At 43.6% G+C, this 67,766-nt stretch overlaps 2 protein-coding genes across 2 annotated transcripts in view; both read left to right on the top strand.

Annotated features, from left to right (window-relative positions):
- Positions 1 to 45,689: 45,689 nt before the first annotated feature.
- On the top strand, positions 45,690 to 56,409 carry F2RL1 (F2R like trypsin receptor 1). Its single transcript, XM_007123932.2, has 2 exons — positions 45,690 to 45,771; positions 55,298 to 56,409. Exons 1-2 carry the CDS (start codon positions 45,690 to 45,692, stop codon positions 56,407 to 56,409), a joined length of 1,194 nt encoding a protein of 397 aa, XP_007123994.2.
- A 4,254-nt stretch (positions 56,410 to 60,663) lies between these two features.
- Positions 60,664 to 67,766, top strand: part of S100Z (S100 calcium binding protein Z) — a 34,119-nt gene continuing 27,016 nt past the window's right edge. The window contains exon 1 of the mRNA XM_024121057.2: positions 60,664 to 60,692. Within this exon, the coding sequence (XP_023976825.2) occupies positions 60,674 to 60,692 (19 nt within the window). The 5' untranslated portion in view covers positions 60,664 to 60,673. The remainder of the gene's footprint in view (positions 60,693 to 67,766) is intronic.

Here is a 67,766-nt window from a genome sequence, read left to right on the forward strand (position 1 = left end):
CATGTTCTTGGATTGGAAGAATCAATATTGTGAAAATGACTATACTACCCAAAGCAATCTACAGATTCAATGCAATGCCTATCAAACTACCAATGGCTTTTTTCACAGAACTAGAACAAAAAATTTCACAATTTGTATGGAAACACAAAAGACCCCGAATAGCCAAAGCAATCTTGAGAACGAAAAACAGAGCTGGAGGAATCAGGCTCCCTGACTTCATACTATACTACAAAGCTACAGAAATCAAGACAGTATGGTACTGGCACAAAAACAGAAATATAGATCAATGGAACAGGATAGAAAGCCCAGAGATATACCCACACACATATGGTCACCTTATCTTTGATAAAGGATGCAAGAATATACAATGGTGAAAAGACAGCCTCTTCAATAAGTTGTGCTGGGATAACTGACAGCTACATGTAAAAGAATAAAATTAGAACACTCCATAACACCATACACAGAAATAAACTCAAAATGGATTAAAGACCTAAATGTAAGGCCAGACACTATAAAATTCTTAGAGGAAAATCTAGGCAGAACACTCTATGACATAAAACACAGCAAGATCCTTTTTGACCCACCTCCTAGAGAAATGGAAATAAAAATAAACAAATGGGACCTAGTGAAACTTAAAATCTTTTACACGGCAAAGGAAACCGTAAACAAGACGAAAAGACAACCCTCAGGATGGGAGAAAATATTTGCCAATGAAGCAACTGACAAAGGATTAATCTCCAGAATATACAAGGAGCTCATGCAGCTCAATATCAAAAAAACAAACAACCCAATCCAAAAATGGGCAGAAGACCTAAATAGACATTTCTCCAAAGAAGATATCACACCAGTCAGAATGGCCATCATCAAAAAATATACAAACAGTAAATGCTGTAGAGGGTGTGGAGAAAAGTGAACCCTCTTGCCCTGTTGGTGGGAATGTAAATTGATACAGCCACTATGGAGAACAGTATGGAGGTTCCTTGAAAAACTAAAAATAGAACAGCCATATGACCCAGCAATCCCACTACTGGGCATATACCCTGAGAAAACCATAATTCAAAAAGAGTCATGTACTACAGTGTTCATTGCAGTACTATTTACAATACCCAGTACATGGAAGCAACCTAAGGGTCCATTGACAGATGAATGGATAAAGAAGATGTGGCACATATATACAATGGAATATTACTCAGCCATAAAAAGAAACGAAATTGAGTTATTTGTAGTGAGGTGGATGGACCTAGGGTCTGTCATACAGAGTGAAGTACGTCAGAAAGAGAAAAACAAATACCATATGCTAACACATATATATGGAATCTAAAAAAAAAAAGGTTCTGAAGAACCTAGGGGCAGGACAGGAATAAAGACGCAGACATAGAGAATGGACTTGAGGACACGGGGAGGGGGAAGGGTAAGCTCGGACGAAGTGAGAGAGTGGCATTGACATATATACACTACCAAATGTAAAACAGATAGTGGGAAGCAGCCACATAGCACAGGGAGATCAGTTGGGTGCTTTGTGACCACCAGAGGGGTGGAATAGGGAGGGTGTGAGGGAGATGCAAGAGGGAGGGGATTTGGGGATATATGTATATGTATAGCTGATTCACTTTGTTATACAGCAGAAACTAACACAACATTGTAAAGCAATTATACTCCAGTAAAGATGTTAAAAAAAAAAAAAAAAAAAAAACAGAGAAATGTGGGCCCAGTGGCCTTTGGGTTGAACTCAATTAATGTGGTCCTTCCAACCATCCTCAATATGCATGTATTATACTATTTTTAAAAGATTATTATCAATATGAAAACATGATATTCAGGTATTCTTACAGAAAAGTAATTCATCTGTGGAATTTGTTAATATTAAAGACATCAGACTACTATTATTCTGTACCTTTTATAATATTTGTATTTCTTATACTATTATTTGTAGCTGTTACATGATGGCCAAAAATCATTGATCTCAAATAAGATTCCATGCCTAAATAATATGAAAATTCTAACAATCCTCAGTCCTTGCAAGAAAGGTAGTCTCTGTGAGAGACTAAACATTGCCATTTTTTAATAGTCATGATTACCTTATTAAAACAGACTTTTGTTCAAACGAACAAATTATTAGAATTAAGGATAAAAGGGTTCTGTGATTTGTAAAGACTTTGCTAATTGGCATTATTTATTCCTCACTGGCTTTGCACTTTATTGGTGGTAAGTATAAATGCTTGTATCTGTTTTACTCTTGGAAATTATGGACTTATCAGGAAGGGGAACAATGGTTTTTCTGTAAAGAGTGCTATTCCAGGAAGCTTATAGATTAATAAATGCTTGTTCTGAGAAATGATCAGGGCTGTATCCTCTGACTTGTGGGAGGCACTCTCTCCTCGTATACTTCTTTTTCAGCCTTAATCATCAGTTAATGCTTCCGTAATTCTGAAATATCCAAAGGACCTAGTCAGGTTTGCAAAACTGCTGTATAAACATGGCGTCATTTGTTTCTGTGTATTTAGCAAAACAGAGTTGGACTTCCCTGGTGGCACAATGGTTAAGAATCCACCTGCCAATGCAGGGGACACTGGTTCGAGCCCTGGTCCAGGAAGATCCCACATGCCGCAGAGCAACTAAGCCCGTGCACCACAACTACTGAGCCTGCGCTCTAGAGTCCATGAGCCACAACTACTGAGCCTGCATGTCACATCTACTGAAGCCTGCAAGCCTAGAGCCTGTGCTCCACAACAAGAGAAGCCACTGCAAAGAAAAGCCCGTGCACCACAACGAAGAGTAGCCCCTGCTCGCAGCAACTAGAGAAAGCCTGCGCACAGCAGCAGACCCAATGCAACCAAAAATAAAATAATAAATTAATTAATTTTAAAAAATATTAAAAATTAAGGCAAATAAAGACATTTTCAGAAGGCAGATTAAGTTTAGTTGCTACCTACCCTTTCTTAAGAAGTTACTTGAGGATGTACTCCAGAAAAAGGGGAGTAATAGATAGGAAAATAGAAAGGAGATACAAGCAGTGGAGGAACGAAGCCATGATTAGAGATATGCAAATTCTTAAAGTCTTTGGGCTGCAAGAATACCATCAAGAAGAAGAGACTGGATTCCAAGCAATATATAAAATAAGAAGCTAAGGGAAAAAAACTCGTGGCAAAACATGTTTTTTTTCTTTCATAGAGATGCAGTTAGAAACTCCAAGAAAAAAAATCTGCACAAGAGATTAATAATTCTAATATGAAGCAAACTAAATTGTAGCATGATCTTGAGCAATAATGGAGTATGACAAAAAAAAATTTATGCCTCATTGCTACATACATTCTCTCTTAGTGGCATAGGGAATATGCCATTGCATCTAGAGAGAAGGAAACAATCATTGCTCAAAGCAAAGAAACTTGGCTTTTCTGTGAACAATATATACATAGTCATAATAATATAATTGGTTTACTGATTCTCAGTTTTTAAATGCTACCTAACAGGGAGAACTTGATGATTATAGAACAGAATTAAAATGTGATTAGCTTTGATCATGTTAAAGCGAAGATACATCTGGCAGAGTTTGGGAGGTGGAAGGATGAGGGAGAGTGGAGATGCTAATATTCTTATTCTACATTGTAGAGAGTCTAGAGTTTGAGTCTTAAATGGATGGATAAGAAATAGAAGTTAAAGTGTATTATTTAGAATTATAAAAATAATCAGTTAAAATCATTTGAAACAATATGGCTATCAATGAAATTTGAGGAGAGGGAGAGGAAAGGGGAATTTAGTATAAGTGAATGAAATTCTAATCTCTCAAAGTTAGAAATCAATAGAGACTTTCTAAAGTGAAGAATTAAGAAATAGAAGTTTATGATGGTAACATCCAGAAAAACTAAGACCGGATATTGTTAAAAAGTGATCATCTCTGAGGAAAGATGGGAAAGAGGGAAAATAATTGCTTTTTCTTAAAACCTTTTCTAACTAGTATTTGGGTTTTTTCCCTTTTAACTGTGTCCATGTATACTTTGATTTTCTTTGAAGTATAATTGACTTACAATATTTTATTAGTTTCAGGTGTATTACATAATGATTTGACATTTGTATAATTACAAAATGATCACCACGATAAGTCTAGTTACCATCTGTCACCATACAAAGTTATCACAATATTATTGACTGTATTCCCTATGATGTACATTACATTCCCATGACTTATTTTATAACTGGAAGTTCGTACTTCATAATCTCCCTCACCTATTTCACTCATCTCTCCACCCACTTCCACCTCTGGAAACTACCAGTTTGTTCTCTGTATCTATGAGTCTGTTTCTGTTTTATGTTTGTTTGTTTTGTTTTTTAGATTCCACATATAAGTGAAATCATACAGTATTTGTCTTTCTGTGTCTGACTTATTTCACCTAGCATAATACCCTCTAGGTCTATTCATGTTGTCACACATGACAAGATTTCATTCTTTTTTATGGCTGAGTAGTATTCCATTGTGTATATATACCACATTTTCATCCATTCACCTATGGATGGATACTTAGGTTACATCCATATCCTGGCTATTGTAAATAATGCTGAAATAAACATAGGGGTATATATATATCTTTTTTAATTAGTGTTTTTGTTTTCTTTAGAAAAATACTCAGAAGCCTAGATTATATGGTAGTTCTATTTCTAGATATAGATTATATGGTAGTTCTATTTCTAACCTCCATACTGTTTCCATAGTGGCTGCACCAGTTTACATTCGCACCAACAGTCCACAAGGGATCCCTTTCTCCACATCCTCCTTAACACTTGTTATTTGCAGTCTTTTTTTTTTTTAATTTATTTATTTTATTTATTTATTTTTGGCTGCATTGGGTCTTTGTTGCTGCACCCAGGCTTTCTCTAGTTGCAGCGAGCAAGGGCTACTCTTCATTGTGGTATGTGGGCTTCTCATTGTGGTGGCTTCTCTTGTTGCAGAGCATGGGCTCTAGGCTCTCGGGCTTCAGTATTTCTGGTTTGCGGGCTCAGTAGTTGTGGCTCATGGGCTCTAGAGTGCAAGCTCAGTAGTTGTGGCGTGCAGGCTTAGTTGTTCTGTGGCATGTGGGATCTTCCTGTACCAGGGATCAAACCCATGTCCCCTACATTGGCAGGTGGATTCTCAACCACTGTGCCAGCAGGGAAGCCCTATTTGCAGTCTTTTTGATACTAACCATTGTGACAGATGTGAGGTGATATCTCATTGTGGTTTTGATTTGCATTTCCCTGATGATTAGTGGTATTGAGTATTTTTTCCTGTGTTTGTTGGCCATCTATAGTCTTTTGGGAAAATGTCTATTCAGGTCCTCTGCCCATTTTTTAAATCAGGTTGTTTATTTTTTTGATGTTGATTTGTATATGCTCTTGGTATATTTTGGATATTAACCGCTTATCAGCCATATCATTTGCAAATGTCTTCTCCAATTCTGTAAGTTGCCTTTCATTTTGTTGATAGTTTCCTTCATGGTGCAAAATCCTTTTAGTTGAATGTAGGCCTATTTGTTTATTTTTGCTTTTGTTCCCCTTGCCTGAGGAGACATATCCAAAACAATATTGCTAAGATTAATGTCAAAGAGCATACTGCCTATGTTTTCTTCTAGGAGTTTTATGGTTTCAGGCCTTACATTTAAGTCTTTAATCTATTTTGACTTTATTTTTGATTATGGTATGAGAAAGTAGTCCAGTTTGATTCTTTTGCATGCAGCTTTCCGGTTTTCCCATCACCATTTATTAAAGAGGCTGGTTTTTCCCCATTAGTCTTGCTTCCTTTGTCATAGATTAATTGACCATATAATTGTGGATATATTTCTGAGCTCTCTATTCTGTTCCATTGATCTGTGTGTCTGTGTGTGGCAGTATGGGCTGCCAGTACCATTCTGATTTGATTACTGTAGCTTTGTAGTATAGTTTGAAATCAGGGAGCATGATACTTCCAGCTTTGTTTTTCTTTCTCAAGATTGTTTTGGCTATTCAGGGGTGTGTGTGTGTGTGTGTGTGTGTGTGTGTGTGTGTGTGTGTGTGTGTGTGTGTGTGTGTTTCCTTACAAATTTTAGAATGATTTATTCTAGTTCTGTGAAAAATGCCATTCACATTTTGATAGGGATTGCATTCAATCTGTAGCTTGCCTTGGGGAGTATGGTCATTTTAACAATATTAATTCTTCCAGTCCATGAGCACAGTATATCTTTTGATTTTTTAGTGTCATCTTCAATTTCTTTTGTCACTGTCTTACAGTTTTCTGAGTACAAGTCTTTTAATTCCTTGGTTAGATTTATTCCTAGGTATTTCTTTTTTCTTTTTTTTTTGTTGCAATTGTAAATGAGATTGTTTTCTTAATTTCTCTGATAGTTCACTGTTAGTGTATAGCAATGCAATGTATTTCTGCTTATTAATTTTGTATCCTACAACTTCATTAAATTTATATATTAATTCTAATAGTTTTTTGGTAGCATCTTTAGGATTTTCTGTATTTAGTATCAAGTCACCTGCCAGACTGACAGTTTTATTTCTTTTCCAGTTTTGATGCCTTTTGTTTCTTTTTCCTGTCTGATAGTTGTGGCTAAGACTTCCAGTACTATATTGAATAAATGTGGCAAGAGTGGGCATCCTTGTCTTCTTCCTGATCTTATAGGAAATCATTTCAGTTTTTCACCATTGAGTATGATGTTGGCTGTAGCTTTGTCATATATGACCTATATTATGTTGAGTTATGTTCCCTCTATATGCACTTTGTTGAGAACTCTTATCATAAATGGATGTGGAATTTTGTCACATGCTTTTTCTGCATCTATTGAGATGATCATATGATTTTTATTCTTCAGTTTGTTAATATGATGTATCACACTGGTTGATTTACAGATATTGAACCCTTCTTGCATCCCTGGTATAAATCCCACTTGATGTTGGTGTATGATTCTTTTAATGTACTGTTGAATTTGGTTTGCTAATATTTTGTTGAGGGCTTTTGCATCTATGTTCATCAGTGATACTGGCCTATAATTTTGTGTGTTTTTGTGATATCTTTGGTTTTGATATCAGGGTGGTGCTGGCCTCATAGAATGCATTTTGAAGTGTTCTTCCTCTGCAATTTTTTGAATAGTTTGAGAAGGATAGGCGTTAACTCCTCTCTAAATGTTTGGTAGAACTTACCTTGAAGCCATCTGGTCCTGGACTTTTGCTCTTGGGAAATTTTTTGTTACTGATACAATATCATTACTGGTAATTGGTCTTTTCATATTTTCTATATCTTCCTGATTAAGTCTTAGAAGATTGTGTGGTTCTAGGTATTTATTAATTTCTAGTAGGTTGTCCATTTTATAGGTGTATAATCGTTCATAGTAATCTCTTGTGATCCTTCATATTTCTGTGATGTCAGTTGTAACTTCTCCACTTTCATCTCTGATTTTATTACTTTGGGCCCTCTCTTTTTTTCTGGCTAAAAAAGAGATGAGTCTGACTAAAGGTTTATCAATTTTCTTTATCTTTTCAAAGAACCAGCTTTTAGTTTCTTTGATCTTTTCTATTTTTTTTGTCTCTATTTCATTTCTTTCTTTTTTAAAAAATTTATTTATTTTACTTGTTTAGGGCTTCCCTGGTGGTGCAGTGGTTGAGAGTCCACCTGCCAATGCAGGGGACACGGGTTTGTGCCCCGGGAGGATCCCACATGCCGCAGAGCGGCTGGGCCTGTGAGCCATGGCCGCTGGACCTGCGCGTCCGGAGCCTGTGCTCTGCAACGGGAGAGGCCACGGCGGTGAGAGGCCCATGTACCGCAAAAAAAAAAATAAATAAATAAAAAATAAAATAAAATAAAATAAAATAAAAATATTTTACTTATTTATTTTTGGCTGCACTGGGTCTTTGTTACTGTGTGCGGGCTTCCTCTAGTTGTGGAGAGTGGGGGCTACTCTTCGTTGCGGTGCGCAGGCTTCTCATTGTGGAGGCTTCTCTTGTTGCGGAGCATGGGCTCTAGAGAGCAGGCTCAGTAGTTGTGGCACATGGGCTCTGTAGTTGTGGTGCACGGGCTTAGTTGCTCCGCGGCATGTGGGATCTTCTCGAACCAGGGCTTGAACCCATGTCCCCTGCATTAGCAGGTGGATTCTTAACCACTGCGCCACCAGGGAAGCCCTATTTCATTTATTTCTGCTCTGATCTTTATTATTTCTTTTCTTCTCCTAACTTTGGGTTTTGTTTGTTCTTCTTTTTCTAGTTCCTTTAGATGTAAGATTAGATTGTTTATTTGAGATCTTTGTTGTTTCCTGAGGTAGACTTGTAGTGCTATAAACTTCCCTCTTAAAACTGCTTTTGCTGTGTCCCATAGGTTTTGGATCATTGTGTTTCCATTTTTGTTTGTCTCCAGGTATTTTAAAATTTCTTCTTTGATACCTCTGTGGCCCATTGTTTGTTTAGTAGCATATTGTTAGCATCCACATGTTTGTGTTTTTTTGTAGTTATTTTTTTGTACAGTTGACCCTTGAACAACATGAGGGTTAATTTATGTATAATTTATAGTCAGTCCTCCATATCTGCAGTTCCTCTGCATCTGCAGATTCAACCAACCACAGATCGTGGAGCACTGTACTATATACTATTGAAAAATATGTGTGTAAGTGGATCATGCAGTTCAAACCTGCATTGTTTAAGGGTCAACTGTAGTTGATTTTTTTAAATAATATTTTTTGTGGGGGGCTGCATTGGGACTTAGTTGTGGCACGTGGGGTCTTCATTGAGGCACAGGGGATCTTTCATTGAGGCACGGGCTCTTCATTGTGGCACGCGGGCTTCTCTCTATTTGTGGCGTGCAGATTTTCTCTCTCTAGTTGTGGCGCACAGGCTCCAGGGTATGTGGGCTCTGTAGTTGTGGCACACAGGCTCTCCCATTGAGGCACGCAAGCTCAGTAGTTGTGGCACACAGGCTCTCCCATTGAGGCACGCAAGCTCAGTAGTTGTGGCACGCAGGCTTAGTTGCCCCACTGCATGTGGGATCTTAGTACCCTGACCGGGGATTGAACCCGTGTCCCTTGCATCGGAAGGCAGATTCTTTACCACTGGACCACCAGGGAAGTCCCTTTAGTTGATTTTTAGTCTCATAGCATTGTGGTTGAAAAAGATGTTTGATCTGTTTTCAATCTTCTTAAATTTATTGAGACTTGTTTTGTGGCCTAGCATGTGGTTTACCTTTACCCTGGAGACACTTGCATGTGCACTTGAAATGGGTGTGTGTTCTCCTGCCTGTGGGTGGAATGTATGCACACACAAACACACACACACACACACACACACACACACACACACACACACACACACACACACACATACTAAGTCCATTTGGTCTAATGTGTCATTTAAGGCCAGTGTTTCCTTATTGATTTTCTGTCTGGATGTTCTGTCCATTGATATAAGTAGGGTGTTAAATTCCCCTACTATTATTGTGTTACTGTCAGTTTCTCCCTTTATGATTGTTAATATTTGCTTTATATATTTAGATGTTCCTATGTTAGGTGCATAGGTATTTACAATTGTTATATCTTCTTGTTGGATTGATCCCTTTATCCTTATGTAATGTCCTAATTTGTCTCTTATTATAGTCTTTGTTTTAAAGTCTATTTTGTCTGAAATAAGTATTGCTACCTCAGCTTTCTTTTTGTTTCCATTTGCATAGAATACCTTTTTCTATCCTCTCACTTTCAGGCTGTGTGTCTTAAGATCTGAAGTGAGTCTTCTGTAGGCAACATATATATGGGTTTTATTTTTTTAATCCATTCAGCCGCTCTGTGGCTTTTGATTGGAGCATTTAGTCATTTACATTGAAAGTAATTATTGATAGGTATGTACTTATTGCCATTCTGTTAATTGTTTTTTGGGTTGCTTCTGTAGTTCTTTTTTGTTTCTTTCTTCTTCTTTTGCTCTCTTCCCTTTCAATTTGATGACCATCTTTAGTATTATGTTTCAATTCCTTTCTCTTTTTTGTGTGTATATCTATTATAGATTTTTGGTTTGTGGTTACCATGAGGCTTGTATAAAGCAATCTATGTATATACGTGATTATTTTAAGTTGACGGTCTTTTAAGTTAGAATACATTCTACCAGCCCTGAATTTTTACACCCCCTCCAACATTTAAAGTTTTTGATATTATATTTTATACCTCTTTGTTTTTTGTATCCCTTAGCTACTTATTGTAGATATAGATGATTTTATTACTTTTGTATTTTAACCTTCCTACTGGCTTTATAAGTGGTCAATCTGTTACCTTTACTGTATGTTTGCCTTTACCAATGAGATTTTTCCTTTCATAATTTTTATATTTTCAGTTTTGAGTCTTTTCCACTTGGAAAACTCCCTTTAACATTTCTTTTTTTCTTTTTTTTGCGTTACGCGGGCCTCTCACTGTTGTGGCCTCTCCCGTTGTGGAGCACAGGCTCCGGACGCACAGGCTCAGCGGCCATGGCTCACGGGCCCAGCTGCTCCGCGGCACATGGGATCCTCCCAGACTGGGGCACGAACCCGCGTCCCCTGCATCGGCAGGCGGACTCTCAACCTCTGCGCCACCAGGGAAGCCCCAACATTTCTTGTAAAGCTGTTTTAATGGTGCTGAACTCTTTTAGCTTTTGCTTGTCTATAAAACTCTTTATCTCGCCTTCCAATCTGAAGGATAGCTTTGCCAGGTAGAATATTCTTGGTAGTAGGATTTTTCCTTTCATCACTCTGAATATATGATGCCACTCACTCCCTTCTGGCCTGCAAAGTTCTGCTGAAAAGCCAACTGATAGCCTTATGGGAACTCCATTGTATGTAACTAGTTGCTTTGCTCTTGCTGCTTTTTTTTTTTTTAACATCTTTATCGGAGTATAATTGCTTTACAATGGTGTGTTAGTTTCTGCTTTACAACAAAGTGAATCAGTTATACATATACATATGTTTCCATATCTCTTCCACTCTTGCTGCTTTTAATACTCTCTCTTTATCTTTAATTTTTGCCATTTTAATTATAATGTGTGTTGGTGTGAATCTCTTAGCATTTTTCTTATTTGGGACTCTCTGTGGTTCCTGGGCCTGGACGTCTATTTCCTTCCCCAGGTTAGGGAAATTTTCAGCTATTGCAACTCCAAATAATTTCTCTGCCCCTTTCCTTCTCTATTCTCCTCTGCAATACCTATAATGTGAACGTTAGTATGCTTGATGTTGTCCTAGAGGTCTCTTAAACTATCCTCATTTTTAAAAATTCTTTTTTCTTTCTTCTGTTCAGCTTGGGTGATTTCCACTACTCTATCTTCCAATTTGCTGATCCGTTCCTCTGTATCATTTGATCTACTGTTGATTCCTTCTAGTGTATTTTTTATTTCAGTTATTGTATTCTTCACCTCTATTTGGTTCTTCTTTATATTTTCTAACTCTTGGTTAAAATTCCCACTGTGCTTCATCCATTCTTCTCTCGAATTCATTGAGCATCTTTATGACCATTACCCTGAGCTCTTTATCAGTTAGATTCCTTATTTCCACTTCACTAGTTCTCCTTCTGGGATTTTGTCTTGTTCCTTCTTTTGGAACGTACACCTTTGTCTCCTCATTTTGCTGATTCTCTGTGTTGATTTTTATATATTAGGTAGGTTGGTTACATCTCCAGGAGATGTAACCACTTGGAGAAGTGGCCTTGTGTAAGAGACATCCTATGGGGCCCAGCAACACACTTTCCTGTGGTCACCAGAGTTAAATGCTCCAAGAGTGTCCCCTATGTGGTCTCTGTGGGTCCTTCTGTTATGGTGGGGCTGACTACAGTGGGGACACTGGTAGGTGGGGCGGGCTGTGTAGCCCTGCCTCGTGAGGTGGCTGCTCGCTCTTTGGTGGGTGGGGCTGGGTCCCAGGATGGCTGGCTTCATGGCCCAGGGAGTCCTGGGACTGGTACCAGCCCACTGGTGGGCAGGTAAGGCCCTGGCTCTAATAGGTTAGAGGGAGGACTCCAAAATACTGCTTGTCAGCACCAGTGTCCTCGTGGTAGAACAAGCTCCCCAAAATTGCTGCCACCAGCGTCTGTGTCCTCATGGCAGGTTCCTGTTTCCTTCTGCCTCTCTGGGAGTCTCTCTAAGATAAGCAAGTGTGCCTGACCCAGGGTCCTTTCAGACTACTGCCTTTGCACTGGGACTTGGAGTGTGTGAGATTTTGCACATGCCCTTTAAGAGCAAAGTTTCTGTTTCCTACACTCCTCTGGCTCTTCCATACATAAGCCCTGATGGCGTTCAAAGCCAGATGTTCTAGGGGCTCATCGTTTCAGTGCAGGGCCTCCAGGCTGGGGAGCCCAATGTGGGGCTTGGACCCTTCACTCCTTGGAGAGAACCTCTGGAATCGTGATTTTCCTCCTGTTTGTGGGTTGCCTACTTGGAGGTGTGGGTCTTGACTATGCTACATCTCTGTGCCTCCTACCCATCTTGTTGTGTCTCCTTTTTATCTTTAGTTGTGGAAAATCTTTTCTGCTAGTCTTCAGGTTGCTCTCATAGATAGTTGCTCTGTAAATAGTTGTAATTTTTGTGTGCTCCTGGGGGAAGGTGAGCTCATGGTCTTCCTACTCTACCATCTTGGCCACACCCCTCCCTCCTTTGAAAATTTGTATATAATGGATGAATTATGGCTAACTACTGTCAATTTGACTTGTACGTCCAACTTCGAAATTACTATGTCATTGCCTTTAAGTATTTAGCTCAGTAAATTATAGCTTTCTGCTTATTTGATTTCACAGCACAGTTATGAAAATCACCCAGAAAAAGTGATGCATAGTTTGTGCTGGCTCCTTAATGGAATAAAAATAAATTTTGCTTTGAATTCTTTATAACTTCCCATAAGGAAACTGGTGACATTGTGGGGTCCTGAGTGTACCCTGAAGTCACCCATGCACATGTGACACAGTGGGAATTACCCAGACTCCTGGGCACCCACTCCCAGCTAGGGAAATCACCAGAGTTGGCAAAGACCAGAATGAGCATGTGGGGCCCCCTACTGTCCTGCTGGCAAACTGCATCTTCCTGGGCTGCACTCCAAAGTGAAATTTTTTTTTTTTAAATTTTGTTTATTATTTATTTATTTTATTTTTGGCTGTGTTGGGTCTTTGTTGATACACGCGGGCTTTCTCTAGTTGCAGCGAGCGGGGCTACTCTTCGTTGCGGTGCACGGGCTTCTCATTTCAGTGGCTTGTCTCACTGTGGAGCACGGGCTCTAGGCACGCGGGCTTCAGTAGTTGAGGCACGCAAGCTCCGTAGTTGTGGCTCACGGGCTCTAGAGCACAGACTCAGTAGTTGTGGCACACGAGCTTAGTTGCTCCGCGGCATGTGGGATCTTCCCGGGCCAGGGCTCGAACCCTTGTCCCCTGCATTGACAGGTGGATTCTCAACCACTGCACCACAGGGGAAGCCCCCCAAAGTGAAATTTTTAAAAAAGGCTCTAGGTGAAAGTAGTGGCTGGAGAAAGGGGACTCCACTTGGATCACCATGTGCATTTGTTTACATATTTTAATCAATAAATATGATTTCCAAAATTATTTATATAGCAATTTGGGTAAAATGGACTGGATACTAAATGATATTTGAATATTATTGCTAATGTTCTAGTAATGATACTGTGTTTATGTAGGGTGTCCTTATTTTAGGAGATGCATGCTGAAGTATTTAAGGGTGAAATATAATGTCTGCAACCAATCCTCAAATGGCTTTTTCTCTCATTCAGAGTTAAAGCCAAAGCCTTACAAGGCCATTTTCCCACTGAAATCCATTCTCATCTTCCGTAATGATTGATTTGTGGTTGGGAAGTAGCTGCTCAGCCCAGGACTACACTTCCCAGACTCCTTGCTGTTAAATGGCACACAGTACCCACTTCATAGTTTTAATAAGAGTGTTGGCTTGTTTGTTTTTCCAATCTAGCCACTAAAATTGTACTCCAGAGCCACCGTAAAGTTGGTGTGAGGTTCTAATGTGGAGAGTGTCATTTGAAAAGTATTATTTTGTTTCTGTTACCTTTATCAGTTTTTTCCTGATTGTAAAAAATTCGAAAATTCTAAAAGAAGAAAATTAAAATACCCATAATTCCATCAACCTGATTAAAAACATTAACATTTATATCCTTCCAGAGCTTTCCTTTTCATGTATGCATAGAAATACATATTACAAAAGCAGAGCATACAATGCAGTTCTCTAATTTGCATTAATGTGTTGTGAGCACATATACATATTCATAACCACACATCTTTAAGGAGTATTAATTTTTTAATTGTTTGAATATTGAAAACTCCTTGTTCCTAAGGGATGCCAGCACATGGATTCCACCTCCACTATCCAGGCCATATTAATATGGATTGTACGCTGGAGGTAAAATAGAAAACAAAACAAAACCAAAATGACAAAGGCATAGAAGAGGGTAGTAACATTTTAACCAGAGAGAAACTCCCCAAATGCATGAAATCAGAAAAGTAAAGCAACCAGCATCATATTGCAAATATTATGGAAAAGTAATGTAAAACCACCATGTGGCCTAGTAAAACAAAACCCAAACAAATAAAAACCCTGAAGCTGAAGATGTGGTTCCAAATCATCATCCAGCTCACTTCATAACTCCATGTGTGACCTTGAGCACTTCAGATGTTTGGGACTCAGTCTCCTCTTCTGTAAAGTAAAGAGTTGGACTAGATGTACCCTTAGGTCCCTCCAGCTCAAACCTTCCCTGATCCTAAGCAAACAGATCTTTTCTGACTCTTGGAGGAAAGGTCAGAACACTGAATAGCACTTTACAGGGCTTTAACTGAAGTGGCCGACGACCCACCCCTCTCTCGGTCTATTGGCCAGATAACAATGGAGCCCCTGGATGGGTCAATTTGGATGCCCAGCAGGTGCTTTGAAAAGCTACTGATTTGGCTAAATTAGGAGGACGGGCAAGGAGTTGCCTTGGAGAAGCAAATAGGGGTGGCAGGTGGAACTGTAAATCATTCTCTCCTCTGGATCTCTTTTCTTTTTCCCTCTCCTATCATGACTTCCAACCCTGGGAGCCATTTTCAGGGTGAGCAGAGGAATCTGTGGAATGTTCATTTGTTTCTATGATTTGCCACAAGCAGAATTTGTTTTTTTAACTTGACTCTCTCTTAAAACCCCAACTTAGTATAAAAGCTATGCTTCCCACTATTTGCAATAGCCAAAAACTGGAAACTCAAATGCCCACTAAAAATAGGCTGGAGAAATAACTGGAGGTATATCCACAAAATGGAATGGTATACGGCAGTGAGAAGGAAGGAGCTATAACCGCAAGCGACCACATGGGGGAGTCTCCCCACAAAACAAGGAGCAGAAGAAGCCAGAGACTATGATTCCACTGACGCAAAATTCGGAAGTTAGAAACAGACAAAACGAATCATTCCTCCTAGAAGTTAGCACAGTTGTTACCCTTGTGGAGACCAATGACTGGAAGAGACCCTGGGGGTGGGGTCTTCCAAGGTTCCATGGTGGTCTCTTCTTGATTTGGACTCTGGTTATACGTGTAATCTCACTTCGTAAAAATTCATGACACTGCATATGTGCATTTTTTATAGGTAAATTAGTCAACAATTTTACATACATTTAAAAAAATAAGTGTATGTATACAGTTAAAGGCGGTACTCACTATGGGAAATAAAAAAGATTATTACATCACAGAGAACTTTATAAAAGCTTTCCAAAGTTCAGAAACACACACACACAAGTGGGTGGAGAGAGGGAAATCTTGGTAGTAAAATAGATTAAAAGGTCCCCATTTGTGGAATGTGAGTATGATTTTTAAAAAAAACAAAAAGCAAACCACCCTCAACCCTCAGGAAAGTGGAAGGAAGCAGGTTTGAGGAGGAAAAGGAATTTGCAAGCGGTAATGACTCACCCAAGAACACTGACAATCCAGCAGTGTCCTTTGTCATCTGGACTCTGAACAGAAGTCTGTGAAATTACAGTGCAGGAGAGTGGGGGAGTGTGCCCTGGAACATTACTCACTCAGACTGGTTTCTGCCCTGTGGTAGATCAACACTTATATCCCACATATACTCCCCATTCCAACTGCCTGAAAATGGCCCATATACCACTTGTGATTATTACTGTGATTCTAACATCCTTTGGACTGGGTGCTAGGTCCATATTGCCAAATCTTGTCAGAATCTAAAGGAGTAGTACTTTGAATATAATGTAAATCAGAAGCCTTTGGGGAACTTCTTAAAAACACAGATTTCTTTAAGCAACGATTCTGATTCAGTTGGTCACAGGTGAAACCCAAGATCTTCATTGTAACAAACCTCCCCTACCCACCCTCCCCCATCTGCTGAAAGATTCTGGATTTTATCCTAGGCGGTGTGGTGATGGTTAATTTTATGTGTCAGCTCGACTGGGCCACAGAGCTCGCGATATTTGGTTAAACATTATTGAGGGTGTTTGTGGAAGAGTTTAACATTTGAATGGGTAGACTGAGTACAGGAGATTGCCCTCCCCAGCGTAAGTGGCCCTCATGCAATTCATTGAAGGCATGAATACAACAAAAAGGCAGAGTAAGGCAGAATTCACTCCATGACTGTCTTCTAGCTGGGACATCAGTCTTCTCCTCTGGACCCAAAACTCAGATTAGAGCTGACATCATCAGCTCTCCTGATTCTCAGCCCTTCAGACTCACTCAGACTGGAACTACACCATCAACTTTTTTTTTTTTTTTGCCACACCACGTGTCTTGCAGTATCTTAGTCCCCGACCAGGGAATGAACCCGGGCCACAGCAGTGAAAGCCCCGAATCCTAACCACTGGACCGCCAGGGAATTCCCACCATCAGGTTTCTTGGGTCTTCGGTTTGTTGACTGCAGATCTTGGGACGTCTCAGCCTCCATAACTGTGTGAGCCATTTCCTTATTACATATCCTCTTGGTTCTGTTTCTCTGGAGAACCCAGACCCATACAACTGTGAATTGTAAAGATTCCGGATCTCTGTTATGTTCCTCTGAGGTTCCGGATGTTTGGTTTAGCGGGAAGTTAACCTGGCTGAACTCAAGCTCCAGATTCTGTCTTCCTCATGGTGGCCAGCAGCTGAAATTCCTCTTCAATTTTTAAAATTTGTGCTTGACATACACTATCTTTTTTGTTACTCCTAACAAACCTTATGAAGTAAATATATTTTCCTCATTTTACCGACAAGGAAAGGAAAGCTCAGAGAATATTTGTTAAGTTGTAGAGCAGGAATTTAAACCCAATGCTCTTTCCAATGCTTTTGGATTTCAGCAAACAAGTTAAGTGTTCTACTTAGCTTTGCAGTCAATTAATGTCAGTTGAAGAAACCAAAGAATAAAGGCCCTCCAGGTATTGGGCTCGAAGATTGCCACAGTGCAAGTGAATTACAGTCAAAGAGACCTGGGTGATGGCGGCAGGACCACCTGGATACTTGGCTGTTTGGCATCAGCTGCCAGCTCCACAGGTAAAGTGTTTCCACCCAGGTATGCAGTAATGGCAACACAAACAACACTGTGATGCTATAAATAAGGAAGCTCCGTGACCCCAGGATAGCACACCTGGCAGGTGACCTTGCACAAGATCACGTGGCCACTAATCGCCTACCTCATTCTAATGACCACGACAGAAAACAATCAAAGTGTTCTCCTCCCTGGAGCTGCAGAATCTCCATTGCAGACTAGCCCAGCCCTTCCCTTCTCCACTTGTTCTGATCTGGCTCTTTTCCACATTGCTTGAGGCACACAATGCCACTCTGATCAGCTTCTTTCCTTTTCTGTTTTTTTTTTTTAATGACAAAAGTAACACATTAATTTGATTAAAGACACAAAGGATACAAAAAGATAGAGGACAAATGTGAAAGTCCCTCACTCCTCCTCACCACTCCCCCAGCACTTTATTCTTCTTGGTTCCCTTTCTGTACATATATCGATGTGTAGGTAGATATGCATCTGTAGCTTGTTTTTTGGAAGGCATTTAATTGTATTCTATGCCTGGTTCTGCAATCTGCATTTGTCATTCACTGGAATGTAGTTCTCGAACTTGTAAATTTGTGGGGTCCTCTGATGTAGTCATACGTATGCATTTACATGTTGAAGTCCACATTTATATATACAAGTTATTTCCTTTAATAATTTGTATTATTTTATACACAAATAATTATATATAATTTTCCCTTTATATTGTATTGGCCTTTTAAAATTATATAAATAGGTAAGTTATTGATGAATTTCATTTCAGGATAGGAAAAAGGGCATTACAATATTTTTTAAAAAGGGTCATAATCCAATAGTTGAGAACTGTACACATTTCCTTCTTGTTAAATTCTGCACAGTAATTCATAACATGAAGGCACTTTTTGTTATCACACAGACATTTGGGTGTTTCCCAACAGTCCTGCCGTGGACATCGCAGACCCTTACCCTCATTGCCTGCATTGTCCTCAAGTGAGAATCCTCCCCTTGAGTGAAAGAGCTGCCACGCTTTATAAAAAGAGAGCTTCGGAGCTGGCTGTTTCTAAGTCAGGGAGGGCATGTGGTTACAAATAACAGAGACCAACTCGGGCTCACTTCAGCAGAAAAGGAATGCAGGGTGTTCAGTAGTAGCTCACAGAACGGATAGGACTGTGGGAGAACCGGGATGGAAAATTGAGCAGGAACCCCAGGAGGTGAAATACGGAGGGAGAGCTCAGCCAGATCCTGCCGCAGCAGGAGGTCCGGAGGGAGGCTGCTGCCACTGGACGCTGGTGGGCGCTGCTCCTGACCCTTGACGCTGCTGCTCTGGAAATAATCTCCAGGGGCTTCCCCGGGCTTCCCCGGGCTTCCCCAGGCTTCCCCAGTGGCGCAGTGGTTGAGAATCTGCTTGCCAATGCAGGGGACACGGGTTCGAGCCCTGGTCTGGGAGGATCTCACATGCCGCGGAACAACTAGGCCCATGAGCCACAACTACTGAGCCTGCGCGTCTGGAGCCTGTGCTCCGTAACACGAGAGGCCGCGATAGGGAGAGGCCCACGCACCGCGATGAAGAGTGGCCCCCGCTCGCCACAACTAGAGAAAGCCCTCGCACAGAAACGAAGACCCAACACAGCCAAAAATAAATAAATAAATAAATAAATAAATAAAAATTTTTTTTAAAAAATAATAATCTCCAGTTCTCCAGACATCCCTGTGCCGCACCCTCAAAAGTCAGAGCCCCTGAGTGAGAATAACTGATTGGATGAGCCTGTGTCATACGTCAGTGCCCTGGCTACCAAGGAAGAAGAAAGGGGACTAGCTGGGACTCCCAGCATTCCGCCCACCAGCTCGCAGGGTAGAGCACCTCCCACTGTCCCACATTTCCTTAGGAAGCAGGAACCCATGCCAGGAGGGCCACCGCGCCGCGGGAAGGAATTAGCAAGCAAGGAAACACTGAACTGTCTTCTCCTTCCTCTAGATTTGCTCTTTCTTATCTTTCTCCACCAACCTTTTCACGTAGATACAAACTATTCTGTCCCTTGTGGGAAGCAGGGAACGGAAAGTGTGGTGGGCTGAATAATGGCCCCCAAGATATCAGATCTTAACCCCTGACACTTGTAAATGTTACTTTTTAAGGAAAGGGAATCTTTGCAGATGTGATTAAGTTAATGTTCTTGCCATGGAGAAGTTATCCTGGGTTTTCCAGGTGGGCCCTCAATGCCATCACAGGTGTCCTTACACAAGAGCCGCAAAGGGAGATGAGACTCATACAGAAGAGGAGCCAGAGATGTGACCACGGAGGCAGAGCCTGGAGTGATGAGGGCACAGACCAGGGACTGCCACTGGCCACCAGGAGCTGGAGGAGACAAGGAACAGATTCTCTCCTAGAGCTTCCTCAGGGGGAACCATCCTGCCAACACCTTGATCTCCAGCAAGGGGTACTGATTTCAGGCTTCTGCCCTTCATAACTGTGAGAGAATGTATTTCTGTTGTTTTAAGCCTCCGAGTTTGTGGTAATTTGTTATAGCAGCCACAGGAAACTCTTACAGAATTTGAAGAAGATATGAAAGTATTCGTATCTCTAAAACAAATATTCATATCTTTAAAAGAAAATGGAAGGAAAGGAGAGAGAAAAGAAAGAAAAGAAAAGGAAGGAAGGAAAGGAGAAAAGAAAGAAGGAAGGAAATGGAGGGAGGAAGGGAGGAAGGAAGGAAAAGAGAAAAAAGAAAAGAAGGAAAGAAAAAGGCAAAAACCAAGCCAGGCAGTTGGTGAGCTGATGAATGCAGCAGCATTAGTCATCTGTCACACAAAGGAGTGAAAGGCAAAGAAATTAATCCTGAAAACCATTTGTCTTTTGAAAATAAATTCAGGATTAGAATGGGACAGACTGAGTAACACAGGCAAAAGTAATATCTCTGCTAATCCGTCTAAACAGGATATATACTCTCCTGACAAATACAGCAGGAGGTACTACAGGAAGTTTGTGTTTCTCTTCGGCTGAGATAATTTTTTTTAAAAAGAGAGAGAGAGGGATGCAGGCTAAATAAACTGGATGACTCAGGAAATGAATTTGTTTTCGGATAATTGCTTCCTAACATAGCGATGATGTGACTATTAGTCATTCCAATAACAGTTCCATATAGACAGCAAATAAGGTAGAACACAAAGTCTGCTCCACCCACAGCGATAACTCTGGTGGGAAAAAGTTCCCCATGAAGCCCACGGAACTGATGTGGAGCTGCTTTTTTGTCAGAGTGATGCTGTGAAAAACCCTGAAACTGGAATGGATGGAACAACTCTAGACATTTGCTTCCTGTTGTGTCTTGTTGCTGTTGGGAAATGGGGCACTAAGGTAAAGCAGACGTGCATCTGGGGAGAAAGGGTGCCAGGAGTGTGATGTCCCTGGCAGCCAATCAGAACCCCTGCTTTCAGCCTCACAGGGACTTACAGGGCAACAGGACTCAAGCACTGAAAGGCCTTTGTCTCTAATCAAGGTCAGCCTGGGTTGAGCTCCGTCTGCCTGCTCAGGTGGTGCTGGCAGGCCACTGCAGGGGGCAGAGGAGTCGGAAGAGACTCGGAGCCTGCTCCCCATCCAGATGTACAGGTAAAACGTACCCGATTCAAGAGTGATGAGAATGAAACCCACGAAAAAGTATTATACTGACCTGATACAGGGCTCAACCCCATGTGCTTAAAAATCTGCGGATAGGAGGGACTTGCCTGGGGGCGCAGTGGTTAAGAATGCACTTGCCAAGGCAGGGGACACGGGTTTGAGCTCTGGTCTGGGAAGATCCCACATGCCGCGGAGCAACTAGGCCCGTGAGCCACGACTACTGAAGCCCACACGCCTAGAGCCCCAGCTCCGCAACAAGAGAAGCCACCGCAATGAGAAGCCCGCCCACTGCAATGAAGGGTAGCCCCCGCTCACCACAACTAGAGAAAGCTTGTGCACAGCAACGAAGAGCCAACACAGCCAAATAAATGAATAAAGTAATTAATTTTTTAAAAATCTGTGGATAGGAATAAATATATTCTTTTCATGAGTTAGCATGTGGTTCCCAGGCTTTGAGAAAGGTGGCTTTAGACATGGGCTTGTTCTGCTGTAGGACTTGGCTGTTTAATCAGTGAATAAATCACCTATGTGCACAGCTTTGTGCTAAAAGCCCAGAGGAAATCTATAGGATCCCTGATCCTAAAGGCCAGCTGGGAAAATTAGCCAAGCAACATCAGTATGCAATGCAATAGAAGCAAATTATGTCCTCCTGGCTGTTGCTGCTGTAGGAGTTCATTTATTTATTCACCTAATAGTTATTTTTATTTTAAAAAATGTTTATATAATTTTTAAAGGTTACTTTCCATTTACAGTTATTACAAAATACTGGCTATAATCTCCGTGTTCTACAATACATCTTTGAGCCTATCTTACACCCAATAGTTTCTACCTTCCACCCCCCCACCCCTATATTGCCCCCTCCCCTTCCCTCTCCCCACTGCTAACCACTAATTTTTTCTCTATATCTGAGTCTGCTGCTTTTTTTGTTAAATTCGATAGTTTGTTGTATTTTTTAGATTCCACGTATAAGTGAAATCATACAGCATTTGTCTTTATTTGTCTGACTTATTTCTCTTAGCATAATGCCCTCCAAGTCCATCCATGCCGCAAATGGCAAAATTTTGTTCTTTTTTATGGCTGAGTAGTATTCCATTGTATATGTATATACCGCATGTTCTTTACCCATTCATCTGTTGATGGATGCTTAGGTTGCTTCCATATCTTGGCTATTGTAAATAATGCTGCTATGAACACTGGGGTGCGTTCAACTAATAGTTATTGAGTGCCTGTTCAGTGCCAAGCACTCTTCTGGACACTGGGATACAGCAATGAACAAACCAAACCCAATCTCTGCCTCGTAGAGCTTACATCCTAATGTAGGGTTTGGAAAAGTCAGACACATTTGAGATACTACTAGACACTGAGGGGGAGATCAGATTTATGAGGCTGGAGCTCAGGGGAGAGACCTGGGCCAGAGTTCAGAGAAGGGTGACCTCAGTGTGGGCTGGGGATGCTTCAGGGAGCAGGAGGCTTGCATGGGGCCTTGAAGGATGGTCAGAATTTGGAAGGACCACGAGGAACTGGAGAGAATTTTGGAAGCAGAACAAAGTGACCGAGAACACAGGAAGGCAGACACAGAGTGACTGAGTCGGGGTGCGGGGGGCAGAGGTGGGAGAGGTGAGTTATTGGAGGGAAGAGGGGTGGGTCAGGCTGGGGAGGGCTGGAAGGTCAGGGAGAGTTTGGCTTTGTGGCACTGGCTTAGCACAAATGTGGACAGTGAGTGCAGGTATGGACAGTGGGGAAACAAGCGACACCAAGTTTCTGAAGCCACTTTGACTAGTTCTCCTCCAGCAGCCCCAGCCCCTCCCATTTCCCCCACTGCCTTGTTTCCCCACTTCTCTGCTTTTCATCAGTTTCTTCTTTCTGATTCATTTTCTTCATCCCCATCAGTCTTCTTCCTCTTTCCCCTCCATACATTCTTTCAGGTTCCTTTCCTGCCCCTTTTAATTTATTTGTTTATTTATTTTTAAACCACTTATAAAGCAAGTCTTATTTTATTTTCTATTTTCGGCCACACCACCCGGCATGCAGGATCTTAGTTACCCGACCAGGGATCGAATCCACACCCCCTGCAGTGGAAGTGCGGAGTCTTAACCACTGGACCGTCAGGGAAGTCCCCTTTTGCCCCTTTTATTTTATTCTTGCCTCCCTACATCCCATAATGAATGAGAAAAATCAGTAAAGCAAAAAAATTATCCTGACCAAGCAATGATGGGAGAGACTTCCCTGGTGGCGCAGTGGTTAAGAATCCGCCTGCCAATGCAGGGGACATGGGTTCGAGCCCTGGTCCAGGAAGATCCCGCATACCGCAGAGCAGCTAAGCCTGTGCACCCCAACTACTGAGCCTGCGCTCTAGAGCCCGCGAGACACAGCTACTGAGCCCGCGTGCCACAACTACTGAAGCCCACGCGCATAGAGCCCGTGCTCCGCAACAAGAGAATCCACCGCAGTGAGAAGCCTGCGCACCGCAACGAAGAGTAGCCCCAGCTCGCCGCAACTAGAGAAAGTCTGCCGGCAGCTGCGAAGCCCCAGTGCAGCCAAAACTTAAAAAAAAAAAAAAAAAAAAAAGAATGATGGGAAAGGAAGGGGTTGGTTCAACCCTTGACAGAGAATTAGCTTTGTGTTAACCTGCAGTGGAAGTGCGGAGTCTTAACCACTGGACCGTCAGGGAAGTCCCCTTTTGCCCCTTTTATTTTATTCTTGCCTCCCTACATCCCATAATGAATGAGAAAAATCAGTAAAGCAAAAAAATTATCCTGACCAAGCAATGATGGGAGAGACTTCCCTGGTGGCGCAGTGGTTAAGAATCCGCCTGCCAATGCAGGGGACATGGGTTCGAGCCCTGGTCCAGGAAGATCCCGCATACCGCAGAGCAGCTAAGCCTGTGCACCCCAACTACTGAGCCTGCGCTCTAGAGCCCGCGAGACACAGCTACTGAGCCCGCGTGCCACAACTACTGAAGCCCACGCGCATAGAGCCCGTGCTCCGCAACAAGAGAATCCACCGCAGTGAGAAGCCTGCGCACCGCAACGAAGAGTAGCCCCAGCTCGCCGCAACTAGAGAAAGTCTGCCGGCAGCTGCGAAGCCCCAGTGCAGCCAAAACTTAAAAAAAAAAAAAAAAAAAAAAGAATGATGGGAAAGGAAGGGGTTGGTTCAACCCTTGACAGAGAAAAAGTGGTTAAGAATCCGCCTGCCAATGCAGGGGACATGGGTTCGAGCCCTGGTCCAGGAAGATCCCGCATACCGCAGAGCAGCTAAGCCTGTGCACCCCAACTACTGAGCCTGCGCTCTAGAGCCCGCGAGACACAGCTACTGAGCCCGCGTGCCACAACTACTGAAGCCCACGCGCATAGAGCCCGTGCTCCGCAACAAGAGAATCCACCGCAGTGAGAAGCCTGCGCACCGCAACGAAGAGTAGCCCCAGCTCGCCGCAACTAGAGAAAGTCTGCCGGCAGCTGCGAAGCCCCAGTGCAGCCAAAACTTAAAAAAAAAAAAAAAAAAAAAAGAATGATGGGAAAGGAAGGGGTTGGTTCAACCCTTGACAGAGAAAATTAGCTTTGTATTAATTCTCTCGAACTGAATAGCATCTCCCAGGCCCCTGAGCTTGCCTTTGTGTGTGATGTAATCAGATCCTAAAACACAACCTCGGAAACAGCTGCTCTTTTCAAAACACGAAGAATATATGTTAAGACAATAGACATGTGAACTTCATTGTTAACTGTGCAGAGAGAGGAATGTGAGAGAAAAATGCATATGAATCAGTATACTGGTGCTTTTGAAGTTGCTTTAACAGTCTTATAAATTATATTCTTTGTGTGTACAGTTCAGATAAGTTTGATCTTGTATTATAATAGTGAAGGATTTAGTAGGAAATGCATGTTTCCTCATGCTTTATTTATTTTTTTCCTCTAAAAGTAAAGCAAGCTCATTCAAATATACTTGGAAAATACGGAAAATAACCATCAACTATTCCATCATTTGGAGATGATCAGAATGAATCCGTTTTTGCCACACAACAGCCAACTTCACAATCTAAACAGTCGACAGCAACAAACATTCATTTTCTCTTTCCTGGGTCTGGTGAGGCTCTGGGTACTCAGCTGAGCTGGGCTGGGCTTGGGTTCAGGCTGAGTTGGTTTAAATCTGATCACCTGCATGTGTCTCCTCATTTTCCTCAGACCAGCACCTACGGGGGGATATTTTTTTCCCCATGGGAGATCACAAGAATGCAAGAGGGAAGCAGAAAAACATCAAGCCTGTTGAAGTCTTCACTTGAAACTAGTGTAGTGGAACTGCCACTCACACTCCACTGGCCAGAGCAAGCCATGTGGCCGAGCCGATGTGGATGGGGTAGAGAACGGCACCGTGCCTGCCCTAGAGCACTGTACGTTACACAGCAGGTAAGAGTGGAGATCTATGGTTATCATTACTGGTGTATTTCCTTCCAGGCTTTTTTATGCATACTGTACATGATTAAATAATTATGTAAAAATAATCTTATACCTTTTGCATTCATTGCCTTTTCCCTGTATTCTCCTCAACTTCCTCTTTCAGGTTCATCTTCTTCATAGTCACCTGTCTTCTTCCTCTTTCCCATCTGCTTCCTCCTTCCCTTGCTGTGAAGCTTCCCTTCCTGGAACCCCCATATTTTTTCTCCCCCTGGGTCTCCTAGTGAATGGAAAAACAAACGAAAAAATCAAGGAACTGATTTATTTTTAATTTAGAAGGGTAATGTAAGAAATCTGACAACTGAATTCAATAACATGCTGGCAAAATAGTAGAGATCTCGTAAATATCTGGTGTATAACAGGGAAGTAGAAGAACTACATTCTTCTGGTGCCACATTTCAAGGTTAAGTGGGCAGTGGCTTTACCAGTATTAGCACTGTTGGTTGTTGGGTTTTCCTTATTTTGTGAGTTAATAGGTGAATTAATACTGTTCTACAAAGGTAGACCTGAGGGTAAATGCATAACAGTAACATAAAGGCAAATTAGGAGAAAGCAATGATAGCAGCTTAGTAAAGCTGAGTCAATATCAATCAGATATTCTGCTGTTTTAGAAACAGTAATGATAGGGAATTCCCTGGTGGTCCAGTGGTTAAGATTCTGCGCTTCCACTGCTGGGGGTCCAGTTTCAATCCCTGGTTAGGGAACTAAGATCCTGAAAGTTGTGTGGCTTGGCCAAAAACAAACAAACAAAAAGAAATGATAGAAATGCTGTTGCACTAGACAGCAATATATATATATACCTATCCAGAATAAATACATATAAAATAAATAAGTAGGCAGCACTAATAAAATCCCTCTCTTTTTTTTTTTTGGGACCGCGGGCCTCTCACTGTTGTGGCCTCTCCTTTTGAGGAGCGCAGGCTCCGGACGCGCAGGCTCAGCGGCCATGGCTCACGGGCCCAGCCGCTCCGCGGCATGTGGGATCTTCCCGGACGGGGGCACGAACCCATGTCCCCTGCATCGGCAGGCGGACTCTCAACCACTGTGCCACCAGGGAAGCCCCTAAAATTCCTCTCTTAACCACAGAAAGCAACCCGTCTGTGAAGTGGATTAGTTCTAAATATGTTAGTTCTAAAAAAGAAGGCAGTCACTCCACCTCCAAGTCAGAAGGATAGTCATCTAGACAGCTGTTACATATGGGAGATGTTTACAATAAAGATGTCACAGAGAAGACTGTACTTGCTAGTGCCCAGAGGTGGGTAACATACAGATATGGGTGCCCTACACAAGTTACTTAACCAGTACTTTGAGCATCAGTTTCTTCATCTATAAAATGAGGAGGTTGGATAAGGTCATTGGCTTATTGTCACTGAGCATACAGTGTAAAGCAGTGTGCCTTAGTTGGGTGTGTCACAGAGAATGGGCAGGAGATAGTCCTGGACCTCATTCATTCATTCATTCAGTTGGTCAGTCAGTCCCTTGATGCGTGGCTCTTACTCAGTGACAGACACTGAGTATACAGCAGTGAACATAATAAATACATTCTCCGATCTGACAGTCCCCATTCTGATGAAGGAGACAGCTAACCAGTCAATTATAAACCATTAAGATGCATGTTATAAAAGGGAAATTGAAGGATGTTATGGATAAAAGAGATAGCTAATAACTCTAACAGGCACTGTGCTAAGGTATCCATTTCTCATTTAACTGTTCACCCAGTCTTATAGAAGAGAAGAGTGAGGGGTTAGATCACAGCTTTGCAAACCTTACAGTTCTATGAACTGCCTTTGGATCTTGCTAAAATTCAGGTCCTGGTTCAGTAGGTCTGAGATTCTGCATGTCTAACAAGCTCCCACTCTCAGCAGCAGGAGCCGGAGAGCTTGGGTCATCACCCAAGGTCGCCCCCCTGGGGAGGGTCAGTGCTGGCTTCCCAGCTTAGCTTCAGTCTGACCCCGATGCCTGTGCCTTTATCACCTCTCAGAGATCATGCCCCAAGAGGTTTTGCTGCTCTAAAATTCTGATTCCCATGCGAGGTTAGTTTGAGAAATGCAAATAAAATAATAGCAATAGAAGTTTGGCTTTTTCTGGTGCCCCAGCTACCCCCTAACGGAGGAGTAGTTGGGGATGTCTGGGCACTCCCTCAGGGCAGGGGACACTCCTGGCACAAGGCAAGCTTCTGTCACCTGTGTGACCCTCAAACAGGTCCCTTCTGTGGCCTGGAAGTGTTAAAACACATCCACTGGTGGCCCGGCCCTAAGACCTGCCCCAGAACTGGAGCAAATGAACAAAGAAGTTGTCATAAAAATAATCACATATTGAGCCCTTAACTGTGTGCCTGGCACTTAACATTTAATTCTTACCATAACCCTAGGAGGTGAGACTATTATCATCATCTTCACTCTGCAAATAAGGAAACAGAGGTTAAATAACTTACCCGAAGTAACACAGCTAGACAAAGGCAGAACCAGCATGGAGAACCAAGGCCACGCCTTTTTGTAGGCTTATGCCTTATGTAGCATTGCTTCTAATTAATCATTCCAGCTGATTAGGAAAAGAAGGCAGCTCTGGGCCAAAGGGTTCCTTTACACTCTCCCACACAACACACTCCCATCAGCTATGGTGACTTACAAATACCTAATTGTTTATGTAACCGTATATGAAATGCCTACCTCTCTTCCCTAACACTAGTCTGAGAAAATGACCTGCCAAGTAGTAAAAAAGATACAGCTTTGGGAACCATGAATTAACTCGTAATTAGAACAACTTAATGCCTCTCTGTTCATTCTAGGCCTATTTGTTTATGATCCGTGCCTTCCAGGAACTTGGACTGTCATTTAAGAGAGAATTTATGTATATATGACAGAATTAGAAAATAAAACACAGTACCACATAAAGTAGTAAATCATATCAAAGGCTTAAACTGTGAGATAATAACAGCTGTTGTTCATTGATCATGATCTATGTTCTTTCTTTTTTCTTTTCTTCTGTGTGCTTTCATTAAACCTTCCCAACAGCCCTCTGAAGGAGGTTATTATTATCCCTATTTTATAGATGAGGGAACAGATGCTCAGATAGACAGTTATTGGGCCAAGGCCAGACAGCTAGTAAGTAGGAAACCTGGGTTTGAACCAGAAAGTCTGACCCCAGCCCTTACACCCCACTGCATCACCACATGGCAGTGCTTTACAACCTCTCTTTCAAACCAACCCTCCATGCAGTGTGTCTGCCAACAGGGGACAGATGTGCATTGATTGGAATTATAAAGAAAGGCCTCATGAAGAAAATAGTATTTGATGAAACTTGTGCCAGTAAATCAACCACAACTTACCTTTATCAACCATTGAGTACAGTATTAGAATGTTGTAAATAGACAATAAATACTTTTTGAGCTGAAATATTCTGCTTAACTAAGAGTTAGCTATCTAAGGATAGCTGTGTGTGTGTGTGTGTGTACGTGTGTGCGTGCACTCACGTGTGTGTGTGTGTGTGTGTGTAGAAATGAGAGGGTAGGGAATACTGGTTGGAGAGCATGGCATGAGCAAAGCTTTGCCAAGAATAAGCTCAGCCTGTCTCCGGGAAATTGTGAAAAAGCCAGCCTGTCAACAGTGGAGAGTTCATTCAGTCATTCAGCAAACATTTCTCGAGTACCTACAATATGCCAGGCACTGTGTTAGGTGTTAGGGGTACAAAGATAAGTCAGACACAACCCCAGCCTTCAAATGCTTCACAGTCTTGGTTGGGGAGAGGGGTTTGTTGGGGAGGAGACAGACAGGTCCAGATGGGGCCACATAAGCTTATAAATGGCTTAAGAAGGATCTGGTAAAGAGCCGAGGGTGCAAAGAGGGAGACCTGGTGGGGAAAGGGAGAGAGAAGATGAGCAAGGATGGTCAGGCCCCTATAGGCAGAGACAAAGAGGGCAAGGGTTGGGGGGTAGGCGAGGGAGGGTAAGAAGATCCTTGGCTGCAATACCCTCTGGTCATTTCAGTGACCCCCCTGAAGCCTGGCCAGACTCCTCTGTTGCACAAGCACACTCAGGCCATGAACAGATGCTTTCAGACAAGATCCTTTTGTAAGATTAACAGGACAGCTGTTTTCTGCGTTTTCAGGCGACTTCCAGGAAACACTTCTGTATATGCTTTTCTTTTAACTCCCAGTGACCTAGTTGTAGAAAGAAATAGGAAAACTAGTCATGCTCCTAACATTTCTGCATAAAGAAAGTTTTCTTCAACATCAGAAGTCGCTCCGTAAATCTTCTTGGAGCGTCTCCATGTGCCACGTGGTGTCCGAGGTGCTGAGGATACAGCGGTGAACAAAATCCCTGACTTCATGGAGCTGACGTGCAAGTGGGGGCCACAGTCACAGCCCCAAAACAACATATAGATGTACAATATGTGAGGGCGTGACATGTACAGGAAAAGAAAGCAGGGTAGGGAGCGGGGTGACATTGGGGAGGGCCATTGTGTGGAGGACGTCAGGGGAGGCCACACTGACAAAGTGACAGTGGATCAAAGACCTGCAGCGGGTAAGGCGGTGAGTACATGGCTCAGTCATGGTGGGGGAAGAAGAAACCCAAGTGGGAGAGTGCTCAGTGTATTCTAGAAATAGCAAGGAGGCCCGTGTGGCTGGAGCTGACCAAGAGAGGGGAGAGGCCAGGAGCTAGACCCTGCAGGAGGGGCTTTCCTCTGCCTGAGATGGGAGCCTTGGAGAGTTTGAACAAAGTTCAGGGTCTGGTGTTCTTTTAAAGGATCACTCTGGCTTTTGAGTGGGAAATCGAATGCTGGAGACAGAGTGACTAAAGGGAAACCAGTAGAAGACTATTGTGACAGCCCAGGTAAAAGAGGTTGGGGATTTGGGCTAGGGTGGCAGCAAGCAGAAGTTGTGAGATGCGACCTTATTCTGGAGATTTTGAAATCCAAAAGGATTTGTTGATGGATTGGATGAATAGTCAAGGATGATTTGAATTCTAAGGTTTTTGGCCAGAATAACTGGAAAGAATTATTAATTAAGATGGAGAAGATTTCTTGAGGTTAGAATTTGAAAGTTTGGTTTTGGACATATTAGTTTGAGATGCCTATCAGGAAATACAAGCCCTGAGTTCAGAAGAGAGGCCAGGGCTTCCCTGGTGGCTCAGTGGTTGAGAGTCCGCCTGCCGATGCAGGGGACACGGATTCGTGCCCCGGTCCGGGAAGATCCCACATGCCGCGGAGCGGCTAGGCCCGTGAGCCATGGCCGCTGAGCCTGCGTGTCTGGAGGCTGTGCTCCGCAACGGGAGTGGGGACCGTAGTTATTAAAGTGAGGATGGTAATTAAAGCCACGGGACTGGGTGAGATCACCAGGGCATTGAGGGCAGCAAAAAAAAAAAAAAAAAAAAAAAAAAAAGAAGAGAGGCCAGAGCTGGGGACCGTAGTTATTAAAGTGAGGATGGTAATTAAAGCCACGGGACTGGGTGAGATAACCAGGGCATTGAGGGCAGGTAGAAAAGAGGTGTGGTCCTCAGGGAATGCCAGTGTATGGAGGAGGACCAGGGAAGGGAGGGAGGAGGGGAGGAGGGGAACCAGGAGAGAGTAGTATCTTGGAAGCCAATTGCTACTGAGAGAGGAGGAAGCTAAGGACTAGGGTCAACCCTTGGATTTGGCAATGGAAGGTCACTGGGGACCTAGACAGAAACCTGTTTAGATGGAGCAATGGGGATGGAAGGCTGGTGTTCCCATCAGGGTTCAAGGAAACACATGGGAGGAGAGGACAAGGTAAGAGTGCACATCTCTTTTAAGGAATTTTGTGTAAAATGCAGCCAAGAATGGAACTGGAGAGGGATCAAGAAGGAAGACATTATTTCATAGTTTTAGGCAGTGGAAACAAATGAGAGGAAAAATTAACCATGCAGAGGAGAGGAGTGGGGATGGCTGGAGCGATGTGTCCTTAAGTTGTTGAGAGGGGATGGGACCCAGTTCATAGGTGCAGGGATTGGTGTAGATGGGGGTGTGGGCAGTTCACCCATTGTCGGAAGAGGGAGGGCAGAGTACGTGGCAAGTAGATGCATTGGTGGAACATGTGAAGGTTCTCCTCTGATCGCTTCTCTTTTCTTCCTGCTGTTTGCATGTCGTAATGGTGCTCTGTTTTCATCAATTCTAAGATGCAATTTTTTCATACTGTAGCTTCTATGAAATTGGAGTATATCTTCAAATCAACGGAGTGTTTCCTTGTTGGTTTTTATTCTTTCTTGGCGCTACGTACGATATAGATGACTTGGATTCAGTGAACATCACTGACGTCACTATACTTTGGTCCCCACTAGAGTTCTGCATTGGGGAGGGCCAAGCAGGGTCCTGCAAATGCTGATTGCCTTGTGAGTTGAGGGGGAGATGTCGACATTTTCAGGAAGAAACTTTGGGCTGGAGCTAGCTCTCTGTTACACATGCGTCCAGCCCAAGCCTCTGCAGAAGGATCAGGTGCCTGGAGAGCTGGGGAAGGAGGCTGGCTCTCTGCCCACAAGCCACAGAGCTATCTGGGCTGCTGTCTGTTTTCCCCAGGGGAGTGTGGGAGACCGAGGACACTTGGCCCACATCTGAAGCTGGGCAGACACTCCCGACTCAGAGACCAAACGCTTCCTCCAGGTAAGTAAGTTCTGGGCCCTACATCCTGTGCGGTGAAGACAAGGAGAAGTCCGGGGCTCTGAGAACAGGGAACTGTGTCACGGCATAACTCCAGGAGTCACTTTGGTTTCATTGACTGCTAGCAGCTGTGCCTTTTATTGCTTGCCTGGGTGGAGCCGGAGCTGCAGCCTTCCTTCTCTGTAGTGGGGAGTCTAGGAAGGGTTTGAGAGGGTCCCTTTATCCAGAGAGTTTACTGTTTACTATATGCTGCGCTAAGCACTGGATGTACAATAAGCAAATCCAGACAGGGCCTTGGTCTCAGAGCGTATATCTAGTCAGGGAGATGCATTAATAAAATAATATCTATTTTGGGACTTGCCTGGTGGTCCAATGGTTAGGACTCCACGCTGCCACTGAGGGGGGCACGGGTTTGATCCCTGGTCAGGAAACTAAGATCCTGCGAGCCACTAGGCATGGCCAAAATAACAATATAATAATAATAATAATAATATCTATTTTTAAAATGTTAAAGAAACTATGTGCCAGGACCTGTTCTAAGTATTCGATAAAGATTAACTCCCATAGTTTGTACAGTAATGTAAGAACCCGGTGCTATTACTATTAGTCCTGGTTTACAGATAAGAAAAACTCAGGCACAGAGAGGTTAATTATCTTGCCCAAGGTCACACAGCTCATAAGAGGTGAAGTCAAGGTTCATACCCAAGCAGTTTTGCCCAGAAGTCCTAGCTCTTAACCGGTGAGGCCCTGCTGCCTGTCAGTTTTTTTATCTAGCTCAAAGTTATTCAGAAATAAAACTCCCTCTGGAAATGGAAATGAGGGATTTTAGCATCTGCTAAACCAGCCTTGAGGCCTGTTTGGGGAGCCTGCTGGGCATGGAGCAGTAAGCAGTTTGCAATGGGCGCTTGTGAGATATCTTGAACTCTGGTCTTCTCTTTCCGTCTTCCTCTCCCAGCTCTCTCCTCTGTTGCCTTCTCCACCTCCTCCCCGCACCACATCTCAGATGCTTTCACATGGCTTTACTGTTGGGGGCCCCAGGTATGTTTTTTCTTCGACCCGTGCAGCTGCAGTGTCATGGACTAACTCAATCTGGCAGAGAACCCTGCCCAAGAGAGGCCCCAATCTTTGTGGTGCTGTCGGGGAGGGGGGGCAGGGAGAAATGGGAAATCAGATTTTAAGAACAGAAGCAGTTCTAGGGGACTCCCCTGGCGGTCCAGGGGTTAAGACTTCGCCTTCCAATGCAGGGCGTGCGGGTTCGATCCCTGGTCAGGGAGCTAGGATCCCACATGCCTCGTGGCCAAAAAGCCAAAGCATAAAACAGAAGCAATATTGCAACAAATTCAATAAAAACTTTAAAAATGGTCCACATCAAAAAAATCTTTAAAAAAAAAAAGAAAAGAATAGAAGCAGCTCTAGACCAAGACTTTGTCTACCCAGGGCAGTGGCATAGAGTCCTTGCAAAATCTTGTCTCTTCCATTGGCTAGTTCAAGGGGCTGCGAGATATTCAGGACTCGACACTATCACTATAAAATTGAATGTTCCTTCACACTTTACCAAAAGCCCTTTTACTGTCCCGATCTCCTCTGGCTCCAGCAGCAACCCCAGGAGGGAGGTATCCCCCGGGGGGAGGTATTCCCGGGCGAACAGAGCCAGCTCCCAAAAGGTCTTCAAAGCCACAGTTAGCTTGGCGGATGCTGAAACCCCAACTCCAAATGGTGAGTCATTTGCATTTCTAAAGTGAGTTTCATTTCAAAATAACTGGGGCCTGTAGAGCTGGTGGGACGGAGCTGGGATTCTTTGTGCTTTAAACTCCATATTCGTCCACTCCATCTTTTTCCCTCTCAGAAGAGCAGGACAAGACAGTTGCACATTCAGTGCCTGGTTGCAGTTCTTCGAGAACCAAAACCTGAATCCCTGGACACACCTACATGCCATCCTTGGGCTCCAAAGCCAAAAATTGGCCTGATTTTTCCCCTAAGAAATAAACACCTAATTTCTAATTAGAGTGCAAAAAATTCACGGAAGCTTCTGGAAACTCAAGCATGTAGCGTTACTAGGGATGCCTCTGCTATCAGATTATGAGTATGGCATCTGTTTCTGAAACTGCTTCTGAAACATGCTATTTCTGACAAGAAGACAATACTAGTCTCTAGTTTGTAAGATGGAGTGAGGGTTAAGTGAGGTAATAATTCAACATTTCCTATGACAGTAATTTTTTTCTTTCCCAAATTATTATGCTTTCTATTGAGTTGGCCAAAATGTTCATTCAGGGTTCAGGGTTTCCGTAAGATGTTATGGAAACACCCGAACGAACTTTTGGGCCAACCCAGTATATTGGGCCAAAGATAGAAGTAGCTAAGAACTTGGGAAGTGTTATAAATAGAATGACTTTGGGCTTTAGCTGGGATAGCAACTGCATTCAGCCCCTTCTTAGGGTCCAGGAGATAACTGGATTCTTGAAGTCAGGTTGACGTCAGAGCAATTAGGTTCCCCGCCCCCGTCCAGCCCAGCAGGCTGAGCACAGCTCTAAAGGCTCTGTGGGTGTTCTGCTGGCACTTCCTTCAAATGCTAATGAGAAGCTCACAAATGCTAAACAGCAGGACCAAACTAGTTTCTGCTGCCCGGAGCAGCTGAGAATTATAGCCTCACTCTTCCCCAGATTTCCCAGGCCCTCCTCCCTCTACGTTCCCACTAGCTGTGCTTAAACTGCCTGGAAATAACTCTCTGGTCTCACAGGCTCTCTGGACCTCTGTCCCCCCATTTGTCTTTCATAGCAAATCCAAACACCCCTGGCTCTCCAAACCCCTTCCTCTCCTCACCAGCTTCCCACAGGCCTTTGGGTCTCTGCAGTTTCGCCAGGGATCCCAGGCAAACAGCAGCTTCCTACCAGCCTCTACCAAGCATAGAGACCTCCAGTCTGGCCCTGCTTGAGGGCTACAACTTCTTAGCTGGTGGGGCTTGGCCCCTGGTGCCACCACAAGTTTTCACCGCCCCGATTAAGGGCACACGCTGGTCTCAGTTCCTTCTCCAACATCCCTGACTGGTTTTGTAGGTGCATCTGTCTCATGTTACTTTGTGAAACTGTAAGATCCTGGGCTGTTAGGAAGTGTCTCTGAGGTCTCTTCCTCTCACCTGTATAGTCTGCCACATCTCCAGGACAAAGGTCTAATCCTGCTGGGTTGTAGAGGCAAGACCTTTAGTTGGCTAGGGATTATGGGATGATTTGTCTAAAAACAACGTGATTTATTTAAGGTCAGGTATAATATGATCTTTCACTGTGGTTAGAGATAGCAACAGTAAGAATCCCCAGCATAGGTTTAGTGCTGTCATGGTTTCCAAAGGACTTTTATGCACATTTTCTTATTTCATTGTCACAAACACCCTGTGGGTTGAACAGCTATTTCATATAAGAGAAACCTGAGACTGAGGGGCCTCACTGTTTGCTTACTTTCTGTCCTGTAGCCAATAAGTAAAAGGACTTTGAGGCAAGTCTCCTACTGCAGCCAATATACTCATTATACTAAAGTAACTCTGCTAAAAAAAGATCTACATAGAATTTGTACAAATATTTACTGATTGTGTGCTTAGATTATGCTTTAGAATCACAGCTCCCCATCTCTTAGGTTCTTCTCACCTCCATGAAAAATCCTTTCCCCTGCTCTGCTCCTTGAGTAAATAAATATTAAAATCAGGGCAGGATGATCAGATTAGTAGAGATTTTTTAAAAAGTAACACTCACTGCCAGTGAAGATGTGAAGAGATGGACACACATACACTGCTGATGGGACTATAAATTGGTACATTGTTTCTGAAGGGTAATTTGATAATAATCATTAAAAGCTTTTAAAATAAACAGAATTTTTTTAAAATAAATAAATTTATTTATTTTTGGCTGCATTGGGTCTTCGTTGCTGCATGCGGGCTTTCTCTAGTTGCGGCGAGCGGGGGCTACTCTTCGTTGTGGTGCGTGGGGCTTTTCATTGCAGTGGCTTCTCTTGTTGGAGCACGAGCTGGAGGTGCGTGGGCTTCAGTAGTTACGGCATACGGGCTCAGTAGTTGTGGCTCACAAGCTTAGTTGCTCTGTGGCATGTGGGATCTTCCCGGACCAGGGCTCGAACCCGTGTCCCCAGCGTTGGCAGGTGGATTCTTAACCACTGTGCCACGAGGGAAGTCCCAACAGAATTTTTTTTTTTTTTAAAAAGATGTTGGGGGTAGGAGTTTATTAATTTATTTATTTATGGCTGTGTTGGGTCTTCGTTTCTGTGCGAGGGCTTTCTCTAGTTGTGGCAAGCGGGGGCCACTCTTCATCGTGGTGCACGGGCCTCTCACTATTGTGGCCTCTCTTGTTGCGGAGCACAGGCTCCAGACGCGCAGGCTCAGTAGTTGTGGCTCATGGGCCTAGTTGCTCCACAGCATGTGGGATCCTCCCAGACCAGGGCTCGAACCCATGTCCCCTGCATTAGCAGGCAGATTCTCAACCACTGCACCACCAGGGAAGCCCCCAACAGAATTTTTTTGATGTAGGAAATGCACCCATCTATAAAAATATTTTGTCCTAAAAGAATAGTCTGAGGCTGCAGGGATAAAACGTATGTATCAGAATATGTTTATCTCTGTTATTTAAAACACAACAACAAAAACCTAAAATAATATGGGTAGTCTATAACAGGTTAAATAAGGATCTACTGAGAAGATGAAATATTATACGGCAACCAAAAATGGTGCTATGGAAGAATATTTAAGACTTTGGGAAGATGTTCCTATGTTGTCAAGTGGGGAAAACTAAAAAAGCAGTTAGGCAATGTAATTTTAATCTGGTTTTTAAAAACATAGCTCTGGGCTTTCCTGGAGGCGCAGTGGTTGAGAGTCCGCCTGCCGATGCAGGGGACACGGGTTCGTGCCCCGGTCTGGGAAGATCCCACATGCCGCGGAGTGGCTAGGCCCGTGAGCCATGGCCACTGAGCCTGCGCGTCCGGAGCCTGTGCTCCGCAAAGGGAGAGGCCACAACAGTGAGAGGCCCGCGTACCGCAAAAAAAAAAAAAAAAAAAAAAAGATAGCTCTAACTAGAAAGACGTAGATCCAACTGTTAAGAGCAGTTATCTCTGGATCCTTCCTTCCTTCTTCCCGGACCTTCCTCCCTCCCTCTCCTTCCTTCCTTCTTTTTGTATTTTCCAGTCTTTTTTACAATAAACTTAATAAGTATGTGTTGCATGCATAATCAGGAAAGAGAAACATTTCTTCTTTAGATGAGCCTCTAAGAATGAGCCCCTGCAAGTGGTGGGTGGAGCTTGTGGTAGAGACTGGAAACAAAGAAGAGGGAACAACTAACTAGTCTATGAGCAACCAAATTGGAAAACAACTATATTCTGGGACTGAATGTCTTTTTTTTCTTTTTTTTGGCCACTTATCTAAAGAGGATGGTGTAAGAAGAAAAGTCAGCGGTTAGGCTTCTTTAAAACTGGGCTGGTGGTTTTCACTCCTCGTGATTAGACCAGGGGAGCTCTGGCTCCTTCCGACACTAAGAGCCTCTCTGGAGAGGAGCTGAGGTGGCAGGTATGTCCTTGGCACTGCCCTCTGGTCCTACAGCCTGGAGCCGCCCCACGCTGGACTCCCTCGCTCCCCACTCTCTCCACTCATTTCAGAAGCATTAGTTTACTTCAACTCATCAATTAGAGCTGGAGGGGCCCTTAGAAGCCCTCGGGCATGAGGGAGGGAGGCCCCTAGGGGTGCCCCACTCACCCAGCATCTCTCAGCTCAGCGGCAGTGAAACGGGGGTGTCTGGGGGATGGGAGACAAAGATTGGAACCGTAATGTAGGTCTCTCGGCTTCCCAGAGGCTTGCCAGGCCCAAAGGAATAATTTCAAATGATAGTATTTTTAGGCATTAGCCACCAACTACTGTTTAGGCTTATGATCTTCGGGTTTTTGTTTTTTTTTTTAATTTTTAGATTTTTTTGTTTCTGCCAGTCAAACAATTGGGGGAAATAACTTTAAGGAAAAATGTTACAAGGCTTTCAAACAGGGCTGCAGGTGGGGTTAGGCCGTGCATCGCTGGGAAGAGTGTAAACAGAGAAAGGCGGCCCTACCTCACCTTTCTGAAAAGGGGTTACGCGAGGGGGGCAGAATTGGCACCCATACCTCACGAAGAGCTCGGTGATGGAGTCTGTGCCAGTGATTATTTAATGAAACAAGCACATGACGGGGCTGAGGCCTGAGAGCCATGATTATGCCACATGGTGATTAAAAAGATGGGGACGGGTTGACTGGTGGGCTGAGATGCTCATGTCGACGGCATTTGTGGTAGGAGTGACTCTCTCTTCTCCTCCCATTTTCTTCTCCCTGTTTCTTCCTCCTATGACTCCTACCTGATGTAGTCTTTTCTCTTGGCCCCAGCAAAGCCATCCTGTCAGTTTCAGTGATGTGAAGATAGGGCTGAGAAAGGATGGTTTAACCTTCAACGCCCTCAGGACCAAAGTCCAAGGGCTTTTTCATGGTAAACAGAAGCCCTTCCTAGGTAAGTCCTGCCTGCTTTCTAGTTTTATCGCTGGCCACCTTCCTTCACACTCTCTTGGTTTCCACCAGTGTTCCCCAAACATACCACACTTTCATAACGTGCTTTCCCTTGGGGGCCTGTCTCTACCCCATTATGCCTGGGATAACAGAAACTGTCTAGCTGTCCACTGAACTCCTTTATCCCCCTTCCTTCTGGGCACATAGTCTCCCTTGCAGTGAGCTGTGACCGTGTGCCTGAGTTCTGGTCAATGGAATATAGAAATGATTGTGCGCCACTTTCAGGCCAGAGCTGTGGAAAACGTATATGCAGAATCCTTCCTGCTCTTTCCTTCTGTAGCGCCCTTGAAAGCCATGAGGTGAAGATGGCAGAGCCCCAAGTTGGGAGAAGCCTGGCTCATTTATCCCCACCTGGAGGAGAACCTTCCACCAAACTTAGACTTGGATTTGGCTTTGAGTCAGAAAGAAACATCTATTTCAGTGAAGCAACTAAGATTTGGAGATTTATCTGTTATAGCAGTTAGCCTCACCATAAATAATTCACCTGGCGAACTATTCATCCTTCAAAGCCCTCTTCAGATGCCCCCTCCTTCAGGAAGCCTTTTCTGATTCCCCCCGGGTAACAGTCATCCTTTCTCCGTGTGCGTGTGCGTAGCCCTTCAAAGATGCTTCACTCACCGACTCCTCCCCCTCAATACTTGACTTACGCATCTCTCTTCACATTTGACCAACGACACAATGGAGGTAGAGATACGGACCTTTGTAATCCTAGCTTCTAGCAGAGTGAGTGAAAGATAGTAGGTGTACAATATGTAAGAATTAATTCATTCACAAGTATTTGTTGAGCTCATTCTATGTACTAGGCATTGTTCTAGCACTGAGAATACAGCAGTGGACAAAACATAAAAATATCTGTCCTCTACATTTTATAGGTTGGCTTTTGCAGTGCTTTAGACATTTGCCTTTCTGCATTTTAAGAAAAGTGATTTGGGGCTTTCCTGGTGGTGCAGTGGTTAAGAATCCACCTGCCAATGCAGGGGCCACGGGTTCGAGCCCTAGTCCAGGAAGATCCCACATGCTGCGGAGCAACTAAGCCCGTGTGCCACAACTACTGAGCCTGCACTCTAGAGCCTGTGAGCCACAACCACTGAGCCCGTATGCCATGACTACTGAAGCCTGTGCACCTACAGCCTGTGCTCTGCAACAAGAGAAGCCACTGCAATGAGAAGCCTGCGCAGTGCAACAAAGAGTAGCCCCTGCTTGCTGCAACCAGAGGAAAGCCCACACGCAGGAACAAAGACCCAGTGCAGCCAAAAATAAAATAAATAAAATTAAAAAAAAAAAAAAAAAACAACACAAGAAAACACACACACACACACACACAGAAAAGTGATTTAAACTGGGACTTAAATAATAACATTTAAGACCTTATAGAGATAAATATAGAGAAGCCACTGCAATGAGAAGCCTGCGCAGTGCAACAAAGAGTAGCCCCTGCTTGCTGCAACCAGAGGAAAGCCCACACGCAGGAACAAAGACCCAGTGCAGCCAAAAATAAAATAAATAAAATTTATTAAAAAAAAAAAAAAAAAAACACAAGAAAACACACACACACACACACACACACACAGAAAAGTGATTTAAACTGGGACTTAAATAATAACATTTAAGACCTTATAGAGATAAATATATCAGAGGCAGTTTCCCGTGCTGGATACTGTTACTCTCTAAATACTTTATTTATTTATTTTTTTTGTGGTATGCGGGCCTCCCCCTGCTGCGGCCTCTCCCGTTGCGGAGCACAGGCTCCGGAGCGCAGGCCCAGCGGCCATGGCTCACGGGCCAAGCAGCTCCGCGGCACGTGGGATCCCCCCAGACCGGGGCGCGAACCCGGTTCCCCCGCATCGGCAGGCGGACGCGCAACCACTGCGCCACCAGGGAAGCCCTCTAAATACTTTAAAAAATGCCACAAAGTAAAAAACCAAAAAACCAAAAAACTCTGTACTCATGGAGCTTACATTGCAGTGGGGGAACTAGATAATAAATAAATACGTGTAGAATATCAATCTGGCAATCCATGCCGTGGAGGAAAATAAAACACAGAGGGAGGATGGAGAGTATAGGATGGGAGTATAATTTTAAATAAGGTCTTCTTAGAAGGCCCCACTGAGAAGATAGCATTTTAGCACAAACCTGAAGGAAGTGAAGACTGAAACTATGTAGGTGTTCGAGGGAAAAGCATTCCAGGCAAAGGTATGGCAAGGGTGTGTGTGTGGCAGGAGCAGAATGAGTGAGGGGAACAGAAAAGATGAAGTCAAGGGGCTTGTGTATGGGAGACGGGGGAGGGCAGGATGTGTAAGCCTTCGACAGGCTTTGGTTTCTGTGCAGAGGGAAGTGGGGAGCTACTTCAGTATTTTAAGTGAGGAAGTGACCTGAACTGATGCACAGCTTAACAGGTTCAGTCTGACCGCTATGTTGAGAGAAGACTGTGTAGAGGCTTATGGGTAAAAGGAGAGAGACAAGTCACAAGGCTATTGCAATATGTAGGCAAAAGATAATGGTAACTTGAACCAGGGTGGTATTTTGGATATATTTTCAAGGGAGGATTCGCTGATGGATCAGATGTGGAATATAAGAGAAAGAAGTCACAGATGACTCCAAGATTTTTGATCTGAGCAACTGGAGGGATGGAATTGCAATTTAAGGAGATGGGAAGACTATGAGAGGGGCAGGGCGGGTCAGAAATGTAGTTTTGAACTTATGCTTGATATGCCTACAGTCATGTCTAAGTGGAGATGTTGAGTAGCTGAATGGATATGTTGTGTCTGCAAAGGAGAAATCTGGGATAGAAATACAAATTTGGAAATTGTCAGCATAAATTTGGTATATAAAACCACAGGATTGGATTAGATGACGAAAGGAAATGAGTGTATATTCAGAAGCAGTCCAAGGACAAACCCACAGGCACCCTCGAGTGTAGAATTGAGGACGGTAAATGAGAACCAGAAAAGAACCAACCCCTTCTGAGTTGCCAGGGAGACAGGAGGAGAATCAGGAGGAGAATCAGGACAAGAGTGGTCCAGGAAGCCAGGTGAACATAGCATTCAAGAAGGGAGAGAGGTCAATTATGCCAAATTCCACAGTCGGGTTGAGTAACATGAAGACTGAGAATTGATCAAAGGATTTACCATGTGAAGGTCATTCCTAACCTTGTCCAGAGTGAGTAAATGAATGTCACATTTCCTCCATCTATATTTGACTGGGACCCAAGAGTGCAGGGACTAAGTCTTTGTTTCTCCAGAAAGAGTTTTATAAGTTTGATAAATGACTGTAGGAATGATTGAATGAAATGGCTTTTCCCTCAGGGTCTGGCCTCCCCCAGTTCCTACTTTATTTTCCTTAGAGCTGTAGAGGGTGAGAAACTGCACAAAGTTCCCAATCCCTGAAAGCCAGACTGTCTGGAATTGCCTGTGGTTATTTCTCTGTACTGTTCCACAGAGCCATAAAACACCCCAAGCCCTTCAGGGCAAAGGAGTCAAAATCTAAAAAACAAATACTCTAATCCCAAAGTCACAAGAAAACATCTGCAAACTGACTCAAATGAATGTAGTCAGGCCACTGGGAGAAACTGCATTCCTGAGATCATTAACTCATGGCATTGTTCAATAAAATATTTTCTTGGAAATTTTGATGATTCAAGGCATAGTTCCATAAAATACTAATAAAAATTTAAGTTGAAAACAGCTGGACGTTGATGCATTGTTCTCTGGAAAGAGGAAGATTGCCCCTTGGGGCAGTCATTCTATAGTTGCTACCATTTCTTATTTACTATATGTGAGGAACTGTGCTAAGAAGTACTTTATGGGCATTTAGCAAACTGAATCTTCATAACCAGCCTATAAGAAAGGTACAATTATCATCCCCAGATTATAGATGTAATAGTTACATATAACAGCTGATGAAATGGAGGCTTGGAAAGATTGAAGGGATGTCTTGGGATTGAGTATCTTCCTTATTGAAGGACCCTCAGGAGTGACCTGATCCCCGTCAGGAGAACTGTCTCCTGGACAGGATCAGGAAGGCCCTGGTGCTGCTTCTAGAAGGCAACTTTTCCAGGGAGGAAAAGAGGGCCCAGGGGTGTGATTCTGGGACACAGCATCCTGAGAACTGAGGTGCAGGTAGGGGGTGTAAAGAAGACTCCTGAGAGAAAGGAAGGAAACAAAAACACAGTCACAATTTATTTTATCCTCAGGCGCATCTCAACTAAAAAAATATCGACTCCATTTTTTTTCTTTTTCGCACCACGAGGCTTGTGGGATCTTAGTTCCCTGACCAGGGATTGAACCTGGGCCCTCGACAGTGAGAGCGCGGAGTCCTAACCACTGGACCACCAGGAAATTCCCTTGACTCCATTTTATAGGTAAGGAACTTAAAGCTTCGAGAGGGTAAGTAGTAATTTCTCCCAAGTCACACAGATGTTAGGAAGGGGGAAGGCCAGAATTTGCCCACAGGGTTATACAATTTCAAAGGCTCTTACCACATTTCCAAAAGAACTCCAGACATGGCAATGAGAAATTCTTAAGAGATGGGGCTACTGAAAGGCACCCGTTAAAAAGAATGATATCGGGACTTCCCTGGTGGCGCAGTGGTTGCGCGTCCGCCTGCCGATGCAGGGTAACCGGGTTCGCGCCCCAGTCTGGGAAGATCCCACATGCCACGGAGCGGCTGGGCCTGTGAGCCATGGCCGCTGGGCCTGCGCGTCCGGAGCCTGTGCCCCGCAACGGGAGAGGCCACAGCAGAGGGAGGCCCGCATACCAAAAAAAAAAAAAAAAAAAAAGAATGATATCATTCACTGGACAGCTTTCCCTGGCCCTTCTTGTCTGTGCGTTGGGAAGCATCCACTCCTGTTATTCAGGGAGCAATTATTCCACTCTCATGGCACATTCAGAACCATTTGCTTCTCTTCCTTTTCAACCATTTTTTTTCCTGCTCCTGTGAGCTCTGTCAGGGCAGAGGGGAAGAGGCAGAATGCTAACCCTCCACTTATGTAAATTTGGGGAAATGTCTTATTGGGGATATGGTTGAAACAACTGGCTAACATGACATTTTATACAATTTTGTCTGCCTGAATTATCTGGAACCCCCATTAGTTCGTTAATTGGTCCCATGGTAGGTTCAGCAAGAGGTCACACACATGACACAGGGCCTTTATCAGAGGTAAACTCCATCCTAGAAACTCACAGGGCCAAGATGGTGGCCATTCAGTTTATGGCTGTTCAATAAATAATGATGGTCCCTGGCAACTGACTCACCAAACTTTGGTCTTCAAGGAAGAATCATGGACTCCCAGGACTCAAGCCCCTCAAGAGGCTACCTGGACTCACCCAATCTGACCCCTGATCCTGGGAGGGAATTCCCTCTCCAACCTGCAGGACGGATGCCCTGGTCCTTTGCTGTAAGCCTTCCAGTGACATGGCCCTTAACCTCACCAGGCAGCCCCCAGGACTGGGACCAGGGGGCCCTGTTTTTATTTATTTATTTATTTACGGCGGGCGGCTGTTTGTTTTTTACGGCCATGCCTGGCGGCTTTCGGGGAATCTTAGTTTCCCCACTGGGGATTGTACCTGGGCCACGGAAGTGAAAGAGCTGAGTCCTAACCATTGGACCACCAGCGAACTCCCCCAGCGAGCCCTGTTAAAAATCTCTTTCTACACTGAGCTGAAATCAGCCCCCCACTGTGGCTACTACCTAGTTCTGCTCTCTGGAGCTACTCAAAACATGTCTAATCCTCTTCTACATGCTAACTCTTCAAAGTATCTCAGGACAGCACTCACGTTTCTCTTCTCTGCTCCTCCGCTACCCAAGAGTTTAAATGAATTACAGTACACTTTATTTTATCTTTTTAAAGCAAGTAAAAAGACATTACCAATATAATGAAGGACCTGTGCAGAGATCCCTAGTCTCCCACTCCTTCTCCCCACACCCCCTCTCATATATTTTTGCATACATACATACATACAGGCGTACATACTGCTTATATATCTCTTTGGACTGTGGGATCCCAATGCAGAAAAGACGCTGGTGGGAGCATTTATAGTGCAGTGATTAATAGTAGAAAGCAGAAGTCACAGACTAAAGTTTTCTTGTGATGGACATTTACAAACTGTGTCTACCAACTGTGTGACTGTGGGCAATTTATCCAGCCTTTCTCAGTTCTATTTCCTCATCTGTAAAATGGTAATAATAGTTATTGCGCGGGTTGTTTTGGGATTAATCTAGACTGTGCTCCTAAATCATTTATCCGCGGCACTTCAAGTAGCTGTTACAAATGTTTTCTCCCTCACCACCTCACAGACTGGGAAAGGGGCCTAAAAGGGGGTGAGAGTATTACTAGGGGTCATAGCTAGTTAACATCAGAGCGGAAACCTAAACCCAGATCCCTGATTACTCTGGTTGGCCGGGACCCCTTCCTGCTCCCCATCGCGTTCGCGGGTGTCCGCAGACGTCCATCCTGCCAATGCAGATTAGAAACTCACCCCTCATCCCACAGTGCCCACGACACTGGGAAGTCTCTACCAAGTACCGACGATAACTGCAGCGAGCTCGGGTCTTGGCTTTTTGCCATTTAGGAAAGGGGAGTGATGGGGATGGACAACGCTGGCTGGCTCCCTAGGAGTAATTAAAGGTTAAAGGTAGTTTTCGGCCTTGCGATCTGAGCGTTCCAGCCGTTTGCATTCCGATACAGCTCCTTAGCGGCTGGCGCACCTGGGGCAGCGGAGGCGGGGCCGCAGCGTGCGGCGCGGCGGCCGGGGGCGGGGCCGGGACGCCCGGTTTTCCAACCGCTGAGCCGAGCGTTGCGTTCCGGCCCCGGGGCGTGGCCTCGCGCAGGTACGTCGAGCTTCTCGAGCTTCTCGAGTTTCACTGAAACTTTTCCAGCTCGGGGAGGCGTGCGGAGAGGCTCCAATTAGGGGCAGGTGGGAGGGTGGTTTTCTCTCCTAGCGGCGAGTGGGACTCTTGAGTTTCGAATCGGTGGCGGCGAATTCCCCGCCCGCCGGGTGTCGGGGCTGCTGGAAGGATGCGAAGCTTTAGCGCGGCGTGGCTGCTGGGGGGCGTCTTCCTGCTGGGGACCTCTGCCTCCTGCAATCGCACTGTCCTAGGTGAGAAACTTGGGCAAGGAGGGCTCGTGCGGCTAAGGAGCGGGCGTCCATGGGCATCCTGCACCATGGGCAGGTGGGGGAAGAGGGGCAGGTGCTCGAAGGGTGTTCTGCCGCCGTCGCCAACTCCTCCCGACATCCCGCAGCCTCCTCCCGGCGGCTTTGAAGGGGGATCCCTGCGCCCGGGGAGCAACCAGCTGGGACAAGCGGGAGAGGCTGAAGTCTACGGAGGGGAAAGGGAGGGAGCGGAGTGCTCGCTTCTACGGAGTACCCAGAGGGCTTAGCCTCTCGGGCCCCGGTGGGTTTCTTCTCAAACACGAGTCCTTAAGGAGCATTTCGCACACCCTTGAGACTCTTCCGGGCTGGTCCTGCGGGACCCGCGGAGTTAGCGAGTTGATGGCTCAGAGCGGGGTGGCGTGGATGGGAGCCCTTGGCCTGGGAACTTTCTGCCTCGCTTTTTGCAGCGTCCTTCAACTTTTGGAGGCCACTCTTTGGGGTCGGCCCACGGCGTTCAAGACGCCCCCGGGGCCTGCAGCTCCTCTGGCACAGGGCACAGCCGGGGTGTGGAAGTCAGGGCCGGACCCTGCTGAGTTCTTGGGGTGACGAGCGCTCACCCCGAGGTTTAGGCCAGTTGGGCGCATTAATGAATGGAACTTCTTCGACCCTGCTTTACATTCGACCAAGTGACCTTACGGCCCTGGGTTTCCCCGCCCTTCGGTGCCACGCTGGCTGCCGCTCAGGTCTGTAGGCCGGAGGCAGCCCGCCCCAGGAAGGAAACAGCACACGGGAGCCGTCCCTGGCGGCGCTCAGGTGCCAGTTTGTGCGCCGCAGCCGGGTTCCACGGGTGTGCTGCCCTGGGTGTGCTCGAAGTTGTTCGGCTGCGGGTGGAGCCTCCCGGGCTGAGCAGGCCTCCGAGGGCGTAGGCGCTGTTAAGACTGGTGTGGCACTGCTGTGATGCTAAAGGACGCCCCCCTGGGGCAGCCAGGGTAGCCTTAAAAGGGAAGTTTTAATTTCCCTGCGAAATTTGCAGATCTGTTGTAAAAGGCAGGTTCTCACTTTTATCCTCTTCATAAAGACATTGTAAAAGAGCAAGTCACTGTGAATTTGAATTAGACGGAAGAATGTGATTCTTTTCCCTTTGGAGTTACAGCAAAGGGTATTTGGGTGGATACTTGAAAACTGCACCCCTGGTACACATTTTATTGACAGCATTACCGAATGTAAAATAGTTGGCTGGTGGGAAGCCTCAGCATAGCACAGGGAGATCAGCTCGGAGCTTTGCAATGACCTAGAGGGGTGGGATAGGAAGGGTGGGAGGGAGGCTCAAGAGCGAGGGGATATGGGGACATGTGTATGCATATGGCTGATTCACTTTGTTGTGCAACAGAAATTAACACAGTACTGTGAAGCAATTATATTCCAATAAATATGTATTAAAAATTTAAAAAAAACAAGAATAAAGGCATTTATTTATTTACAGGAAGTACTGAAACTGTGATGCACGCATGTCCCTTTACCCTTATGTTTTAAACTTATAAACTTAAAATTTAGGAGCAAAGCTTAGTATGTGCAAACTTTTTTTAAAAAAAATATGTGGATGTTGATGATTCATCTGTTTTATGATTCAAGCGGTTCCTATAGGAAGCTTGCCCGAGTGTCTGGCTTGTTCTTGTTTACAAAGTGAGGGGCTGGAGCTGGGGGGATTCCTGAAGTATAAGGGGGACTTACTTTCACAACAACAACAAAAATCAAGTTACTTGTTAACCAGAAGTATTTAATATTGAACTTTTTTTTTTTCCTCCACATATTTTTACTCCTTTGCAGGGTAACTGCCCTAAAGAGTCAGTTAAGTAACAGCGAGACTTTAGGTAGATGGAGCTTTCCTCACAACTTGAAGCTAGATTGATTTTGATTAAGAAACAGGGCATCACCAGTGTTTCTGCCCTTTAGCACCTGTCTTTGCTTACCCCCTTCGGTTCGACCCTAAGGTGTGCCCCTCAGTTTGCAGCAGGACACATCCTAGGTTTGATTTTTCTTCCCCAAGGTTTTTCCCCAAAAAACTGCCTTATGGAAGGGAACTCAGCCTAGAGTGTAACCTTCTCATTTTACAGATACGGGCCACTGAATTGAGGAGTGAGGGGCAAGGAAAACTGTCCATCAGGCCCCTGCTTTCTTTCTGATCACAACAGTAATCGATAGTTATTTCTGTAAATATGTTTCACCTGTCTCCCCACTAGATCACGTACTCCAGGAGGCCAGGGACCCCTAGCGGCACCTCCATCACCACGGTCCAGCACAGTCTAATTCCCTAAAGGACCTCAGTAAATAGCAAATGAAGAATGAAGTGAAGGGACTTGCGCAGAGTGACCTGGTGGTTGATGGCAGTTCAGCATTTAAGTCGAGTTCTTTCAGACACTTACTTCTTTCCACCGTGTCACAAACCTGAGAAGTCCCCTGTAATGCAGTCATTCCATTTTTCTTTTGGAGACTGAAACTTGTGTTCTTTTTGTAATTGGTTTTTAATTATACAAGCTGTATGTGATCACTGTAAAGGAAAAATGAGTCCAAAAAAGGGGTTGCATTAATTAAATCACCCTCAGTATCCAAAGCACTGCTAACATTTTGGTTTCTAGCCTTTCTCATGCTTTCATACATCCGTGCATAAAATACATATTGACAGAGAAATTTTTTTGTACGAGTATGTGTTTATATAAACATCAGTAGCATATCAGTAAATATAAAACATTTTTAATGACTCTAAAATGTTGTCAATGGATGTATCATAATTTATAATTGGTCCTCTGTTGATAGACATATGGGCTATTTCCAGTGTTTCGTAAGAAGAGAGAACACATAGAACATGAAGATGGGACTTTAAATTTGTGTTTGGTCGCCTTCCTGGCCTTGTAGTTGCTAATTAACCTTGATAGGCAATGTTTTAGTGAATGTGTGTTTGTCTTTCTTATGGTTTTATTAGCTGGACAAGTGTTGAGAGGAAAACAGTTCATCCTGAAAGAACACGAGAAAGTTGACTAAAGTGTACCTAGAGAAGGGGTACGGAGCAACTGAAGCTTTTAGTTTTTTTGATCTGTGCTCCCAAAGGTCGGAGCAAAAGATTTGGGGTGAGGAGGATAGTAAGGGAAAGGACACAAGAGGAGAGTTTAAACAAATAAAGTAGCTGCTCTGTACTTGCTTTGGTTGGGAGGGTGGGAAACAGGAGGATGCTTAATATAACAAAGAACAGGTAGCATTTTTAAAGTTAAAAGTTTTCCATGCATTTTTTTCCCCAAAATTGTACAAATCAGAAGTTAAAAAGAAAGCGAAACATCCCCTCTTCTCTCCCCTCTTCACTCTCAACAGACTTCTCTATGCAGAAATATATGTATTTTGTACCAATAGAAGGATCATACTGTACATTCTGTCCTACAGTTATTATTTTTTTTAACCTAGTAGATCTATTCATGGTCAGTATTAAAAAAATCTGTCCATACTTGTGTAGAGGGAATATTATTCATTGTATAAATGCCATAAATTATTGAACTAGCCTTTTTTGTTTTTCGATGGTCATTGAAACTAACATTTTTGTTTTGCTATGGTAAACAATATTCTAGTAAATATTCTTGTACATAGTGTTTTTGTGAACTTTAGCTAGTATATGTGCAGGACAAATTCCTAGCAATAAATTGATGAGTCATAGGGCAAACACACTGAAAATTTTGACGTTTTTGCCAAATTGCCCTCCAAATAGATTGTACCAATTTATACTCCTTTGAAAAGTAATCCAAACAACATAGAGGGGTGTGAAGTTAAAAAAGTAAGTTTTCCCCTCCCCATCCATTTTACTCTATAGAGATGGCCATTGTTTATAGTTTAGTGGGTATTTTTCTAGACTTCAGATTTGCAAACAAATTATAATTTTGTTATGTAGATGGAAGCATATTATTCTGCCAGTTGCTTTTTTTCAATGGACATATTGTAACTATCTTTCCATTTCAATGCTTATTAAGTAGTGTAGTGTCTGCTATTAATGCTAGGGACTGTGCTGAGGATATGGTAAGTTAGGAATGGTGGTTGATGAACGTTGCTTATTTCCTGTTTGTTTGTAATTGGGGTGGGGGGATGCTGCCTTGAGCATCAGTGGGTGCATATTCTTGTGTACTTGGGCAAGTATTGTTGATTACAGGTCCCAAATGTAGAATGCTTTTGTGTGTTTAAACTTCATATGTACATTTAATTTCATCTTCACTCTCTAAAATAGAAATGATTTTGTCTGGTGTACAGATGGGTTATAGAGTTGGAAGATGGAATAGCATCAGTTCTAGACAAGTTCTGTGAGTTGGGGTGACTGGGATAGGGTGCTGTACGAGGTAAAAGTCTGTGCACTGTGCTGAAAGGGCTTCAGGGAGCTTTGAGCAGCATCTTGACATTTACCAGTGTTAGAACTGACCAGTGTTATACCAAGCAGCAAGCTGGTTGTGTGCTCTGCCACTGGTACAATGAACATAGCTAATATGACTGGTATTTCAGATTGAGATCATTCAAGGTCGTATGTTGGAATATTCTCAGGAAATTTTTCTTTCTCTCTCTCTCTCTCTGAATCCTTCCCTAACTTTTTGTAGTATTTCTTGCTCTTCCCCCCACTCCTTTATTTTAGTATTCTTATTTAAAATAGATTTTTATCTCTCTTTACATGAACCTTCCTGACCTGGCATGTGTTTATTTTTATGGAAAACTTTAGACATGTGAAAGTAGAATATTACAGTGAATCCCAGGTACCTCTCACTCAGCTTTAATAATGATGCCCCAGCCTCCTTCCTGCCCTCCTTCCTGTGTTATTCTTTAACAGCTTTAAGATATAATTTGCAGACCATACAATTCACCTATTCCAAGTCTACAATTCATTGCATTTTAGAATATTCACAGTTGTCTATCCATCACCACAATCAACTTTAGAATATTTTTATTACCCCATAAGAACACCCCACTCCCCACCCCCCCACTCTTAGCCATCACCCCCCCAACTTGCCCCATTCCCCAGCTCCTGACAACCACTAATCTACTTTTTGTCTATGGATTTGCCTATTCAGGACATTTATTATAAATGGAATCATACAATACATATTCCTTTGTGACTGACTTCTTTCAAAAGCATAATCTTTTCAAGGTTCATCTGTATTGTAGCATATATCAGTTCTTCATTTCCTTTTATTGCTAAATAATGTTCCATTGTATGCATATACCACATTTTGTCTACCCATTCATCAGCTGATGGACATTTTGTTATTTCTGCTTTGGGGCTTTTATGAATAATGCTGTTATGAACATTCCTGTGTCAGTTTCTGTGTGAACATGTGTTTTAATTTGTCCTGGGTGTATACTTAGGAGTAGGAATTGAGGGGTCATATGGCAACTCTATGGTGAGCCGTTTCAGGAACTGCCAAATTATTTTGCACAGTGACTGCATCGCTTTACATTCCCACCAGCAGCACCTGAGGGTTCCCCTCCTTGTGTTATTTTGAAATAAATCCAGATATAATTTCATCTTAAAATATTTCAGTATGTATTCATAAAAGATGGCAATTTCCTTTTCAAACATCACCACATAATAACCACTGCCAAAAATTGTGTAATATAATCAAATACTCAGTCAGTGTTCATATTTCTAATTGTTTCATAAGTGTCATAAATACTATATTAATAGTTTGTTTGAATCAGGATCCAAACAGGGTCCACACATTACATAAGGTTAATATTGTCTTATAAGTCTTTTAATTTATGAGCCCTACCTCCACACCTCTTTCTTGGTTTTTGCCTTGTAATTTATATTTTGAAGAAATGAGGTCCTTATCCTGCAGCAGTTTCCACCGCCTGGATTTTGCTAACGACATTCTTATGTTATTTAACATGTCCTATTGTCCCCTTTATTTCTATTAATTTGGCAGTTGGATCCAGGGGCTTGTTCAGATGAGGGTTCGTTCATTCTTTTGTTTGTTGCAAGATTACTTCATAGGTACTTCTTCCCTCCGGAGGCAAATAACGTCTGGTTATCATGTTTGTGATGTGGGTAACTCCGGACAATCAATGCTTAGATTTTCTTCCCTTTTATAAAGCAAGTTATGTAATTTTGTTTGTTTGTTTTGGTACCAAGGGAATAAATTGACTCTTTTTGTGGTAATTAGAAAATCTTGGTGGCTCCATTCTGCAGAAACAAGGTCTGACTCATTGACTTGGTCTCTGGTGGGCTGTTTCTGGGCTGGGTGTCCCAGCTCTCTGAATGGAAGAGTCCTCAGAACAGGTGTCCACTGTCCAGTCACCAGCTTTGCCACACATGCCTCTCCGGAGAGCCGGTAACCGCTTTTCAAACCAATGGAGAATTTATAGGATTCTCTTACACCTCTGAAAGTCTTCCAGAACATGTAAATATTAATACAAATAAATATATAAATTATTAGAGGAGGGACTAGTTCAAAGGGGGGGGTTAAAATGGTAAAATTTTACATTTAAAATTTTCTGTTTGAGAACGAACGTGTGGAATCCGCTCAGGTTAGATTGGTCTCAATAGACTCCAGCGCGTAACCTCACGTCGGTCTCAGAGGCTCAGTGTGATATAGGGGTTAGAACCAGTGAGTCTAGAAACAGACTGCCTTGGATTGAATCCTGACTCTCCTACCTAACAACTGTTCAGCCTTGGAAAAGATACTCAGTTTTTTCAAGCTTCAGTTTATGCATCTGGAAAATGTGGCTCTAATAATAGTACCTCCTCATAAGGTGTTGTGAAAGTGAAGTAAGCTAATACACGTAAAGTGTTGAAAGCAACGCTGGACACATGATATGAACCCTTATTAAGCACGGGTGCTTGTTGGTATTAAGGTGGTTTTATTTTGCAGGGCTGCACTCCTGGCATCCCCTGCCGGCGTCTGTGTGGTTTGGGTACTAACTGGGCCAGGCTAGAGCTCTAAAGACATGAGCTGGGCTCTTGATTCTCCTTCCTTTCCTTCATCGGTAGGGCTAGCTGAGCTTTTCAATTCACCCAGGTGCTAGGTCCAGGGCTCTGCCAGGGACCATGGAGATAAGGAAATTAGGAATTAAGGATAAAGGAATTAGGACAGTCCTGGAATTAAACCTGTAATCTCACACAGCGACTCTTGCCATTTTGGCTCCTGGAGCGAGTTCCACAGACATTACCAGTCTATAAATATGTCGTTACTATTCTCTTGTGGTGTGTAAAATCGGTCACTCTGCTAAACTGGCTGTGAAAAACATGTAAGTGGGTCATGAAATCAATGTAGAAGGTGGTGACTGGATTTTATAAGAACGCAACAGAATACAATAGAAAGTATTAGAGTGTACCCTGCACGATAAGGCTAATTATTATTTTGTGAAAATTTTTCCATTATGGATATATGTATCAGAACTGGGTTACCATATAGAATATGTTTCTTACTGTGGGTTATGGTCAAGCTTTGAAGAACACTGTAATATGTAGGAATATTATTTTATTTTTTAAATTTAAAAATAATTCATGCTCGGGGCTTCCCTGGTGGCGCAGTGGTTGAGAGTCCGTCTGCCAATGGAGGGGACACGGGTTCGTGCCCCGGTCTGGGAAGATCCCGCATGCCGCGGAGCGACTGGGCCCGTGAGCCATGGCCGCTGAGCCTGCGCGTCTGGAGCCTGTGCTCCGCAACGGGAGAGGCCACAACAGTGAGAGGCCCGCGTACCACAAAAAAAAAAAAAAAAAAATTCATGCTCTTTTGAAAAAATTATGAAAGAAATTGGAACAAGAGATGAGTCTGTCCTAAGTGTACTAACTTCCTGTGGCTGCCATAACAAATTGCCACAAGCTGTTGTTTTCAGTTAGTAAGAACTTATTTCCTCACAGTTCTGGAGGTCAAGAGTCTGAAATCAAAGTATGGGCTCCTCTCAAGGCTCTAGGGGAGACTCCGTTCCATGCCTCCTCTAGCTACTGGTGGCTGTTGGTATTCCTTGGCATTCCTTAGCTTGTTCCTTGGCTCTACTCCAATCTCTGCCTCCATTTTCACACTGCTTTCTCCTTTCTGTCTTCTTTCTCTCTCAAATCTCCCTCTGCCTTTTCTCTTATAAAGACAGTTGTCATTGGGCTTCGGGCCCACCTGGATAATCCAGGATGATCTTCCCATCTCAAGATCCTAATTGCATCTACAAAGACCTTTTTTCTAAATAAGGTAAGGATCACAGATTCTAGGGATTAGGACATGGACATCTCTTTTGGGGGGCTACCCACTCTGCTAAATGAAAAGTGAAGTATTGATCTCTACACCCTTTCATCCTCCACCCACCCTAATCACTGTCACTTCTTAGTAGGGAAGCCTTAAGAGAAGTGAATAATCCTGCTGAACATGGGTACAAAGGTAGGAGAGGAAAAAATGATGACTAAACATACACATTATCAGATAGACTTGTGAGTAGGTTGAACATACTCCCTGGCATACTGTAGTGCCATGGTGAAGGACTGCTCTTCCCCAGAATTAAAGTCAGATCCTTCCATGTCCTCACATGGTCCCTCACGTTCATCTGCAGGTCCGTGAGCACTTCATTGGCATAGGCTGGCTATGCCATTGGTTTGTGATTTGTAAAGCTTAATTCATAATATGGGGATGAGAGTGGAAATTGTTAAAGCTTGCCGTGTTGCTTGCTTAAAAGTCAGAATACAAATTTGTCTGAACAGAAATCATGCCCCTATCCGTCCAGTGACCTTGAGGCCGGAAGGCTTGCCTGCCCTCTGGCTTCCATGGGAAGGTCTCCAGGAAGCTCACACAGAAGTGGGGGATCCCTGCCCACGGCTGAGGCTGTCCTTGTGGCTGGAGAGGGACTATCTCTGTGCTCCTGGGAATCTCGCCGTGTTGGACTTTGGGCTAGGGAGTGACAGGCCAGGCTGGATCCTGTCTTGCGGCCCCAAGTGAGATAGATGGCCATGATGAGAACGGGTAGGAACTAATGAGTGTGGACAGTTTGTAAAAATAAATTGAAATACTGTCACTTTTTTCGAGATTCATAGAAATCAATGTTATATTCTACACATACTTCACAACCCTCCCATAAAAAATACCTGCTGTAAAAAAAAAGCAGCAAGCAAACAAATCCAGACCATAGAAATCCCAGTAATTTCATCACCCAAAGAAAGCGCCCGTAAGTATTTTGTGTACTCCTCCTCCTGTCTTCTTCCTTTCTCTTCTTTCACACAGCACAGGAAGCGTTCTTCACCTACACTGCTCTGGGGAAAGGCAGGGCTGCCATAACATGCTGTCCACGCCGGTTCTCTCTCAGTCCCTTTCAGTTCATTCTGCTTCTTTTTCTCCTCAGCTGCTCTCCTCCTTTCCTCTTCTGCCCAAATTTTCAGGTAACTCTAGCGCTTAGCAGCACTGTCTTGTCCGTGACCTTCACACCGGCCCTTCTGTCTTTTTCTAAAGTGATTTTATTTGGACAAACCAGCATTTCTGTGGAAACGTTGATTTCTGTAATGACCCCTGTCTGCCTTGCCTCTCTTGCGCAGGAACCAGTAGACCCTCTAAAGGAAGAAGTCTCATTGGTTACGTTGATAACTCACCTCAGATCCCTGGGAGAGGAGCAACGGTGGAAGCCGGCTTTTCTGTGGATGAGTTTTCTGCCTCCGTCCTCACTGGAAAACTGACTACTGTCTTTCTTCCAATTGTCTACATGATCGTATTTGCGGTTGGTTTGCCAAGTAATGGCATGGCCCTGTGGGTTTTTCTTTTCGGAACGAAGAAGAAGCACCCTGCTGTGATTTACATGGCCAACCTGGCCTTGGCGGACCTCCTCTCTGTTATCTGGTTCCCTTTTAAGATTGCCTATCACATCCATGGCAACAACTGGATTTACGGGGAATCTCTCTGCAAGGTACTCGTTGGCTTTTTCTATGGCAACATGTACTGCTCCATCCTCTTCATGACCTGTCTCAGTGTGCAGAGATACTGGGTCATCGTGAACCCCATGGTGTACCCCATGAAGAAGGCAAGCATTGCCATCAGTGTCTCCCTGGGAATATGGCTGCTGATTCTGCTGGTTACTATCCCCTTATACGTTGTGAAGCAGACCATCTACATTCCAGCCCTTAACATCACGACCTGTCATGATGTTTTGCCAAAGGAGGTGTTGGTGGGGGACATGTTCAATTATTTCCTCTCTCTGGCCATCGGAATCTTTCTGTTCCCAGCCTTCCTTACGGCCTTTGCCTATGTGCTGATGATCCGGACCCTCCAATCTTCCACCTTGGATAAAAACTCAGGAAAGAAGAGGCAGAGAGCCATCAAGCTCATCGTCACTGTCCTGGCCATGTACCTGATCTGCTTCACTCCTAGTAACCTTCTGCTCGTGGTACATTACTTCCTGATTAAAAACTGGGGCCAGAGCCACGTCTATGCCCTGTACATCATAGCCCTCTGCCTTTCCACCCTCAACAGCTGCATTGACCCCTTTGTCTATTACTTCATTTCACAAGACTTCAGGGATCATGCAAAGAATGCTCTGCTTTGTCGGAGTGTCCGTGCTGTAAAGCAGATGCAAGTATCCCTCACATCAATTAAATTCTCTAGGAAATCCAGCTCTTACTCTTCAAGTTCAACCAGTGTTAAAACCTCCTATTGAGTTTTCCAGCTCCTCAGATGGAAGTTATGTAGGGGGATTTGGAACCTGATTAACATTATGGGGATGCTTCTGTTGTTTCCCAACCAAGCGGGTTTCACCACATACCATGTATATGCAACACCTCAGGATTGCTGGGAGCTTCGCTGTTTGCGTAAGGAAAGTCCCCCAAATTAACATAGATGTCAGTTTCAGAATTCCTCTACTCAGGTGCTCCTGGAAACAGAACTGATAGAAGCAGACTTTTCAGAAGGTGGAGAAAAGACAGAAACCCAGTGATTCTCAAAGACTAGTATTGGCGTGAAGACCAAGTTCTTAGCTAAAACTACATTTTACATCTGGGGTCAGTCACAACCATGTTAGGGCTTCAGGGCCCTCAGAGATGATTGGTCCAATTGACTGGCTTTAAGGATAAGGAAACTAAAGAGGTGAGGGAGCTGCCCAGAATCATGTTTCCAACCAATGGCAATAAGTTAGGACTGGACAGTTTTGAATGGTCAGTGGGGTTCTTGTACCACCTCATCAAAATCCTTGTGGATCTTGTTGAAAAATGCAGATTCATTATCCTCAGGAATCAGAGTTCAGAGTCTGGGGACAGGGCCCAGGAACCTTCATTTTAACAAGATTTTTGTGTACTCCAAACTTTGGAAACTATTGGTCTGGGTACTGCTTCCACTTGACAAGGGGCCATGGCAGTTTTTTGAAAAGAGAAGCAAACAGAATGTTGTGTGTCTCTTTTATGTTCAGTTTATAATGAAGTGTGTTTGTTGACTTATTGGGACTTTCAATTATTTATCAATCCTTTGAGCTTTTGTGTGTATCATTATCACTTCAAGGAAAATACAGCAAGGATTTTAAATGTAGAAAAATAAATTCTGTGTAACTCTTTACTGGTTTCAATGAAATCTTCAGGTTGTCTGAATAATAGATTGTTTCACAGCTAGGAATAGTGTTTACCACTTAGTATTTTAAAAAATTATTGTTGGACTATTTATTGCCAGTTTTGTTGACTTGTTATCAAATATGAAATTATAAAGCCGTCATTGGGTTTGAACCACATCTGTTTGGAAAAGAACTTCTGAAATAGAAGTGATTTGCAATGTATTTAAAGAGGTACTTGACTCCAGACTGACTTTATACAACTGGTGTATTTGTGACCTTTTAAAATAATCGTTTTATTGTATGATTGATTTATAAATAACACATGACTTATTTTTTACAACTTATCTGAATTATGTGGCTTTTGCTTTCATTTTTGTTTTCGAGGGAGGGAATGAGAGAGGGGAAGCAAAGGCATCACTCTTCTAAGAAGAAATGAAAGTGATTCTCACATCTTATTTTTTACGTAAATAGGGCCATATTATACACATTGCTTTGTGATAATTGTTTTTCTTTTAACCACATTTTAGAATTCTTTCCACGTCTGCATCTATGAATTGACCTCCATTTTTAAAGGATACAGACTACTTAATATTTTGGATATATTGTGACGTTTTAGTCATTTACTTATTTCCTACCTATGGCTCCTGAATTTGTTTCTCTCTCTCCCTCTTTTTTTTTTTCTTCCTCTTTTAAAACAATGCTGGGCTTCCCTGGTGACGCAGTGGATAAGAATCCTCCTGCCAGTGCAGGGGACACGGGATCGAGCCCTGGTCTGGGAAGATCCCACGTGCCGCGGAACAACTGAGCCCACGTGCCACAACTACTGAGCCTGCGCTCTAGAGCCCCTGAGCCACAACTGCTGAGCCCGCATGCCATAACTACTGAAGACCTCGCACCTAGAGCCTGTGCTCCCCAACAATAAAAGCCACCACAATGAGAAACCTGCACACCACAGTGAAGAGTATCCCCCGCTCACCGCAACTAGAGAAAGCCCACGCATGGCAACAAAGACCCAACGCAGCCAAAATAAAATTAATTAATTAATTAACTAAAGAAAAAAACAAAACAGTGCCTCATTTAACATCTGTGTGTAGACATCTTTGTGAGTATTTCTGTAGGATGAGGTCCTGAAAGTAGAATGGCCAGGTCAAAAGTTATCGATGCCCGTTTAAAATTTTGGTAACACTTGCCAAATGGCCTTCAGTAATTTATACTTCTACCAAAAAGATGTTTGCACCTATTTCCTGAAATGCTCATCCATCAATCTTTTGAAATGTTACCAATCTGACAGAAAAAAAAGTCTCACTGTTATTTTAGTTTGTCCTGAAGCAGCACAGCTTAGGGGCTGCCAGGCAGGGCTGAATTCTGACTCCATCATTTCTTTGTTTTGGTTAACTTAGGGAAGATGCTTCTCTGTGCTTCAGTTTCCTCATTTGTAAAATGAGGATAATAGTATCTTATAGAGTTATTAGGATTAAATGTTTGGCACATATATGCTCATAACTTTTATGTAACATTATTACTGTTACTCCCTAACTACTGATGTGATCTCATTTCTGATTTGCCCCCTTTCACTTCAGTGCCAGATACACCCTGCCTTCCTTGCTGGCTCTGCTTTCAGTCTCATAGGCTGTCTCATAGTGGGGTTCCCGTTTTATAGGTGGGAAAGCAAAAGATGGTGGACGCAGGATAAAAGGGAGAAGAAACAAATGGCTCTCAGGGGCCCTGCAGGTGGTCTGTGCGCTCATCCAATGGAAAACATTTTTTTGGTATTTGCTATTTTTTAAGTGATTTTTTTAAATTAATTTTTTATTTATTTATTTTTGGCTGTGTTGGGTCTTCATTGCTGCACACAGGCTTTCTCTAGTTGCGGTGAGCGGGGGCTACTCTTCGTTGCAGTACGCAGGCTTCTCATTGCAGTGGCTTCTCTTGTTGGCGGAGCACGGGCTCTAGGTGCGCAGGCTTCAATAGTTGTGGCATGTGGGCTCAGTAGTTGTGGCTCATGGGTTCTAGAGCGCAGGCTCAGTAGTTGTGGCGCACGGGCTTAGTTGCTCCGCAGCATGTGGGATCTTCCCAGACTAGGGATCGAACCCGTGTCCCCTGCACTGGCAGGCGGATTCTTTTTTTTTTAAATTAAATTTATTTTTATTTTTTACTGTGTTGGGTCTTTGTTGCTGTGCGCCGGCTTTCTCTAATTGCGGTGAGCGGGGGCAGCTCTTCGTTGCGTCGTGTGGGCTTCTCATTGCGGCGGCTTCTCTTGTTGCGGAGCACGGGCTCTAGGTGCAAGGGCTTCAGTAGTTGTGGCTCGCGGGCTCTAGAGCGCAGGCTCAGTAGCTGTGGCGCATGGGCTTAGTTGCTCCGCGGCATGTGGGATCTTCCCGGACCAGGGCTGGAACCCGTGTCCCCTGCATTGGCAGGTGGACTCTCAACCACTGCGCCACCAGGGAAGTCCCTGCTGTTTCTTAATTAGTCATTTTTATAATACATGCTGATGGTTAAAAAAATCAAACTGAATAAAAATATATAAAATAAAAAAGTTTACTTTGCTACTCATGCCCATTCTTATTTCTCAGAGGGAACTAATTTTTATAATTTATAGAAAATATATGTATTTTATATGTATGTTATACTCTTAAAATAAGAATGAATATGTATGTGTATGTAAATACATATATGTGCATGTATATGTCAACTTCTAAATCAATTCATATGGATCTTCCTCATTATTTTCAGTGCCTAGGTAGTATACCGTGCACGGGTGATCATAATTTAATCACTGCCTATCGAAGAAGTATTTTTCTTCGTTCATTTTCACCAAGTCTGTGAATCTACATTAAGAAGTGTAAAAAAAAAGGATTTGGGAAATAGAATCATGAGTGTTTGTTTGCTAAAGCAAATTCTTTTCCAATCATGTTTGTTTCTTTTGCCTTTGAGGAGTAGCTCACAAAGGTCTTGTTCTACCTGAATCAGGCCCCTGATGGGAGGGAGGAGGAACTCTCAACCTGAGCTTGGAAGTGCCCTGGATGTTCTTGTCTTTGCTCTGTGCCCCCAGTCTTAGTGCGCTCTGATTTTTCTAAACTATCTGAATACTTGAATGTTGCACTCCTTTGGCTCCATTGACTAAAGGAGAGCTCTCTTAATTTGAAAGTGAATGTGGATTGTCCCACTGTGTGGGACACATGTTAAACTGGCTTGATTGGAGTTGTTTGGGCATTTCTCTGTATGTCATTTCAGTTGTTTGTAGCAGGAGTTTCAGAGGTAATTAATTTCCTGGTTATCAAGATTTCATAAATCCTGGGGCTATAATCTCATCAGTATGCACAGTTTACTGATTACAACTTTGTTCCTGTAGCTTTAACCTTCTGGAGGCCCTTGGAGGACTGGAATGTATTACCAAATCAAAGGTACAGTTCATCATACTGTTCCCTGGTCTCATCGATTAAAATCATGGGTCTGCCGCAGAGCTTGGCTGTTGTCTTAAAAAGCAAAGTTTCTGATTTCACACTAGTCAAAGGTATGTGTCTAGTCCATCCCCACTCCTAGTTCTGAAGGGGAAAAAACCAGACCCTGAGGGATCTGGTCCTCCATTTTATCCAAAGCCTTGGAATGTCGCTGAGATGGTTGTTTAAATGTAAATAATTGGAGTCACTCAGGTCACACTTTGGAAATGCCTTTTTTTGAGGGAGAGTGTGACGAATTCTGTGGTTTGGGTATGAGCTGCCTTTGCCTCTACCTGTTGGTCAATCTGTGGAATATTTCCCAGTGTCTGTCTTTATTGGCGAGAAATTAGGCACAACCAGTTCTGCACCGCCTCCTGCAGAAAACACAGCCCTAGCCTGTGCACTCCACGAACTCTAGTTAAGCCATCAGCACCCAGCAAGTGTGAGTGGTTCATTCACTCATCCCACAATTATTGCAACATTGTTGCCTTATTAAATGCAACATTCTAACTGTGAGATTAATGTTTTCAGTGAAATTAATCAATATTAAAAAAAAAAATCCTCCAGTATTTGGGTTAATGGAAAGCCTTTAAAGAAGAGCCTATTCTAAAGCCAGGTCTTGAGAGTGGGAGAAAGTCAAGGAAAACAAAAGGACAAGACGGCTTAGGAAGGGCCATTATTGTGGCTTCTCTCTAGTATTGTGATGCTTAAACCTTTCAAAAAATAAACCTAAAAATTATATAAGTAATAAGTGGTTCTTGTAAATAAATCTGAGAATATAAGAGCATATACTGAAAAGTGGACCCATCCATGTCAGAACCTAGTTACTCCCTTTGTGCATCCTTTGAAGTATTTTTTATGCATGAATAAGTATAAGTACCTATATGCTTCTTTTTAAAAGTAAAAGAGTTATGTATGTTATTTATGCATAATCAATTTCCTCAAAACTTAGTGGCTTAAAGTAACAATAAACATTTGCTAACTGGCGCAGTTTCTGTGGGTCATGAACTGAGGAGCAGTTTAGCCACATGGTTCTTGCTTGGGATCTCACGAGGTTGCAGTCATCTGAAGGCTTGACTGGGGCTGGAGGATCGACTTCCAGTGTGGCTTCCTCACAGGGCTGGCACGTTGATGCTGGCTAGTGGCAGGAAGCCTTGGTTCCTCTCCATGAGGGCTTCTCCACAGGCCTGCTCAAGTGATCTCATAACACAAAGGTGGGCCTCCCCCAAAATGCGTGATCCAGAGAACAAGGAGGACCTGCAATGACCTTTAGAACCTAGCCTCAGAAGTCACACCATCATCTCCACGTTACTCTACTGGTCACACAGACTAACTCCAATTCACTTTGGGAGGGGACTACATAAGAGCATAAATAGCAGGAGTCGAGGATCACTGAGGGCCATATTGGAGGCTGGCTACCACACTGTATGAACACATCTTGGACATTATTTCCATATCAGCATTTAGAGATTGACCTCATTATTTTAAATGGTTGTATCCATTGTATGGATATACTATATAAGGAATCCTCCAGCTTTTAGGTTGTTTCCAGTTTTTTGCTATACTTGTATTGCTATTCAGGCAATCTTTGGGTGAATATCTTCTTATATCTTTACATACTTGTTCATTCAGTATTCTTCCACCATGTACTATGTGCCAAATCATGCTCAAGGCAGTGAGGGATATTGTGGAGAACAAAATAGACAAGATCCCTGTTCTCACTGAGTTGACTTTCTGATTGGGCAGAGACCAGAAATAAGACAAATATCTACTAGTAGTAAATTCTAAGAGGGGGCAAATGCTAAGAATACTAGGGTTTCAGGGAAGGTTTCAAAGAAGGTGAAATTTAAGTTGCAATATAAAGGACAAGAAAGCCAGCCCTTGGAGGATCCCAAGCAAGGGCTTCATGGGAATGGATGAGGGGAATAAGAGTATGGGCAAATAGCTTGGAGAGACAGGCAGGTGCTGGATAACTGAAGGGATTTGTAAGGGAGTAAGGAGCTTGACTTTCCTTCTAGGTGGGATGCCATAGGATTGTCTTACTGATAGTCACGGGCTACCACAGGATATGGATTACAGAAGGGCAAAAGGGAAGCAAGAACTATTAGGGAATTCCAGCAACGCAAGCAAGAGATGATGTCGGCTTGAATTCGGGTGATGATAGAGAGAAGGGAACTAATTTGGGCTGTGTTTTGAAGGTAAAGTCAACAGATGTGAGGAAAAGAGAAATCTAGGAATCGAAGATCATACTTAGATTTTTTCTCAGTGGATAATGGTGAAATAATTAGGCGTGAGCAAGTTTGGAGTTTGAAAGTCAAGAGGTCTGTTTTGGCCAGGACATCTTGAGTTTGAGATGCCTGTCAGACATCCCAAGTAGAACCATTGAGTAGGACATTTGGATGTCTGAGTCCTCTATCATTCTTTCACAGAGAATAGGAGGGCATGGCTGCAGTCCATCCACCTGGTACCTAATAGCTTGGAGTCTGAGCCCTGGGCCCTGGCCAGCTCACCTGCAGATGAGGGATTAATTCTCAGCATCGCCAGGTCTTGGCTGTCATCTGAGTACCTTACTCCAGCTTCAGCATGTAGCCTGGGGTGAATGACTTCAGTGCATAAAAGAGTTTAATTAGAGTTTCTATGTAGCACTGGCTAGACTTAATTACCTAATCCCGAGAGAGTAGTTTAGCCAAGATCTTGTGTTCTGAGCTCTTTCAGAAGCTACCTGGACACTTGGAGGGGACTGTATCTAGTTCTTATTGGTGACAGAGAAATTTCCCTCCAACTAAAGATTTTTGTAGATGGGAGGTTTTGTTTAAAATATAGCTGATTTATCAGAATTTATGGTTTAAAAAGAATTGCAGGGTAAGGAGGGAAATGATAATAATTATGGAGAATTTTGTACCCACACAGAAGATGACTGAATTGTATAAGGTCCAGGTACCCATCACTCAGTCCCAACAACCATCAACCCTTCAATTCTGCCCCATTCAGCACGGCCCGTTTATTCTGAAGCAAGTCTCAGAAATCATATTATTTCACTTGTAAATGTTTCAGTGATTCTAAAAGAAACGGAGTTTAAAAATCATACCTTAAAAATAAGCAATTCTTTAATATCAAATATCCTGTCAGTGTTCAAATTTCTACTTGTCTCAAATGTCGTACTGGGTTTTTTTTTTTAGTTAAAAAAAACCCCCCTAGAATCCAAATAAAGGTCACACATTGCAATTGATTAATGTCTTTTAAGCCTCTTAATTTATCTTTTTTTTTTTTTTCTTCTTGCAATTTATTTGTTGAAGAAAACAGGTTATTTGTTGGGAGATTTTCCCACAGTCTGGATTTTGTTAACTGCACTCCATTGGCAATTTAAAAAGCCTACCGCAGGAGAGAAAAGGCTCTTTTGACCCAAGAACTCTGATTATACATCCGTTCATTTTGCACTTTATGGGAAGCAACTAGGAATACTAAAATCCTTATCACTTTGCTCTTCTATGTAGGGATCTTAATGTGCTCCTAAGGACAGGGAAGAGCAGGCCCCAGGCCACTGTCCACGTCTGGCTAGCTGTGCGTGGGAATTCCACTCTGACAGGACCCATCATTACTTCCACACATTCATTCTGGCCTCCCCAGAATGTCCATCATTCTTATTTATTTATTTATTTACTTTTGGCTGTGTTGGGTCTTCGTTTCTGTGCGAGGGCTTTCTCTAGTTGTGGCGAGCGGAGGCCACTCTTCATCGCGGTGCGCGGGCCTCTCACTATCGCGGCCTCTCTTGTTACGGAGCGCAGGCTCCAGACGCGCAGGCTCAGTAGTTGTGGCTCACGGGCCTAGTTGCTCCGCGGCATGTGGGATCTTCCCAGACCACGGCTCGAACCCATGTGCCCTGCGTTAGCAGGCAGATTCTCAACCACTGCGCCACCAGGAAAGCCCCCATCATTCTTTAAATCTACAGTTTGGAGCTTTTTTTTTTTTTTTTTTTTTTGCGGTACGCGAGCCTCTCACTGTTGTGGCCTCTCCCGCTGCGGAGCACAGGCTCCGGATGCGCAGGCTCAGCGGCCATGGCTCATGGGCCCAGCCGCTCCGCGGCATGTGGGATCTTCACGGACTGGGGCACGAACCCGGGTCCCCTTCATCGGCAGGCGGACTCTCAACCACTGCGCCACCAGGGAAGCCCTGGAGCTTTTAATTTTCTTTTTTCAGGTGGGCTGGAATACTTATTTTAGAAAGAGAGATGTTTCAGTCTCCAGAACCTATCCTGGAGTTTTTTCTTTCAAGATACTCTTGTGTGTGTTGGACCCTTTCCGACCTGTGTCTGCCCCTCTCTTTTCTTTCAAGTGGTGATTCTCTAGGCCAAGAGCGATCTTAGGCCCAGGGCTGATGGTCCAGGATGCCCTGCGCTGGCTGGTCTGAGGAGAAGCATGAATGGCTTCTGCGTCTTCTTGTGAGTGGTATTCAACTGGCATCTGGGAAGGCATGAGCAAAATTAAATAAAATCTCCTGAGCAGATCTAGGGAGGCCAAGCCACACCTTGAAGGTTCTTCTGGATCTTTCAACTTGGACAGGAATATGACACCTGAGTGTCTCGAGGTGAGATGGGAGTGAAGCAGGAGGCCAGGATGGTCACAGGAGCCAGAAGGAAAGTAACTGTGCAGGGCAAGGGGGCCTTCAGAAGCCCAGGGCTCTGAGCCACTATCAGCCCCTCCCTCGTGTTTCTCTCTCTCTTTCCTTCTCCTTGTGGCCAAGGTAACCAGGACACCTTTTACACAGGAAGACCCATGGTAACCACCCTTTGACCTTTTTTTGTCCTCCCCAACCCCTGCCTTATGGCCCAGAGCTCTCCTTCCTTGAACTTCAACCTCTAGAGTTAGAAAGTTAGAAACCAGAATCCTCCATTTCTTTCTTTTCTTTTTTTTAACCTTAAAGCTGCCTTCTGGGGAGATGAGGTAAGGAGAATGCTCTAATCTTGATTTCAGGGGGTGGAGATGACAAGCTTCCTCCAGAGAGCTAATTCTGAAGCCCTGGCTGGGAATCACCCAGGTCTCCGGAAGTCTTTGTGGCTGTGGAGTCCAGACTCAGGGTGTGGCAGGTATGTTGTTTGTTATCAGGAGAGAAAGCAGGCAGAGATTGCTTTCTTTAATTTATGACTTAGAGCCCATAAATCTCTGAGTAAACAGAATGCGAAGGCTCTGAGTCTCCCATGAAACTGCTTGAGATAGACCCCCCCACCACCAGCGCCCCCCAGTGGTGAAGAGCAAGTACTCTGGAGCCAGATGAACTGGGTTCAAATCCTCACTTCACCAACAGTGACTTTGGGAAAATTACTGATTTCTCAGTGCTTCAGCTTAATGAGCTGTAAGACAGGGCTAGTGATTCTTCATATGATTTCTGAGGATGAAATGAATGAATCCATTTAAACTGTCTAGAATGGTACTTGGCCAGAGTATGTGCTGACTAATATTAGCTACTATTATTTTCCTTTAACCTAGTTCCTGTGCAGGGACAGGGGAAAGCATGAGGTGATATGGGAACACTAGGAGGGCTTGAACATTCGAGGGAGCTGAGGGGTGTCGGGGAGGCTTCCTTGGAGGACTAATGCCTGAGCTGGGTAACTGAGCATCCCAGGAGCAGCATGTTACGTGTGGGGCAGATGGGCAGGTGAGATGGGTGGGAGCACCTCACAGAGCTTAGGCTTAACCTGGAAATTGTGGGGACCCTCCATGAGGTTAAGGTAGGGAGACGGTCAGGTGTGCCTCCCAGCAGCTGGTGGAGGCTGAGTTTGAAGAAAGGCAAAGTGGGTGCAGAAGGTAAGTCTGGCTTCTTACAGTAATTCAGGCCAGAAATGGCAAGGGCCTGAATCTCCGTGCTGGGTTGGAGAGGAGCGGATGGGGGACTCAGGAGGTAAAGCCTAACAATGAATGAATGAGAGGAGGAGGGCCCAGAAACAGCATGACACTCAGGTTTCTGGCTCATGCTATCAGGTGAATGGGGGTGTTGCTGCTGATTGAGACAGCAAACAAAGGAGGGGGGCCCTCTGAATCCTCCAGACGAGGAATGAGGGGGTAAGGGAGTGAAAATGTTCAATTCAATCTGGTGTGACTAAGGCATTTGAGATGCCTGTGTGCTGTCTAAGGGGAGATGTCCTGTAGTCAGTTTATTTATACTCTGCTCTGTCCCAGGTAGAATTTAAAGTGATATATAAGGTTACATAAAGTAGAGGCAAATATTATAAATTAAGTAGAAGTGAAAGAAGAAAAACAAGAGTAGAATGTAAAACTGAGGAAGGAGGGAGGTTGATACAAAATACACAGCAGAAAGCAGAAGTCACAAGCTGACTGGATTCAGCTGACCTCTGCTGTTTGTGTTGGCCTGCAGTCTAATGGTTCTCTGTTTATTTTTGGTTGGGCTTTTTGATTTTTGCTTTTTTGGAGTGTAGTCTTAAAATCCAGGTGTTCCCCAAAATTAGGATTTCTGGCTTTGTCTAAAAATATTGGAAGTTCTGGGAGCTCTGAGCCATATTCTAATGTGGCAACAATTATTTGGATCTAAGGAGCAGTCACTGTTCTTTTTTTTAAATTATTATTAGGTTTTTTTTGTCTTTTTGTTTTTTATACAGCAGGTTCTTATTAGTCATCAATTTTATACACATAAGTGTATACATGTCAATCCCAGTCGCCCAATTCAGCACACCACCATCCCCAAACCCCACGGTTTTCCCCCTTTGGTGTCCATACGTTTATTCTCTACATCTGTGTCTCAACTTCTGCCCTGCAATCTGACTCATCTGTACCATTTTTCTAGGTTCCACATACATGAGTTAATATACGATATTTGTTTTTTACTTCACTCTGTATGACAGTCTCTAGATCCATCCACGTCTCAACAAATGACTCAATTTCATTCCTTTTTATGGCTGAGTAATATTCCATTGTATATATATACCACAACTTCTTTATCCATTCGTCTGTCGATGGGCATTTAGGTTGCTTCCATGACCTGGCTGTTGTAAATAGTGCTGCAATGAACATTGGGGTGCATGTGTCT

Source organism: Physeter macrocephalus, chromosome 8 (assembly GCF_002837175.3).
Source record: "Physeter macrocephalus isolate SW-GA chromosome 8, ASM283717v5, whole genome shotgun sequence".
NCBI lineage: Eukaryota > Metazoa > Chordata > Mammalia > Artiodactyla > Physeteridae > Physeter > Physeter macrocephalus.

Bases quoted from the DNA above. Each gene is read 5' to 3' on its own strand.
- F2RL1 (XM_007123932.2), top strand. From the start codon at position 45,690: ATGCGAAGCTTTAGCGCGGCGTGGCTGCTGGGGGGCGTCTTCCTGCTG. The intron at 45,772-55,297 runs GTGAGAAACTTG...TCTCTTGCGCAG, and splicing joins CTGCAATCGCACTGTCCTAG to GAACCAGTAGACCCTCTAAA.